Source organism: Mus caroli, unplaced genomic scaffold (assembly GCF_978045245.1).
Source record: "Mus caroli unplaced genomic scaffold, Mus_caroli_1 scaffold_5, whole genome shotgun sequence".
NCBI lineage: Eukaryota > Metazoa > Chordata > Mammalia > Rodentia > Muridae > Mus > Mus caroli.
The window spans coordinates 61352537-61424625 of NW_028227260.1; the positions used below are offsets into that span (position 1 = coordinate 61352537).

General features: G+C 37.1%; 1 protein-coding gene across 1 annotated transcript; it reads right to left on the minus strand.

The window, feature by feature from the left end:
* Nucleotides 1-26805: 26805 nt before the first annotated feature.
* Nucleotides 26806-57702, minus strand: Gpr174 (G protein-coupled receptor 174). The gene is made up of 4 exons (XM_029473426.2): nucleotides 57519-57702; nucleotides 44718-44803; nucleotides 33480-33550; nucleotides 26806-29988 (listed from the first exon to the last, which is right to left on the minus strand). The coding sequence occupies exon 4, from the start codon at nucleotides 29470-29472 to the stop codon at nucleotides 28426-28428; it is 1047 nt and encodes a 348-aa protein (XP_029329286.1). The 5' UTR covers nucleotides 29473-29988; nucleotides 33480-33550; nucleotides 44718-44803; nucleotides 57519-57702; the 3' UTR covers nucleotides 26806-28425.
* Nucleotides 57703-72089: the final 14387 nt, after the last annotated feature.

Sequence of the window (72089 nt, forward strand, 5' to 3'; positions counted from 1 at the left end):
TGATAAAAGAAATGTTTCTACTTTTGACTATTACAGATTATTCTGGAGTAAACACTGCTTTACAAGTGCTATGTTCATGTAATTTCAATATTCTTTGGTAGATGCCTAAAAGTAAAATTACTGGGCCATATACTAAGTATATGAATAGTGTTTTATTTTTTAATTCTTGTTTTAAATTTTTTATATCCAATATTTATCACTACTACTTGTAAAGTAGCTTTTATTCCCCTGATACAGTTTCCATCTTAGAGGCTTACTGCTGAATAAGCTTACTATGTCTCACTCTTTCTGAACTCTGGCTGGCTGGTTCAACTCACCTATTCTGACTTAAAACTCCTCTCCAAGTTGACTGATTCAAACTGGCTTCTCACCTTCTCAATGAATTGCTCTGGTTGTCCTCAACCTAACTCTGGCAATTTAATTTGTTCTAATCTCCTGGCTCCTCCTTATTCTCTGCCTTCAACTGCCTCTGCTGACCTGACCTGCACAGAACTGAACTGCCCTCACAAACAAACTCTACTGCACTGTACTCACTGCACTGACTCCCCACTGACTACCTCTACTCCACTGCACTGAACCCAACTGACTGCACTACCTCTACTCCACTGCATTGAACCCAAATGACTGCACAGAGATGACTGACTAGAACTAAGAGATCTGCGTGTCTGTCTCCCGAATATAGGAATTAAAGGCATATACCTTTGTGCCTGGACCTAAGATTTTCTTTTCCTGAAACTTTCTATGTACCAGGCTGCCCTTGAACTCAGATATCTGCTTCCCTCTTTCTCCTGGGATTAAAGGCAAGCCTATATTCTAGCCAGATCACTTATAAGGTCTTTGGATTTGATACCTTGTCAGAGTAGCCATGTTGCTGAATTAAAATTCTATAATCCCTCTACAATTTTAAAAGTCCTCTGAAATTTTTCTTGTTCTTCTAGATGCTTAGAGTTATTTTGTTCTTTTTCTAATTTCTTGAGGATGAATCTTAGCACTTCAATTTTTTATTCTTTTTGTGGTGGCTTGATTAAGTGTGGCCCCCATAGACTCATGAGTTTGAATGCTTGGCCCATGGTAAGTGGCACAAAGAGGTCTGGCTTTGTTGGAGGAAGTATACCACTGTTGTGGTGGACTTTTGAGCTCTCCTAGGCTCAAGTTACACCAAATGTGGCATGCAGTTTCCTGCTGCATGTGGATCGAGATGTAAAACTCTTGGCTATTCCAACACCACATCTGGCTACATGCCTCTCTGTGATGAAAATCAACTAAACCTCTGAAACTGAAAGCTAACCCCAATTAAATATTTCCTTTTTAAAGAGTTACCTTGAGTTTGGTGACTGTGGGATGGATCCCCAGATGGGACAGTCTCTGAATGGCCTTTCCATCAGTCTCTGCTCCACACTTTGTCTCTGTATCTCCTCCCATATTATTTTGTTCCCCCCTTCTAAGAAGAAACGAAGTATCCACACTTTGGTCTTTCTTCTTCTTGAGCTTCATTTGGTCTGTGAATTGTATCTTGGGTATTCTGAGCTTCTGGGCTAATACCCACTTATCAGTGAGTATATACCATGTGTGTTCTTTTGTGATTGGGTCACCTCACTCAGGATGATATTTTCTAGTTTCACCCATTTGCCTAAGAATTTCATAAATTCATTGCTTTTAATAACTGAGTAGTACTCCATTGTGTAAATGTACCACATTTTCTGTATCCATTCCTCTGTTGAGGGACATCTGCATTCTTTCCAGCTTCTTGCTATTATAAATAAGACTGTTATGGACATAGTGGAGCATGTATCCTTATTACATATTGGAACATTTTCTGAGTATATGCCCAGGAGCTGTATAGCTGGGTCCTCAGGTAGTACTAAGTCCAATACAACACAGTCACCAAACTCAGACACTATCGTGAATACTGGGAAGTGCTTGCTGACAGGAGCCTGATATAGCTGTCTCCTGAGAGGCTCTGCCAGTGCCAGACAAATATAGAGGTGGATTCTCTCAGTCAACCATTGGACTGAACACAGGATTCCCGATGGAGGAGCTAGAGAAAGGACCTAAGGAGCTGAAGAGGTTTGCAGCCCCATAGAAAGAACAACAGTATGAACTAACCATTTACCCCCAGAGCTCCCAGGGACTAAATTACCAACCAAAGAGTATACATAGGTGGTCCCATGACTCCAGCTGCATATGTAGCAGAGGATGGTCTTGTTGGACATCACTGGGAGGAGAGGCCCTTAGTCCTGTGAAGGCTTGATGCCCTAGTGTAGGGGAATACCAGGACAGGGAAGTGGGAATGGGTGGGTTGGTGAGCAGGGGGAGAGGGTAGGGGGTTTTCAGAGGGGAAAAGAGGAAAGGGGAAAAATTTGAAATATAAATAAAGAATATATCTAATAAAATAAATAAATAAGAAAAAAAAAGAGTTACCTTGATCATGGTATCTCTTTACAGCAACGAACCACTAACTAAGACACTTTCAAATTGCCTTATACTTAAAAATTTCCAATTCTCAAAGTAAGAATATTTTTATGCCTTCCTTATTCATTTCAAGTAATTTTTACATTTTCCTTGTACTGATTTTTTTCACACTAGCTATTCAGTAATGCATTCTTTATTTTCTATATATTTGTAATTTTCTTTTTAAACCCTGAAATATTGGTTATTTAATTATTTTAAAATTTTAAGCCGGGAGTGGTGGCACACACCTTTAATCCCAGCACTCAGGAGGCAGAGGCAGGCGGATTTCTGAGTTCGAGGCCAGCCTGGTTTACAAAGTGAGTTCCAGGACAGCCAGGGCTACACAGAGAAAACCCTGTCTTGAAAAACCAAAAAAAAAATAATAAATAATAATAATAATAAATTATACACTCATTTATGGTGTGTATATGCATGCACATAAGCGTTTATGCATGTGTTCATTCTCACATATGATAGTATGCATATGGGAATCAGAAGACCACTTGTAGAAGTGCATCCTGGGGTTCAAGCTCAGGAAATTAGGCTTAGTGGCAAGCTCCTTTGCTTCCCAAACCATCTGTCCAGCCCCTTAGTTTTTCAGTCCTAATCTACAAATAATTCTTAGTACTTTCAAGATGTTAAGTTCTGTCAAAAAAGAAAAAGTAAACAAAGGCATATTAACTGATCCATATTCCCATGGAGTGTCTAGAAAAAAAATGATAAGAATTAATAAATTACATTATACTGACTTTTGAATACGATGTCAAGCTCAAAGCCGTAGCCATGTGACCTGATGAAGGGCAGAATCCTTTTCTTTTGAAGTTTGATTTTGGTTTTTTTAATTATTTAAAATTATTTTAAATGAAAATAAATTTTGATCATATTTTTCTCTCCCAGATCCTCCCCAACCTCTACACACACACACACACACACACACACACACACACACACACACTATTGAAGTCCATTATATGTTTGTCATTTACTCCTGAACATGAGGCCTGTACTGGAGTGGACTCCATTGGAGAAAACTGATTTTCTTTCTCCCAGCAGGTATAAGTGGCAGTTCAGTTATTAACCCTTACCCTAGTGGCTAGGCTATTATCCATTAAATCATTAATTTTATAAAAATATAACAAAATAAAAAGTAATGAAATGAAACAAAAACTATCACCATAAAGTTGGACAAGAAAAATAAGGTAAAGACTCCTAGAGAAGGCATATGAATCCGAGATCTACTCATTTGCACATACAGAAATTTTATATACACTAATTTCCCAGTTATTAACTCATAAATCCATCCCAATGGAGCTATAGCATGTGCAGTATTTGATTTTATAACATAAAAATATAAATGTCTAATTTGTAATAAATTATGTAGAAACTTTTAAATTCCTTGAGAAGAATATAACACACAGAAATATGCACACACACACACACACATTGTCTTGCTGGGAGGAAATTTTCTATAGTTTGTTCATAATGATAGGTCAAAGATGGAATGTCTATCTGGAATATACAAGGCTACCTTTTGTTCCATAGCATAACCATAAAAATATCAACCAATATATGCATTAATATTTATACTTATATCTTGCTTATTCTGTTTATAGCTGTTCTGTCCACCATAGAATATTTGGGTAGTAATGTGATTATTCTTGAGCTGACCATTTTTTTTCTGCAAATCTTTAATTTATTGGTTTATCTATAATTGTATTGTTAGGCACATTTATCTTTCAAATTTTTACATCTTTTCAATAGATTTAATCTCTTACCACTATAAATTGTATTTGTTATTTTCAGTTATAATTTTTTGTTTTGACATGAATTTTATCAAGTATTAATAATAGCTATTTGTCTCTATTTTTAGAACTTTTTCCATTATATTTTCTAATCTTTTCGTTTTGGATTTTCATTTCAAAAAGCCATCTAGCAATCTTATTCAAGAAACACTGTATATAATCAACCAACTCTTATTGATGTTTTCAAATCTCTTTTCTTATCTTTGTCATTTGTAAGTTTATTATGACATTTATCAGTTTATATATCTCTGAATTTACCCTAAGTAGAGTTCATTAATGTTCTTAGATAGGTTGGGGTCGGTCCTGGTTTTTACCTTCTGCTTTTGCATAGCCTTAATGTTATAGCATAGATCCTTTATTGGGCATACACACATGCTCAGGCATGTACACAGCTCTAATACATATGCACATGGAAATAAAAATTCTTAGATTTCTGTTCAGTATTTTTAAAGGACACTTTGGATGTTTTCATTTATTAGACTTTCTCTTTTGCTCTTATTTTCATATTGTCAGTTTTCTTTTTCATTCAAATGTTATCTCCACCTGATGCCAGTTCAATGTTAAACAATTACTACTTTCAAGAAATGTACCCTGTAAAGGCATGCAGCTGTAGTATCAAGTCAAGTCAAAGTGTAAAGAATGTTTTTATTAGGAGTTAGATGAGTGGGAAGATTGAAAGGATCTTGGAGGAGATGAGGGAAGAGAAACCATGATTATAATAAACTGTATGAAAAAAATATATAAATAAGTTACTAGTGTTAATTGCAATTTTGTTAAATTTAAGAGATCTGAGTTTTATTTCCATTAAATTTGTGGAAAAGAACATTGTGAAATCTTTGCTCCCATATTATCCCTGATGGTAGATCCATTAAGGAAGATTTGATAAGGATGAAGAGAATCAAGATGACAATCCAAGACAGAGGAGATGATGAGAATAAAGGCAAGAAAAGTTACAAGTAATTAAAAAGAGGGGTAGAGAGAATCAGATCTTAGCAAAGGAAAAGTAAGTCAAAAGCTTGAAAAATAGTCCGGAGTGTTAAAATATTCAAATAGACAGTGTTAGAGGGCAGGAAGGATATGAAATATATGAGTAAAGGCCTCAAAAACATTTCTTGTAATACTTCTTAGGCTGAATAAATAGTGTTATTTACTGACTGGTCTGGCCTCAGTGAGAGAAGATACACCTAACCTCTGAGAAACTTGAGACCCCAGGGAGTGGAGAGGCCTGGTGGGGTAGGGGTAGGGGACAGTCTCTAGGAGACAGGGGAGGAGGTATGAGATGAAGAACAGTCCAAGGGTAGACTAGAAGGGGGATAAGGACTGCACTGTTAAAAAAAAAAAAGATTAAAGAATTTTTTAAAAAAAGAATAATTCCAATTCTAGGTACACAATAAAGCTTTAAGTTATGACTACATAGAAAATCCTTTGCAAAGTCCATGTGACCATGAAGACAGATTTTGAAGCTTAAAGGCCTGGAATCGAGTATTGTCTCTCTAACTGAGATAGCATAAAGGTCAGCGGGACATAGGAAACATTTTTCGAGAAACATTAAGTTTAAATCACTTAGGTTATATGTTTCAGAATAACTTTTATTAGATGAATAAAGTTATGCCATCATCTCTGTTAGATGTTAGCTAGATACTGTAATACCAGAGACTATCAGAACTGGAGAAAGAACTTGCTGATTTATTCTAATATCTCCATGTTACAGTTGAAAACATTAAGGTTCAGAGAAGAGAAAGAATATGCACAAGACCACCCAGTAACAATGACAAAAACCTAGGTGTTTTTGCACCTCTAAGGCAGGGAATATGATGTTTTCTAGTATTTTATTTTTCACATTCAAAACCTTCATTCCCTTCATTATTGGCTCAACAGAGAACTAGCTATCACAGATGTTGTGTATGTGCCAGTGTAAAGTGAAACTTTTAACCACCCAAAGTATTTTGACTTTGCTGGAATTACAAGTTTTATGCCTCTTTGCTTCCATCCCCAGCTGGCTCCTGGTGCTTATCTACGCTCTGGCAGGTGGTCTGAAGCACCAGGTGGACATAAGCTGAGTTTGCATGGTTCTTCAGCTCAAATGCTTGTGGAGCAATCGATTATGGAAGCGTGAAAAGCAGAACAGCATTGCCACGGTTGGAATTGCACAGTTCACAGAAGATATGACAGATAACAGATTCTGTTGAGTAAGAAAGGCAGATGGACACTGCAGAGGAATGACTTTAGAGCCCTGGGCTTTCTCAGGATTTCCTGGCCTGTGGGAAAGTCAAAGAGAAACCAGACTTTGGGTCATATTTCAACCCCAAGTCCACAGTGTTCTTCTCACATGAAGTGAAATATCCTGATAAGTTCAGTTACTCTGGTGGGTTTGGAAAAAAAAAAACATGTTTCTCCACGAGGTAACATATACAAATACAAATACATCCTGTACATGTACAGCAAGTAACAGAAAAATTACTCCCTAATATTTCAGTGAAGACACTAGCAGAGCTATTTGCAGTCAGTCAGATATTTCTCCTTGAACCTGGAGTTTCATTTAACAGATGCGAAGTCAGTTTTGTTTGCTATAACATCAAATGACAAGTACTTTAAAGAGGAAAGGCAGATTTTTCACAACCGGATGCCTTTCAACCCCAGCCCTATTGCATTGTTCATCCCTTCTGCTCACTTTGACACAAGTGCTGAAAGAAAACCAAATGATGAAATCCTCTTGTTTCAGTAAGAACAGGGTAAGCTGGTGAGAAAGTTTAAAGTAAACATCAAGTAAAAATGACAGGGTTCCCAGGTCATTTGTGCTGAATCAGGGTTTTTCTTCTGCCTTTCTGTCCAACAAATGAAATTTAAACTGTATTTTCACTGTTGTAATTTCAGATCATCAATTAACATTAACATGACTGTTGAATGCTCATCTAGAGTTCAGGGCCTCATATTCAACATAGGATTCCTAGTTCAATAAATGATGAGTTGTACTACTTAGGAGAAGCAGAATTTATCTGACTATAGTGGAAGAGTTGACTTAGATAAATGCCTTGCTTTGTGATGGGCTATTTTTTGTAATAATGTTTTAATACAAACAGTCATGATTATTTACTTAGCACTGCATTTTGTGTTATCATCGGTAGTATAATTGAAAATTTGAAGCAGAAACTATGGTCTGTAGAAAACTAAAATATATACTGTCCATATATTTATAACTGTTTAATTCCTTCATTGGCTTTGAAACCAGACAAGTTTTAAACAGCTAATAATAAATATTTCTGTAGGAACTATTTTTGCAATTTTTACCTAACTGAAGGAGACAGATGCAAGTCAGTAGAACTAGTCCACAATGCTACATTCTGTAAGTGACGATTGACACTATAAAATTTCAAGTATTAAGTTGTTCTTTCAGATGCATAACTTTGGTTGGTACCTCAATCTGTAGGAATACCAAGCAGGTTTTCTGTCATGAATGTTCTGTCTCTTCAGAAGAGGGTAAGCCACAGGACTCTGAGAGGACCTACACATGAGCATCATAGACTTTCTTTATTGTAATGTGGTCTCAGTGACATTAAGCAGGAACAACGTTGCATTTAGCAGTGATATTTGAGAAGTATTCACAATTTCCATAACTACTTATAGTAATCTTATGGCTTTTGCTGTTGGTAAAATATCATTGCCAGTTACTTATGAATGTGTATTGAACATCGATCCCTCACTGATAATCTCTTAAAACAAAGATGCTCTTAAGAAAGCAAATAGATTTTTCCCTTAGCTTTAACGCAAAGCAGTAACGTTCATGTTTCTTTTTCTCCACAGTATGAAGAGATCATGTCCTTTTCTATGCATTCCTCTTAAACCCTGTTAATTAGCTTAGTAAGACTCAACAAGACCTTGCAAAAACAAACAAATTTCTTTTCAGTGGTAACTGTTCTGTATCACCTATCGCCTGTTTCTTTTCTTGTTACCTCCCATTCTTTTTATGCTTCCTAACTGCCAGCAATGTAATCAGGGACCATGTCTGTAAGGAAATGTATAGGTGACTGGCAATAATCAATCTAATAGACTTACCAAATGAAACTGCCCATGCATCAATGTATCCAGTGGTGCTAATAAAACTGTAAGCGAATGTGAACAAGACCTATAATTACCTTTAACTCTCATTTGTATCATTTCCAATAATTTACACCCACATTCCCCAAACTTCTATATGCTAATGAGGAAAATAAAACACACATGCATAGTTAACCAAATCCACAATGCCAGACGATATTGTGATTGGACGTTTAGTTTGGCTCTATTCTTCAAACTGCCTTGCCTTCTCTATGTGAAACATAGAGAAGAACACTTCAGTCATCATTTTCACATGAGTTAACATTGTTAAAAGAATATAAATGGGCCTTGTAGAAATATCCAAAAAATTTGACATATAAACATCAGTTGTAGAGTAGGCATATGAATATGAACTAAGAACACATATTCTCAGGCAGATTTTAATCAGTTAGTTGTTGCTGTAACATAAACCATCCCCCAAAATATGACTTAAAATAACAATAATTTGTTTATGCCTCACATACTTGTATATAATGTGGAGTTCAGTGGATTTGGGCTGAATATGGTTGGATAATTTTGCTTTACAATGAAAATATGTAAAATACCATCAGAAGAAATTTAGCTTCAGTTAGCTTTATTGTACTTTGTCTCTTTGGTCAAGAGACCAAATTAATGAAAGAATGTCTTTATTATAATGTTTATAATAGAAGCTCAAGGAAACAACATTAACAATCATCATGTTCTCATAAAACTGTAATTGATAATGAGAGCATAAAATACCAAGTGAAGCTCCATGGCTATACTGAAGTGAGCTTGGGACATGGCAAGTATTTTTTGGCCCCAATTTCAAGTTCATTTATACTAATGAGAATTCTGTAAGGCCCTTCAAATCATATAAAACAATGCACATGGTTAAAAATGAGACACTAAGTAAATTAATGGATTAGAGGCTGGCTATATACAATCTGGTGAAAAAGAAGAGCCAGGAAACAAAGTAATGCATGCTATTCCTATGAGAGAAAGCTGACGGAAAAAAGAAGATGGAAAAAAACACTAGCCAAACAAATCATAATTCTAGTTATAACATAATCTCTGATCATATTTTCCATTACAGAGATTTCTACAACTGATGTTCACTGAGGTTCAGAAGGGACTGTGGAAGGCTTGGCCACTTGTGTTTACATCAGTCCTTGGATATTCTCTCCCCAGATGCTAAATGTACTCCTCAGGAAGACCAGAGCATTCAGCACAGTCCTTGTGCTCCTATGGTGTTGCCTGTCAATAGTTCCTTTGAGGCTATTCACTATAGTGCATTGTTAAAGAGCTTCTGGCTCCTGTGATTCCCTTCTTCTTCTTTCTGCATAACCTACACTCCTGTAGCCATTTCTATGCCTGTGATGTGCTCATCCCCTGTTTGATTCTCTACAGCTGCCTTTCTCCCACGAGCTGGATATTCTTGTCATGTATGGGGATGTCCCTGAGAGTTACCAGTGACCCTGGTCTGGTATAAGAAATTCAGTACAGCCGAGGCACAGTTGATTAGATGTTCCTGGATGTTTCTCTGTGGCCAAGGTCTCTACTAGACTCATTTAATCATATTTAGCTCTTTCTATAACATTCTCAACAGGAAAAAAAAACACCAACAACAAACCAAAACAACAAAAATCCAAGATATAATCTAAACAGAGAGATGAACAGCCTGTACAACTACTTATTTAAGACAATGAAAGAAAAAACTGTAGAAACAGTAGAATAGTGAACAATCTCCAAGATAATGCTAGAATTAATACAGTGAAATGGCTACATTTTCAAATGTGACCTAGAGAATTCATCTAACATTGGTCAAAATTCTACTGACATTTTTTCAAACAAACAAACAAACAAACAAATCTACAAAAATGTAATCCTAACATTCATGTGGGGACCTTGATTATTCATTGAAATATAAAACACAAAGACAAAATTCACAATGTCTGATCTCAATGAAATTACATATCAGTAGTGAGAGGACAGAAACATGGCTCCACACTGCCACCCTCAGCAGCATAAGATGTTCTCTTAGAATTTTAGGGACTTAAACACAAGCCAAATGATGATTCATGTTTTTGACACTGAAAGGAATTTCATGACTAGTAGGTATAATGAATCAGAGCTGGAAATATTGTTCAAAGTTATGCTAATGTAAACTTAAGACCAAAAATTAAGCCAGGAATTAATAGGTTCTTAGAAGAAAGCAAAACAGATTAAGAGTTTAAGTTCAGGCTTCTCAAAGAGAGTACCATATGTGCACTGGTACTACATTTTCTTTATCCATCCATCTGTTGTTGTACACCTAAGTTAATACTGTAGAAATTGTAAACCATGTTGCATTACACATAGGCATGCATTCTTCTTTGAGGTATGGTGTATATATATATATTTACCTATGTGTAGACATATATATTGATATTGATTACCAATGATTGTTAATTTGTGCTATTTTGATGTTGGTGGTGTTTGTGTGTGTGTGTGTGTGTGTGCACGCACCCGCGTGTTTGCATGTGTGCACATGTATGCTCATGTCAAATCATTGGATGATATGGTAGTACTACTATGTTTGAGGAACTTCTGTACTATTCTTCCTTTTTTAGGTATTTTCTTCATTTACATTTTCAATGCTGTCCAAAAAGTCCCCCCATACCATCCCCCCTCCACTCCCCTACCCACCCACTCCCACTTCTTGGCCCTGGCATTCCCCTGTACTGAGGCATATAAAGTTTGCAAGACCGATGGACCTCTTTCCAATGATGGCTGACTAGGCCATCTTCTGCTACATATGCAGCTAGAAACATGAGCTCTGAGGGGGGTACTGGTTAGTTCATATTGTTGTTCCACCTATAGGGTTGCAGACCCCTTTAGCTCCTTTGGTACTTTCTCTAGCTCCTCCATTGGGGGCCCTGTGATCAATCCAATAGCTGACTGTGAGCATCTACTTCTGTGTTTGCTAGGCCCTGGCATAGCCTCACAAGAGACAGCTATATCTGGGTCCTTTCAGCAAAATCTTGCTAGTGTGTGCAATGGTGTTAGCGTTTGGAGGCTGATTATGGAATGATATACTAAATTACATTCTCACTAACCATTTACAACAGTTCATTTTCTTCATGTTTTTCCTACCAGCTTTTCATTTTAAAAATACATTCTACCATGAGTAAAATTATATCATGTTATGGATTCAGTTTGTTTTTCCTGAGCAATAATTATGGTGGGCATTTTTTTTCAGATATTTGTTAAAAATTTGCAATTTTCTTCTCAAAAGTGCGAATTCAGATTGCTTGTAAATTTCAGACAGTAAAAATGACTTTGATGAGTTTAGTGAGGTCAAGAAAGTATAAATAGTTTATTAAAAGATTTACTTTACCCTGACATAGCTTTCTCTTGTGAGTCTTTGCCAACGCCTGGCAAATACAGAAGTGGATGCTCACAGTCATCTATTGGATGGATCACAGGGCCCCTAATGAAGGAACTAGAGAAAGTACCCAAGGAGCTGAAGGGATTTGCAACCCTATAGGAGGAACAACAATATGAACTAACCAGTATCCCCCAGAGCTGTGTTTCTAGTTGCATATGTAGCAGAGGATGGCCTAGTTGGCCATCAATGGGAGGAGAGGCCCTTGGTATTGAGATCATATGCCCCAGTACAGGGGAATGCCAGGACCAGGAAGCGGGAATGGGTGGGTTGGGGAGCAGGGCGGAGGAGGGTATAGGGGGCTTTGAGGATAGCATTTGAAATGTAAATGAAGAAAATATCTAATTAAAAAATATTTACCTTTAGTTGAATGTTTATTTGTATTAGCCTGTCTCACTTTATGTACACACATGCATGCAGGAGCTCACAGAGGCCAGAAAGGGGCATCATATTACCTGAAACTGGAGCTACAGGCATTCTGAGACACTTTCTGGGTGCCAAGAACTAAACCTAGGTCCTTTGGAAAGGAGTAAATGCTTTTAACCCTAGAGACATTTCTCTACTACCCCAAAGCCTACTTATTGTTGCTTGAGAATTCACTAATCTTTATATATATATATATATATATATATATATATATATATATATATATATATATTTAATTAGGTATTTTCCTCATTTACATTTCCAATGCTATCCAAAAAGTCCCCAATATACTCCCCTCCCCACTCCCCTACCCACCCACTCCCACTTTTTGGCCCTTGCCAAATTCACTAATTCATTAATCTTTTAACTATTACCAGAATCAATGATGCTAAGTATTTTAAAAATGTTTTTCATTGAAATAGAATTTTATCACTTTCCCTTCTTCTGCCCCTTCTTCCAACCCCTTCCAGGTACCCTTCCCTGAACCTTTCCTTTACTTGACCTTATCTGAAGTTGATGATCACTTTTTCATTGATTACTATTGTCATATGCAATAATATATGCACACACACACACACACACACAGAGAGAGAGAGAGAGAGAGAGAGAGGGAGAGAGAGAGAGATTGCTCAGGGAACACTCCAGTAGAGAAGATGGAAAGATCTTAAGAGCCATAATGATACTGAAACAATGGCAATGTCAGTGGCTATGATAATATGAGGGGAGTATTTCAGAATCCACCCCTAGACAAAGAACTGCATGCAACTAATGAATGATGAAAGAGAATTAGCCTCTCCAAGGGTTGAGTCCTTTTAGTGGTTTTCCAATGCAGAATGGTTAGTCCTGGAACCAAATGGACACACACACATATGCACATACATACACTCACATATTAAAAGAAGTTAAGCCACTTGGGATGACAGTGACCTCCCAACAAAATCCATAGACTATAAAACCTGAGTACCCAAGCATGAGAAATGTCTTTTAGAATGACTGTGTAGAGTAGTCCAGGAAACTCCCTAAATGATATAGACTATTGATCCACCCCTCGGTTGCCTTTTAAAGTTAGGGTGGACTCCTATTTCTGAAGTCACCACACACTTTGAACATTGGACTCAGATGATTCAAGCTAGATGTAATATGAAAACCACTTTTCCGGGGTCAACTTTTTATGTTTCCAGAAAATATAATGCAAGCTGCCTAAGGAGCAAAACATTTGAACAGGCTCAACCGAATACACTATTTATGAATCAAGACAATGAGTAATAATGCAATATATACATTGAGATTAATTATGCACATGACATGCATATGTTGGTGGCAACCAGCAGTTGTCTAATTAAATGCAGGGCCTACTCATCAAGAGGGAAATCATGCCAGGGAATCATTCGTGGGGCTGTAAGCTCATACAATCTTAGTAAAGTATGAACTATCATCATTTTTCTAGACCAGTATAATTCTTTACTATCTTCTAAATTTTATTGTTATGTAAGTGTAGCTACCACCCCTCAGCAAAGAAGCCTCTCCTTACAGCAAATGGAGAACAACCCTGGCAATCACAACAAGAAGTAACACCTTTTAAATTATACTTTCTACATGCTCAGAGCCAATCTTTTCTTTTCTTTCTTTTTCTTTTTCAATAGAAGTCATTTAGCTTAGAGTAGTTCTTTATAATAATATAGGTTGGGTTATTGCATGCATGGAGGAGAGACAATGAAAATGATTTTGAAACAATAGAGAGATGGAGAAAGGGAGAGAGGAAGGAAAGAAGAAAATAAGTTTTATGTGTAAAGGAGCTAAGAATGTGCTGATTCTTTTTATTAATATGAGTGTATTTTTTGGTGGAAAGAAGCCATCATTTACATTTCATGCATTTCAGTGAAAGGGTCTTATTTCTTCTACAAGTTGCCCACAGAGGATGATTTCAAAAAAGTGTTTTGTCTCACAAGAGACAGCTATATCTGGGTCCTTTCAGCAAAATCTTGCTTGTGAGACAATGCCAGGGCCTAGCAAACACAGAAGTGGATGCTCACAGTCAGCTATTGGATGGATCATAGGGCCCCCAATGAAGGAGCTAGAGAAAGTACCCAAGGAGCTAAAGGGATCTGCAACCCTATAGGTGGAACAACATTATGAACTAACCAGTACCCCGGAGCTCTTGACTCTAGCTGCATATGTATCAAAAGATGGCCTAGCTGGCCGTCACTGGAAAGAGAGGCCCATTGGATTTGCAAACTTTATATGCCCCAGTACAGGGGAACGCCAGGGCCAAAAAGTGGGAGTGGGTGGGTAGGGAAGTGGGGGGGGGGAGTATATTGGGGACTTTTTGGATAGCATTGGAAATGTAAATGAGGAAAATACCTAATTAAAAAAGTGTTTTGTTAGAATTTGGCAACGTGGGTGTAGTAGGTTGAGTTGCATCTGGAAGTAGCACAGGGATGAGAAGGAGTGGGAGGAAATTTAGGGTTATATGCTGTTAAGTTTACCCGGCCTTTGTTTAATGGGAGCAATAAATTCAATCCTACTATAAACAATTAGTATTGCTTCCCCTTGATTAATGAGGCTTCTGAAGACCTCTAGTGTCACCAACAAAGTTCAAATTCAGTTTGGGATTAGTCCAAAGTTGTTGCTCCTTTGTATAATTAAATTTGTTCTTTGACAACTTCATGCATATATATAATGCATTCTTATTACACTAACTCCCAATCCTACATTATTTACCTACAATATTCTCCTATGCTACAGGACTGTTCTCCACGTTCATTACCTTTTTATTTTCTTTGTAAGACAGTGAGTTTAACCAAGGATGTGTATGTGATTGTGGTTAGAGAATGCTAAAACTGAGCCTGGTGGGCTCACTAGTGGGCACACATCTAAAGATGCTAACCCCACCTCCACAACTTATCAGTAGCCAGTAGTTCAGTGTGAAAGGTAGGGTTACATGAGCCTATCCTCCATCCATGACTAACTATTGACAAGCCCAGTCTTGTGCAGGTCTATACATCTAACTACATCTTCTGTAAATTCATGATTCCAATAGCCATGTCATGCCCAAAGGACAGCATTTTACAGGCATTCTATTTTTTTAGATTTTGTATTCTTTTATCACCTCTTCCATTATATTCCCTGGACCTTAAAAAGGGTGTTATTAAAAAAAATAAGCTTCTGTGATGAAGGCTGTGAGTGGACTATGGTTATAAACATGTATGTTTAGAAAGTACTTGATGCACGTTAATTTAGCTAAGTGATAGGATTTTGTTGTCCCCTAAGTCCTATAATTTCCTTAGCCAGGGTTTCCATACTCAGGTATATTGTACTAGTCATTAATTTCCTCCTGCAATATGGAACTTCAATCCAATTAGCAAGGAACTGGTAATGCCCAAAACAGTTGTGGCACTACTGGACTAGTGGGCACCTGTTTCCTCATAAGTTCACATTGTAGACTATAGTATTTTAATCTGAGTAACATTATTAATGTATTGTTTTTACTGAAAAGCACTTTCCAAAATTATGAAAGCTAGCCATTATGAAAGTAGCTTCCTGATCAGGTACAACTTGATTTCTTTATTATTATTATTATTGTTGTTGTTGTTATTATTATTATTATTATTGCATATTTTCTCTATTTACATTTCAAATGTTATCCTCTTTCCTGGTTTCCCCTCTGAAAACCCCCTATTCCCTTCCCCGTCCCCCTGCTCACCAACTTACCCACTCTGGATTCCTGGCCCTGGCATTTCCCTACACTGGGACATAGAACTTTCACAGGACCAAGGGCCTCTCCTCCCATTGATGACAACATAGGTTTTTGCAAAGACTATAGGTAGCTTTCCACAAACTGACAGCAAAGTTACCTATACAATTCATTCAACATGGAGAAGTTGAACTGGTGCCTACTTTGATCCTTCATCTCTATATACCTGTATCTTTGACACAGGGTGGAAGTCTGTATGCTACCCAAGTAGAAATGTAAACACCAACCCAGCCACAAACACTTTGATCTACAGTTGTGCCTTCCTGTAAGATATGCTTATGAAATGATGCCAAAAAGCACATGGGCGTAACCAACCAACATCTGATTTGACTTATGGCACACTCTACAAGAAGCAACCATACTGGACACTGATTAGGTTGCAAACAACCTGAAAGTAGGTAATACAGATACCTCTGGTCTACAAACAGTTAATAATAACGTTACAAATGTCTCCTAATGGCATTTTGCTATATTCACATATCAGCTTTTGCTCAGTCACCATGAGAGAAGTTTCACCTTAGAGCAGATGGAAATAAATGAAGAGACCCACAGCTAGAGATTATGGAGAGGAGTGACCTTGGAACTCTGAGCCCTAAAGAGAATATCTCCACCAAATCTCTTTCCTCAGGTCTCAGAAACCCTCTCAGAAAAGGAAACATAAAATGTTTAAGAGCCAAAGGACTCCAAGAAAACAAGGTCCTCTAAATGAATATGGTAGATATGCATAAGAACTTACAGAAACTGAAGCAGTATAAACAGGTATTGTAGAGGCCAGCACCAGATAGAGTTTGAAGGATTAAATAGAGGTGGATAAATGCCCCATACCCAACCCAGAACCAATCTCCAATTAATAGGGCATCTCACCAGCGATATAATCTACTCTAAGTGTAATCTGCCTACTCAGCTGTACATTTGCTAACAGAAAATTAACTCAATGGCATCTTTGGAACTTCCTTGTCTGCAAATGTCATGTCAGAGTGTTTGCTTCTTTTTAAGAACCTTATTATTTTATTATGTATATTAGTCTTTTTGTTCCTCTTTTCCTGTCCCTTCCGATCCAACACCCCCAATAGTTTTATTTTTACTTTCATTTCCTTTTTGTCTAAACCCCACATATGTTAGAACATGCAATGTTTTATGAGTGTACCTCCTTTGCCATAGCATGATCTTTTCTAATTCCAATCATTTCCTTGCAATGATATAGTAATTTTATTGTTTATAAGCAAATAGAACAGTAATGTGATTCAGATAATTTTGTCTATTATTAAATCCTTTACATTTTTCAGGACTGGATGGGCAGTTTATAGTACAACTGCATTCATTGTGTTCATGCTCGCTAAATTCACAGCCTGGACAACATATTTTTCAAACTTTTACTTTTGATTCTCTTGACTTAATTTTAGTTCTATTGGTACTCTTATAAATTTTGAATAAGAGACATGGTAAAGATCTGAAATCTTATACCATACTATTATGTCCCAGTATCAAATTGGAAAACCTCTACAAAAAACAAAAAGACACTAGGATTTGATGGCCAAGTATAAAGACCGTCCTACTGGTGGAACAGTGAATTTGCACAAGGCAAGAACAAGGACTTGAGTGTGGCTTGTACCTATAGATGAATCAGATGTTTAAGAGTACGAAGAAATGAATATAGTCAACAATAAAGATTGTGGTTTCTGCAAAAATAAATAGTAGGTAAATCTAAATAGGCCCTATTAAAGAAATGGTCTGTAAAGTTCAAGAAAAGTTTGCTCAAATAGTCTCTTCCCTCCTCCACACAGACCACATTCTTCAAAACCAAGGAACATGTAATTTTAAACAATTACACTTTTTACAAGTTTATCTCTCACCTTTCTGCCAACCATTACCTATGTTAATAGCAGAATATCGTTTTGAAGGTAGTGAAGTTACTTCTTGTATGGTTTCACAGGATCACAGGAAAGTTTTCTAAGTGGTTTGAGGGTACTTGAAGCATGAGGCAGGTTATGTATTTATAATTTCATTATTTTTCAGATCTACCCAAGCATAAGATATTTTACTTAAAAAAATAAAAAAGAAAAAACTTTTTTTTTTAGCACATCCTTAGAGTGTCTTTCTGCAACCATTAAGATGTGTAATTTATAACTATTTGGTTATGACTAAAGCTACGTAGGCTTCAAAGACAATCTAGGAAAATAAACAAGATGGACAGCAAATTGCTAAAGTAAGCAAACAAAGGCCTAGAGGAGACCTGAATTGTGATACATAGAGGGGACAACTCATCTTGGTGTTTGAGAATGGAATCCACCACTCCAGTAGATTAAAAGGAATAATAGACCTTAAGAAACATAAATCCATGTACGTGATCCCACTAACAGTCCTTAAATCTATCATTTGGTAAAAAAAAAACTAGAAAAATCCGGCCTACGTAGGGCCACAAGCCTCTTCCGGTCAGAAAAGCACCTGGGCAGCTGGGGCGCAGGGTCGGCTGACACTCGCCAGCTACCCACAACACCCGCCACAGGATCTTAAGACTTCTGGTGAGTGGAACACAGCTTCTGCTCCAATCCAATTGTGCGGGGGACCTGAGACTGCATTAGTTAGGGAAGCAGAAACCGGCCTGAGTAGGGCCACAGGCCTCATCCAGCCGGATCAGCGCCAGGGAAGCTAGAGCGCAGGGTTGCCTGACACCCGCCAGCTACCCACGACCCCCGCCACAGGATTTTGAGACTGCTGGTGAGTGGAACACAGCTTCTGCTCCAGTCCAATCACGCGGGACCTGAGACTGCTTTGGTTGGGGAGGCAGAAATCCGGCCTACATAGGGCCACAAGCCTCTTCCGGCCAGAAAAGCACCGGGGTAGCTAGGGCGCAGGGTCGGCTGACACTCGCCAGCTACCCACAACACCCGCCACAGGATCTTAAGACTTCTGGTGAGGGGAACACAGCTTCTGCTCCAATCCAATTGCACGCAGGACCAGAGACTGCATTAGTTAGGGAAGCAGAAAACCGGCCTGAGTAGGACCACAGGCCTCTTCCGGCTGGACCAGCACCGGGGTACCGCCAGCTTCCCACGACCCCCGCCACAGGATTTTGAGACTGCTGGTGAGTGGAACACAGCTTTTGCTCCAATCTTTAAACAGTGACAACGATAACAACTAACCCCAGAGACTACCAGATGGCGAAAGGTAAACGTAATAATCTTACTAACAGACACCAAGACCACTCACCATCATCAGAACCCAGCACCCCCACTTCGCCCAGTCCAGGGCACCCCAACACACCGGAAAAGCTAGACACTGATCTAAAAGCATATCTCATGATGATGGTAGAGGACATCAAGAAGGACTTTAATAACTCACTTAAAGAATTACAGGAAAACATGGCTAAAGAGTTACAAGTCCTTAAAGAAAAACAGGATAACACAATCAAACAGGTAGAAGTCCTTAAAGAAAAACAGGAAAACACATCCAAACAGATGATGGAAATGAACAAAACCATACTAGACCTAAAAATGGAAGTACACACAATAAAGAAAACCCAAAATGAGGCAACACTGGAGATAGAAACCCTAGGAACGAAATCTGGAACCATAGATACGAGCATCAGCAACAGAATACAAGAGATGGAAGAGAGAATCTCAGGTGCAGAAGATTCCATAGAGAACATCGGCACAACAATCAAGGAAAATGTAAAATGCAAAAAGATCCTAACTCAAAACATCCAAGAAATACAGGACACAATGAGAAGACCAAACCTACGGATAATAGGAGTGAATGAGAATGAAGATTTTCAACTCAAAGGACCAGCAAACATCTTCAACAAAATTATAGAAGAAAACTTCCCAAATCTAAAGAAAGAGATGCCCATGAACATACAAGAAGCCTACAGAACTCCAAATAGACTGGACCAGAAAAGAAATACCTCCCGACACAATAATAATCAGAACAACAGATGCTCTAAATAAAGATAGAATACTAAAAGCAGTAAGAGAAAAAGGCCAAGTAACATATAAAGGCAAGCCTATCAGAATTACACCAGATTTTTCACCAGAGACTATGAAAGCCAGAAGATCCTGGACGGATGTTATACAGACACTAAAAGAACACAAATTCCAGCCCAGGCTACTATACCCAGCCAAACTCTCAATTAACATAGATGGAGAAACCAAAGTATTCCACGACAAAACCAAATTCACACATTATCTCTCCACGAATCCAGCCCTTCAAAGGATAATAACAGAAAAAAACCAATACAAGGACAGGAACCACGCCCTAGAAACAACAAGAAGGTAATCCCTCAACAAACCTAAAAGAAGACAGCCACAAGAACAGAATGCCAACTTTAACAACAAAAATAACAGGAAACAACAATTACTTTTCCTTAATATCTCTTAATATCAATGGACTCAACTCCCCGATAAAAAGACATAGACTAACAAACTGGCTACACAAACAAGACCCAACATTTTGCTGCTTACAGGAAACTCATCTCAGAGAAAAAGATAGACACTACCTCAGAATGAAAGGCTGGAAAACAATTTTCCAAGCAAATGGTATGAAGAAACAAGCTGGAGTAGCCATTCTAATATCTGATAAGATTGACTTCCAACCCAAAGTCATTAAAAAAGACAGGGAGGGACACTTCATACTCATCAAAGGTAAAATCCTCCAAGAGGAACTATCAATCCTGAATATCTATGCTCCAAATACAAAGGCAGCCACATTCATTAAAGAAACTTTAGTAAATCTCAAAGCACACATTGCACCTCATACAATAATAGTGGGAGACTTCAACACACCACTTTCACCAATGGACAGATCATGGAAACAGAAACTAAACAGGGACACAGAGAAACTAAGAGAAATTATGAATCAAATGTATCTGGCAGATATCTACAGAACATTCTATCCTAAAACAAAAGGATATACCTTCTTCTCAGCACCTCATGGCACCTTCTCCAAATTGACCACATAATTGGTCACAAAACAGGCCTCAACAGATACAAAAATATTGAAATTGTCCATGCATCCTATCAGATCACCATGGACTAAAGCTGATCTTCAATAACAAAATAAATAATAGAAAGCCAACCTTCACGTGGAAACTGAACAACACTCTTCTCAATGATACCTTGGTCAAGGAAGGAATAAAGAAAGAAATTAAGGACTTTTTAGAGTTCAATGAAAATGAAGCCACAACATACCCAAACTTATGGGACACAATGAAAGCATTTCTAAGAGGAAAACTCATAGCTCTGAGTGCCTCCAAAAGGAAACTAGAGAGAGCACACATTAGCAGCTTGACAACACACCTAAAAGCACTAGAACAAAAGGAAGCAAATTCACCCAAGAGGAGTAGACAGCAGGAAATAATCAAACTCAGGGGTGAAATCAACCAAGTGGAAACAAGAAAAACTATTCAAAGAATCAACCAATCAAGGAGCTGGTTCTTTGAGAAAATCAACAAGATAGATAAACACTTAGCCAGATTCACTAGAGGGCACAGGGAAAGCATCCTAATTAACAATATTAGAAATGAAAAAGGAGACATAACAACAGATCCTGAAGACATCCAAAACACCATCAGATCCTTCTACCAAAGGCTATACTCAACAAAACTGGAGAACCTGGATGAAATGGAGAAGTTCCTAGACAGATACCAGGTACCAAAGTTGAATCAAGATCAGGTTAATGATCTAAACAGCCCTATATACCCCAAAGAAATAGAAGCAGTCATTAATAGTCTCCCAACTAAAAAAAGCCCAGAACCAGATGGGTTTACTGCAGAGTTCTATCAGACCTTCAAAGAAGATCTAATCCCAGTTCTTCACAAACTATTCCACAAAATAGAAACAGAAGGTACTCTACCCAACTCATTCTATGAAGCCACAATTACTCTGATACCTAAACCACAAAAAGACCCAACAAAGATAGAAAACTTCAGACCAATATCCCTTATGAATATTGATGCAAAAATACTCAATAAAGTTCTTGCTAACCGAATCCAAGAACACATCAAAACAATCATCCATCCTGACCAAGTAGGTTTCATCCCAGGGATGCAGGGATGGTTCAATATACGGAAATCCATCAACGTAATCCAGTATATAAACAAACTCAAAGACAAAAACCACATGGTCATCTCATTAGATGCGGAAAAAGCATTTGACAAGATCCAACACCCATTCATGATAAAAGTCTTGGAAAGATCAGGAATTCAAGGCCCATACCTAAACATGATAAAAGCAATCTACAGCAAACCAGTAGCCAACATCAAAGTAAATGGTCAGAAGCTTGAAGCAATCCCTCTAAAATCAGGGACTAGACAAGGCTGTCCACTTTCTCCATACCTATTCAACATTGTACTTGAAGTCCTAGCCAGAGCAATTCGACAACAAAAGGAGATCAAAGGGATACAAATTGGAAAAGATGAAGTCAAAATATCACTTTTTGCAGATGATATGATAGTATATATAAGTGACCCTAAAAATTCCACCAGAGAACTCCTAAGCCTGATAAACAGCTTCGGTGAAGTAGCTGGATATAAAATTAACTCAAACAAATCAATGGCCTTTCTCTACACAAAGAATAAACAGGCTGAGAAAGAAATTAGGGAAACAACTCCCTTCTCAATAGTCACAAATAATATAAAATATCTTGGCGTGACTCTAACTAAGGAAGTGAAAGATCTGTATAATAAAATCTTCAAGTCTCTGAAGAAAGAAATTATAGAAGATCTCAGAAGATGGAAAGATCTCCCATGCTCATGGATTGGCAGGATCAACATTGTAAAAATGGCTATCTTGCCAAAAGCAATCTACAGATTCAATGCAATCCCCATCAAAATTCCAAATCAATTCTTCAACGAATTAGAAAGTGCAATCTGCAAATTCATCTGGAATAACAAAAAACCTAGGATAACAAAAACTCTTCTCAAGGATAAAAGAACCTCTGGTGGAATCACCATGCCGGACCTAAAGCTCTACTACAGAGCAATTGTGATAAAAATTGCATGGTACCGGTATAGTGACAGACAAATAGACCAATGGAATAGAATTGAAGACCCAGAAATGAACCCAAACACCTATGGTCACTTGATCTTCGACAAGGGAGCTAAAAACATCCAGTGGAAGAAAGACAGCATTTTCAACAAATGGTGCTGGCACAACTGGTTGTTAACATGTAGAAGAATGCGAATCGATCCATTCCTATCTCCTTGTACTAAGGTCAAGTCTAAGTGGATCAAGGAACTTCACATAAAACCAGAGACACTGAAACTTATAGAGGAGAAAGTGGGGAAAAGCCTTGAAGATATGGGCACAGGGGAAAAATTCCTGAATAGAACAGTAATGGCTTGTGCTGTAAGATTGAGAATTGACAAGTGGGACCTCATGAAACTACAAAGCTTCTGCAAGGCTAAAGACACCATCAATAAGACAAAAAAACCACCAACAGATTGGGAAAGGATCTTCACCTATCCTAAATCAGATAAGGGACTAATATCCAATATATATAAAGAACTCAAGAAGGTGGACTCCAGAAAGTCAAATAACCCCATTAAAAAATGGGGCTCAGAACTGAACAAAGAATTCTCACCTGAGGAATACGGAATGGCAGAGAAACACCTGAAAAAATGTTCAACATCCTTAATTATCAGGGAAATGCAAATCAAAACAACCCTGAGATTCCACCTCACACCAGTCAGAATGGCTAAGATCAAAAATTCAGGTGACAGCAGATGCTGGCGCGTATGTGGAGAAAGAGGAACACTCCTCCATTGTTGGTGGGATTGCAAGGTTGTACAACCACTCTGGAAATCAGTCTGGCGGTTCCTCAGAAAATTGGACATAGTACTACCGGAGGATCCAGCAATACCTCTCCTGGGCATATATCCAGAAGATGTCCCAACCGGTAAAAAGGACACATGCTCCACTATGTTCATAGCAGCCCTATTTATAATAGCCAGAAGCTGGAAAGAACCCAGATGTCCCTCAACAGAGGAATGGATACAGAAATTATGGTACATTTACACAATGGAGTACTACTCAGCTATTAAAAAGAATGAATTTATGAAATTCCTAGCCAAATGGATGGACCTGGAGGGCATCATCTTGAGTGAAGTAACACAATCACAAAAGAACTCACACAAATATGTATTCACTGATAAGTGGATATTAGCCCAAAACTTAGGATACTCAAGATATAAGATACAATTTGCTAAACGCATGAAACTCAAGAAGAATGAAGACCAAAGTGTGGACACTGTGCACCTTCTTAGAATTGGGAACAAAACACCTAGGGAAGGGGTTACAGAGACAAAATTCGTAGCTGTGATGAAAGGATGGACCATTTAGAGACTGCCGTATCCAGGGATCCATCCCATAATCAGCTTCTAAACGCTGACACCATTGCATACACTAGCAAGATTTTGCTGAAAGGACCCAAATATAGCTGTCTCTTGTGAGACGATGCCGGGGCCTAGCAAACACAGGAGTGGATGTTCACAGTCAGCTATTGGATGTATCACAGGGCTCCCAATGGAGAAGCTAGAGAAAGTACCCAAGGAGCTAAAGGGATCTGCAACCCTATTGTTGGAACAACATGATGTACTAACCAGAACCCCGGAGCTCTTGTCTCTAGCTGCATATGTATCGAAAGATGGCCTAGTCGGCCATCAATGGAAAGAGAGGCCCATTGGACTTGCAAACTTTATATGCCCCAATATAGGGGAATGCCAGGGCCAAAAGAATGGGAATGGGTGGGTAGGGAAGTGGGGGGCGCTATGGGGGACTTTTGGGATAGCATTGGAAATGTAATTGAGGAAAATATGTAATAAAAATATTAAAAAAATAGTTTCAAATACTTCATTACGTCTTTATTCTATCTGAGGTTGATGCTTCTTTAAAAAAAGATATATATATATATATATATATATATATATATATATATATATATATATATACATATATATATATATGTTGTATGAGTTTGTTTTTCAAATTGGGTCCCTACCTAGTCTCAAACTTTAGGCTTCCAACCTCCTGCTTCAGTTTCCTAGTAGCTGTGGATTCAGATGAACATCTCTGTGCCTTGATTACTATGACCTTATAAAATATTTTGAATTCTTCTGCTGTGATACTTCCAGCTTTACTATTTTTGCTCAGGATTGGTTTTGATACTGTACCTAAAATTTTAGCATAATAAAGTTTGGAAAATGTACTTAAAAAAAAAAACTAATCACACATTGACATCCAGAGTCAGAAAACATTTATTTAGTTACATACTCAGATAAACTTTATTATTAAAATTCATATGATAAATAAGAGCTGTAAATAAACTTCAGTAACAACATTTCACAGTATCTTGGAAGTTAACCCAAAAAGTTGCATAAAAATTAAACTGTGCAGAGTTCCACTGATGAATCCCTATAGAGCATGGCAACTCGGTCTGTTATTTGTAGGGTAAATGGCTCCTCTTCATAAACTACTGATTAATAGGATTTGCTGTTTTATTATATGTCATTGATAACATATAACATATAAACCATGCCATTAAAATCATAAAAGCAACAATAAAGACAATTTATTAGCATTAAATGATATATATTCAAATTTTCTTATTAAAATAATTTGCTTAATTTTAAGAATAAAATTTAACAACTTTATAAAAGAAATATGAGATGATTTATCTTTACTTATATACTGCCAGCATTCAAATCGTCTTTGTATTCAATCTTATAGAACTCAAAATGATAAATAGGAGATCTGAGGAAAAGACTTTCCAGGAAGAATGGAACCTCAGTAAAGAGGCACCTGCTTGGTAGTAGCCGAAGCACTATTTTTCTCCAGCATAAGTTTGTTTTTTTGTTTGTTTGTTTGTTTGTTTTTTTCTGAAAACTAGGTCCAGTGTTAGAAGAGAGATAGGGTAGAAGAACAATCTCAAGCAACAATCTGGAAAATGTATACCCATGTTTATAGAGCTGTTTCTTGGAATTTAGCATTCTCACAATGGCAACCAGAGTAGATGGCCATTTGTAATGCATTATTTGAAAGGATTGCTTTAAGACTCAATTTCTTTATAGTGTCTTCCCCTCTACCACATCTCCCTGTGTCTGCAATTGCTCCATTTGAATTTCTGTACTTCGTGTTAATGCCTATTTGTAAGGTATGAACTTCAGATATTTCTTGGTAAATTAATATGAAGTTAACATTATAATTAGCACCGTATTATGAATAAGTTGATCAGAAGGAGAAGGGGATGGAGAAAAATTCAAATGTACTGATGAGGAAGTTGAAGAATCAGAAAAATGGTTCTGATTCCGTATTCAGATGCTGAATATAAATACAGATAGACAGATTTGGGTAGATAAATAGCATAAAATCATTAGACATTTGACTTATCACTAAATGATGGAGAAGGAATATCTAACAAATGAGCTGTAATCTCAACTACTTTACAGTGGTCAATAATGTCCTAGAAGTATTTCTTCTCCCTTAAAAAATGGTATGAGTATAGTTAAATCAATGTTAGAAAAAGTTCCAACAGTGATCTCCCAAAGTGACTTTAAAAATTGTAACACAGACTACAAAAATTAGTAGGCATAGATATTTTAAGTGTGAGTACTATTTCAAGCACCCACAGTTGTTTCATAGTTTCACAAATGATTACTTGTAATCTCATTATGATACAAAATTACAATCAAACAGAAATCACTTTAAAACAAATAGACCACACACATTTATAGTTTCTTTTTTTGAAAACAAAATTTAACACTTATTTAATACATCAAAACATATGTACATCACAAGGAATGATTAGGATATATATATATATATATATATATGTATATATATGTATATATATGTATATATATACATATATATATACATATATATACACTGTTGCTAGCAGCACAAACTCATTTTTCTAATACATTATTATCTTCATAAACTGTTCAAACATAAGCACTACATTTTTGTTACTTACTCAGACAAAAATTTAGAGGTTTCCCACTAGTATTAGAAGCTAAAATTCATGTCCATTTAATGAGTTTTCCTTAAAACATATAGTATCATTAACTATATCCCTAAAACTGTATGTCTTGCTTGATTTCTTTATTTTCTCAATGTAAAGAAGAGTGTTTTATCCCCATTCTCTTATTCTAAGATTTCTGAAAGTAATCGTATTTACAATGTATATCATGCTTCAGAATATTCCAGTGCTTACAGCCACATACCTGAGTTTTTCCTGCTCAATAGTACCAAACAGATAGTAGACATAGCTTTTGTAAGGATGTATATGGCTGCTGGAATGATCCACACTTTTCTCAAAAGGTGAAAGAATTGCTTTCAAAGGTTTCTGAGGGGTAATCTTTGTAGGCTTAATAATCATATAACTTAACTGAAAAAGTGCAGATTTAAAAGTCCACATGACCAGTGTCTTTATGTCATACTCTGGCTTGTGTAGATGCCTTAATAGGCACCACTTACCTTGGAGAATATTTAAAGGACAATAGTGATTTTTAAGACTTATACTTAACTTTGGTTCATATTTTCACTCTGCCCAAGCTTAGTGACTAATTGGTGCACTGTTTCTTCCATAGGCTCAGTAAATGTAGTAATAACCTATCAGATTGCTTCAATGTAATTCTAAATTATGATGAAAAGCTATCCCTCTCCTAGGCATGTTCATACATACCTGAAGGTATTCTTTGGACCTAGTTTCAGAGAGCCAGAATTGTGGTTGTCACCTTTTTCCTTTCTCTAAAGCATAAAGGCCATCTGACTCATGTTGGCTTAACTGTAGAAAACTACCTGCCCTGGGAATATTCAATGTAGCATTTTATACAATTATAGAGGATTACTATGTGTCATGAATGTTTGTTGTTCTTAGTTTAAGTGTACCAAAGCCTGATTTCAGAAATTCATTCAATAAGTAATGTGACAGATGATGTTTCATATTAAAACTAACTGAAGAAATAAAGCATTGGAGTTTCAAATCCTTCAATAGAATCACACTTGGGAAATAACAATTACCCTATTTTTATAATACTATGTATACATAAAGTTTTGCCCACCCCACTTTAAAAACAACTAAATATGTTGTTGGAATGCAAACTGTGATCACTACTACAAATGGACAATTGCACACCTTTTGAACATAGATTCAGCAACTGTGGTAAGAAAACTCAGTGCTTAAAATGGGCTTGAGTTAGTAATTGATTTTGTGACTTAGGTTCACAGATAAAGCTGATGACTCTAGCTGAGAGAATATGTGCGCATTATTATCAAAATTTTACCACTTAAGTCTTAAAGACTTGGTCCAACATTACCTCATGGACATGTCACCAGCAATGATATTGAAATACAATATTCTAAACAGGTATTGTCATAAATATGTGCATTACCCATGTAAGTAATATAGACCACACTGAAATGTTATGAATACTTCCTGTGAATACTGTCTTGATGGGGTACTGCAAATGTGTTCTGGAATTTGCATTCCAGGCCATGTTCAGTTCTGGGTTTTATTTAGCATAGTTCAGCTGCCACGGCAGAAGTGGCATGGTTACTTGCAATTTTGTATGATTTTGTATGGAGTTGGATGTTATCAGGCAAATCTTGTCTTGAAAGACGTCTTCTGAACTCATTAGTGGTAAAATAATATATAATTGGGTCAAGACAGGAGTTCAGACTTGCCAGACACAGGGCCACAGAATGAAATATTAGAATCACTCTTCTGGCAAAGCAACTCTTAATTTCATTGGACTTAACCAGGAAATCTAAAGGAAAACTGAAGTGATAAGGTACAAAGCAAACTAGAAACACCCCTGCACAGGTCAGAATCATCTTCAGGGCTTTCTTTTTCTCTCCAAGATGTTGAGAAATGGGATATTTATTTTGTAATGACAAAGCTGTCTTCCAGGTACAGTATAAAACAATCATAAGAGGAGTAACAAACCCAACCACCTCTCCAATAGTTATCATGGCAACAGATTGGGCCAGATTAACATTCCTGATAGGAAGATCCACAAAGCATTTGGTTCTGTTACCTGGAGTATCATCATTGGTTCTGAGGAGAGGAAAGAGCAGGCAGGCAAGGCAGATGATCAGCCAGCCAATAATGCTGATATACAAGTCATATTTCTGTTTGCAGTCATTGAAACGAAAGGGGTACATGAGAAACCAAAATCTTCGCACACTGATGCAGACTAAGAAGTAGATGCTGGCATACATGTTTACATATTTCAGGTAGAAACAAAACATGCAGAGACCAGGACCAAATGGCCAGTCATGGTTCAAGTAGTAAAAGATCCTCAGTGGCAGAGAGAGAATCTGTAATAAGTCAGCAATGGCTAGGTTTATCATAAATACCACAGCCCTTTTGGTTTCTTTCATATAGCCGTAAAATACCCATAAGGCTAATATGTTCCCTATGAGACCTGGCACAAGAATAACAGTGTATGTCACTGCATAAATGAAGTACCGGAAATCTGTATTGTCTCCATCTGTCTTGTTACATGTAAAATTATCAGTCATGATTATTTCCAAGAGAAATTTTCTTTGCCTACTGGTCATCCAAAATCTAAATCCACAAATAACTTCTGTACTGTCCACAAGTCAGAGAGACAGAGTTATAAAACAAACTTTAGCCACAATTGGTAGCCTCTACACATGATTTGGGAAGTCTAAAAAAACCTGGCTGTATTTATGCCTCAGCTTTGTATACATAACCACAGAAATCCGTTGTGCAAGCACACATGAAAAGTTGTTATAATGGTCTCCTCTTGTTTATTTTGTGGTAAGGTCTTCCAGGCCAGGACATCATGGAAATTGGATATTTCTCACTTGATTCATAACTATGTCATACATCAACTTCTCAAATTCCTATATGATGGTTATCACTTTACAGGTGTTTGGAAGGACGTTTCATGTTCTTTTGGGAAGAGACATCTGGAACCCAGAGAAGAAAGGTCTGCTTCAGGGCAGGCTGGCTCTGCCACTGTTTAAAGATGACTTATTTTGATGGTTCTTTTTTTTTCCAAGACTTTTTCAGATCTTCATTAAAGAAGAGAGACTGAATAAAAGGCAAGCCTGCAAGTAAAAGAAAATAAACTTGTTACATCTAGCATTTTCAAATAAGAAAAACTAGTGTTTAATGGTCACATCATATCCAGAAGACATCACTTCACAAATTCCTCCCCATCATCTAGGTCTTAAATTTTTTACTCTTCTTTTCCTTAATATTTCCTGAGCCTCACTTTTTTGGGGTGATATAGATATCTTGCTTAGGGCTAAGAAGTCATGGTCACTTAGTTTTAGCATTTTTGTCAGTTAGGAGTCTCTGCATTAATTGCTTCCCACTGCAAAAAGAGCCTTTTCTAACCAAGGTTGAGAGCATAACAGAGCTGTGGGTACAAACAAATATTTAGAAAGCATTTTAATATGATCATGTTTTAGCAAAAGAACACAGTAGAATCTCCTCTAGGGCTGATGGCCTTTCTAGCCATAAGCTTTTGGTAAGGTTTACAGTGTCATTCACGAATTTCCTTCTATGGAACAGACCTTAAACCCAATCAGAATGTAGTTGTTTATCTCCCCAATCTTTGTGCCACTATTGCACCATAGTGCATGGCTTCCCTACTCCATCCCCAGGTTAGTATTACAACATGGAGAAGACTATTAATGTCTTTTTCTTCCAGAGGCCTAATAGTATCACCCTCACAATAAAAGCTGGCTAGCCAGGAGGAAGTTTCCAAGTCAGTTTAAAATTAATTCTTATATGTATTACAACCAAAATATGTGGTATCTTCAGCAATAATAGGATATGACCATCTAACTACAGTGGGCAACCACAAACAATAGCAGTAGCCTGACTTGTATTTTTCTTTGAGGGGGTGTTTCTCTGGAGACTCCTTTACCAATAACCCATCTGGAGGCCCTCCTATATGTGAATTAAGATTCTTTTTGTAGTCATGAATTTATATGAAGCTAGGTTCACATGCTCAAGATTAATCCAATCAAAATTCCAGTATGAACAAGGCCTTGTCCCTAGATGAGGAGTTACTGGCAGTTGATAACTGCTAGGGGGAGAGAAAATATTTTTCTTTGTTGGTATGGCTCCTGGTAGGTTTCCCACCCTCCAGTGGAAGCAGATTGCAATGGACTCAGTATATTATTTAAAATCGCAAAACAAAACAGAAGATGACAAATTTGTGAGGGAGCCATATTGGGAAGCCTGGAGAAGGTGGGATGGAGTTGTATATGTGTGTATGATCAAAATCCATTGTGTATAGGAAAAATAAAAAAATAAAGCACATGTATAAAAATATATTAGTATTAATAGAATTTTGATTTGAGTGGGGATTTATATACTACAGGTTCTATAACAGCAGTTCTCAACCCACAGGTTACATCCTCTTTAGAGATCAATGACCCTTTCACAGGGTTTGTCTGAGACCACAAGATAATGCAGATATTTATATTATGATCCATAGCATTAGTAAAATTACAGTTATGTAGTAGCACCAAAAAACATTTGTGGTTGGGGGATCACCACTGCATGAGGAACTATCCTAAAGCGTCACAGCATTAGGAAGGTTGAAAACCAATGTTCTAGAAAGTGCAGAAAAGTAAAACAAGAAGGAACTTGAAAAATAATCCAGCACTTTGTTACAAAAAATGTCTAAGCCAACAAGAAGGAAGACTGTTAGAAATTCAGAAGAATCTCAGCCCCTCCCTCAGGACCTGTATTTTAACAATTAAACTTAGTTAAATCTTTGGAAACTCTGATTTCCACCACTATTTCCCAAACATAAGGGATCTTCAGACCCATGTGAGGAAAACGTTTTCTTTAAAACAACAACAGCAAAAAACATTAATACAGCTTTCCAGGTGTTTCCTCTAGAGATTTTGATTCAACATGTTTTAGGTAAGGCCAGAAAATTCTATTTTCACAAAGCTTTCCATATGACTCGGATACAGTCAGCATTGCTTTTGTCCTTGAAGCATCATTTAGGGGCCAGTGATTTGATTCAAATCCTTCCCAGATGTTGTGAAAATAAGTGGGCAGCCAGCCTCTCTTTAAATAGTTCCATTTACATGGGCCATTTAGTCACCTCTTAATTATCCAAGACAAGAGAGCAGAGCATCAGAACAGAGAATCAAATCCCCCAAAGGCTGACTCAGCTGGGCCCATGACCCTTTTTTTGAGGTAAACAAATTTTAGCTTAGGGACTTGGATCATTGCCTCAAGGCTGCTGAAATCTAGAAGGATTTAACCGACTTTAAAGATACGTGGGAAGAATGAAAATGAAAAGAGAATTATGAAACATCCTGCTTTGGATTATCAACTCCATGTGGTTTGAAGTGTGCATGATTCAGCCCTTGAAGGAATTATTGTTGTTATTTTGCCTGGTAAGTAAATCTCCTGGTAAGTAAAATATCATGTTTTGTCTAAAAATGTGGATCTCACTTTATATAAAAGGCATTCAGCTTGAAGATGTTAAAGATCTGCTATTTCTCAAATAAAAAATATAGAACTTGGTACTATAATCTTTATACATTATTGTTAAAAATTGCATGGATATTTGAAGAAGTATTAACAAAACTGACCAACTCTGAAAATAAATATTATCTTTGAAATATGTTCACATGTGATGATTGTAATTAAGTGATAGAGAAATTTAGATGGCAGAATAGAGGTGTAAGAAGAGGTACAAACATCACAAATCACCAGGGAAATGAAAACTATAAACTAACATGAAATATCACTCAAACCATTACAAAGAGCTTTTAAAACAATTTTAAAGGTAATGAAGATGTAGAGAAAAAGGAGATTTTTTTCTCCCTTATTGGAGGGAATATACATTGACATCATTCTATGAAAAGAGGACTGCAGTTTCTAATACATATATCATATATTTTAATATGTATTCAAATAGACCTATCACGATTCAAAATCCCTCCTCTGTGTTATATATCTAAGAGAAATGAAATTAGTATTTTAACAAAACTGTTTCACTCCCGTGTTTATTTTGCCATCATTCCCTTTAGACAGCGTACAGAATCAAGCTATATACCCATCAACAATGAATATATAAATAATCGACTGTGCATGCACATAGCTGAGTATAACTCAGCCTTTGAAACTAAAGAAACTCTGTCATTTACAACAAAACTTCTTGATCTGGAGGAAAAATGTATTAAGTAAAATATGAAGTCAGACCCAGATGCCACAGAACATGAACTTATGTTCATTAAAAATGACAATAATCATCATATCATATGTGGAGAGTTAGTATGAGAATTTACTCTGCTAGTATAAGTAATAAATTTAGTATCCAATAAGTGCTCAATAAACATGTCTTAGGTTAGGTGATTATTTTCTGCACGAGTACTCTCACTACCTCCCCAGTTTACATTTTGTATTTTCTACCCCAGTTTATATCTATATTAATTTTCTTCTCCATTTTTATTCTGCTCAATTCTACTTAAGGGTTTCATTATTTTTCCTAGGTTAGCTCTTTCAAGATGTATATCCACAAATCAGAAACTATATATATAGCATGGTAATCAATGGTTACCTTAATAATAGTGCCATAGAACAGACAGTGGGAAAAAGGTGTGTGCCCTTTCTCTTCTTGAATATTAAAATCTGGTGGAAAAGAATAAAAGTCACTATACAGTGTATAAGATATGATCATAGATAATTAAATCATGTAAGAGGAGAATAATAAATTAGAGGAGAATCTACAATTACTAACTTATTAAACCAGCATAATCCTGCACAAAAATCTGTAAACATTTGCCATCAAACCCACAAAGAAGTGTAGTCTTCACCCCTCATTAAGGAAACATCCCTGCAACAGACAGAGATCGCTACAGAAACTATACCCTATCAAAATGCAGAGTGTTGAGCCCAGTCCCTATGATCCATCTACAAAACACTTCCACACATAAGGCTCAGGGAACACTGTAAAAGAGGATGATGAAATATTGTAAGAGCCAGAAGATCAGGGAAGTTGCTGTGAGATTGTCTCTGCTAGTAATGCCAGAAGTTATACCCATAGACTCTCATCAACACGAACACCAAAGCATTAGCCAAACAAGCACATCAATGCACATGACGAACTGGATTGAGAAAAGCCTGTGAAGCTTCAACCCTACATAGGGAACTACAGGCAAGTGAGAAAAGTTGGGGGTGGAACAGGTGGTCTTCCCCAGGGAAGAGGTCAGTCCTGAAAATATACTGAATCTACACTCTGACAGGTACCTGAACATAGCCCATCTCTCTCTCTCTCTCTCTCTCTCTCTCTCTCTCTCTCTCTCTCTCTCTATATATATATATATATATATATATATATATATATATATATATATATATATATATATATATATATGTGTATATGTATATATGTATGTGTGTATATATATGTATATATATATGTATATGTTTATATATGTATGTGTGTGTGTGTGTGTGTGTGTGTGTATGTATACTGCTCATTCCCTCCCTTACAGAAACTCTCCCCCATCTCCACTCCCTTTACCTACTCTGAGAGGGTGCTCCTCCCTGGCATTCCCCCACTCTAGCATATCAAGTCTCTGCCAGAGTAGGGGCATCCTCTCCCACTGAGGCCAAACAAAGAAGCCTTTTAGTGAACAGCTACCATAGTCAGGCTACAGCATTAGGGAGATCATCTGCTCCAGTTGTTGGGAGGCCCACATGGAGACTGAGCTTCATGGCTGCTAAGTATGTGCCAGGGACCTCGTTCCAGCCTGTGTGTGTTCTTCAGTTGCGGGGTGGGGGGTGGGGGGTGGGGGGGGTGGGCGGTCAGTCTCTTAGAGCTCCTAGGTGTCCAGGTTAGTTGGCTCTGTTGGTCTTCCTGTGGGGTTCCTATCCCCTTCAGAGACTCCAATCCTTCCCCCCAACTCTTCCATTAGTGTCCTGACCTCTGTCCAGTGTTTGCCTGTGGTTATCTGCATCTGTTTCAGTCACCTCCTGAGTAGAGCCTCTCAGAGGACAATTATGCTATGAGAGATTTATTTGAAGTACTATGTCAGACTTTTCAAAAAGGGGAGTTGAGAGAAAAAAGGATGCAAAGACCCCAAATTACTGTGGTAAGTTTCTAGTGTACGTAGGTCAGAAAATATTTCCTAAAGTCACTGAAGGGAATTACTATATTTTTTGTTTATATATCACGAAGATCTGCTGAATTTTGCTGATGTTTCATGAGAATGCTTATTTTAGCTATATTATGTATTTGTTTACTTATTTAGATGAATTTTGCTTCAAATGAATATCAGAGAAAGCTTCATTATCATTTTGGTAGACTTAAGATGCTATTATCTGAGAATTTATTAGGTCATACTGTAAAACTATTCTCCCTGTGAAAATGTGTGTCTTTATTTTAAGAATACAAATTATAAAATACAAGTTAATTAAACATTTAGTTGTACTCTTTGAGATGTACTATCAATAGAGATGCTATTTGGAATGTGGAGTTTTGCAAAATAACAACTAAAAACAAGCTAACTAACCAAACAACAGTAAACAAACAAACAAAAAAAAAACCCACCTAATCCCAAGTTATAGGCAATTGTGTGCTCAAAAGCCAATTTATTTTAGAGTTCTGGGTAGATGCATACTAATAGGCTATGATAAAATAGACCACACACACATACACACACACACACACACAAGTACCTGCAAACTATGTGAGGCTGAACAGCTGTGTGCATCTGTATGGGAAACACTTTTTTAAATCTTTTTTTTTTTTTTAGATATTTTCTTTATTTACATTTCAAATGTTAACCCCTTTCCTGGTTTCCCCCTCAGAAAGCCCCCTATCCTCTCCCCTCTCCCCCTGCTCACCAACCCACCCACTCCTGCTTCCTGACCCTGGCATTCCCCTGTACTGGGGCATAGAACCTTCACAGGACCAAGGGCCTCTCCTCCCATTGATGACCGACTAGACCATCCTCTGCTACATATGCAGCTGGAGTGATGGGGCCCTACATGTGTACTCTTGGTTGGTGGTTTAGTCCCAGGGAGTTCTGGGGGTACTGGTTAGTTCATACTGTTGTTCCTGTATAGGGCTGTAAACCCCTAAAGCTCCTTGGGTACTTTCTTTAGCTCCTTCATTTGGGACCCTGTGCTCCATCCAATGGATAGCTGTCAGCATCCACTTTCAATATTATGGTATCTGAGTGATCACAAACACTAGGGTGAAGAGAGCTGAACAATTTGTTACTGATCAGTAGGTGCCAAAAATCTCCAGGTTTTGATTTCTGAATTTTTTGAAGTCAAATATCTCACAAATTCCCTGGAAGATCTGTCTAGTAACTGCTACATGGTGGTAAGCAAATACTTTGGGGAAAGTATTTTGTGGTTATTTCTCTTAGGGAATTCACTAAATTTTGTTAGGCCTACTAGATAGATGTTCCACCAGGCTTATTTTACTACAAAGAAATGTGCTCTACCAGGGTGCCATTTCTAGAAGCTTCAACAACTTCCATGAGACTCCTACAGTTGTGCTTAATGAAAAAGGAAGGATGCACACAGGCAGACAGAATTATTGTGAACATTACCATCCTTCACTTAGATGAGTGTGGATGAGTCCAAATGTCTCTGCTGAGATTTGAGGGCTATTTCCTCTCCAACAGAAAATGTATCCTGTTCCTTGGCTATAGAAGTGCTCTCAATTACTTGGAGACAGCATGAAAAGGGTCACTCAGCCTCACATCGCCAGTGAATAAAGCCAAGTCACATTGCTATTGTCTTAGACATACTAGTTTGCAATTACTTTATATTTTGGAGAGTAGTACATATCAGTTTTACTGAGGATGAACAATCCTGAAGACTTTTCAAGCCTGTAGTGAGAACTAAAAATACATAAGCCAATGCCAGGATGCGTCTTGTATTCATAAAAACCAGTTGGTTTTTAAGAGTTTACCATTGTTTTGCTAATCTGTCTTTATTATTTCCCATCTTACTAGTCAGGTCTCTAAAACTCTGATTCCTGGGATAACTACAGTGTGTGTTTGAAGTATATATTCCAGATGAATTGAACAATAATTGCCTGGAAGTCAAAAAAAGAAGGGATGTACATTGTAACAAGCTAAATGTACACACAAATTTGAGAATGTGCTTTGAGTGTAAAAAGCAATAACATAAAGCCCAGAGTCAAGTTGTTTAGAAAATTGTCCCTTCTCTTTTTTTCACATTCCTGACTATCATTTGGTTTAAATTGCTCTATCTCTAGTCCATCTACATGTATTGATATTTGGTCTATCCTTCAAGGCCCAGCTATATATATCTGAATCTCAGATTCAAGCAAGTTTATTGAGCATCAAAAGCAAATGATAATCTAATGGTAAGAACCATGTATGTCACTCATACACTATAATCTTTTATACACAATTAGATAAACTTCCATTAGTTGACTGTTGTTTAACTTAGAGTTCATTCATAATGGAACTCAAGCACTTTCATATGCACGTAAGATTAAAACATTAGTTAAAGTGTTACCTGGCTTTTAAACAGAACTCTGAAATACCAAAGAAACTATTTAAAACTAGTTTGCCCAAACACAGTTATAAAATTCCTTATGGCTGTACCACTCTGTGTTTGTGTATTTCAACTCTTTTCTTTTAGAGGACAAGCCACTATTCTACAAAGTTCCACTTTACACATTAAAGTTTGCATATTTTTACTTGGTAGCAGCGATGAGGTGATCACAAGTTGCATTGCAGTGGGAAAACTGTATGCATTTCCTGTTCTCAGTGCTGACACGGCTGTGGGGATTTTCCTCCAATTTTCTGAATGTTCACCTTGTGTCTCAGACCAGACATGAGCATTTGGACAAGAAGAGGGGATTTTTTTTAACAGGAAAGTTATGAGCTTCCAAGCTTACATAAAATAAACTAACGTCCAAGATAATCACATCCTTCTGGCCCTTTTCACTTTTTTGCCATCCTTCTCAAAATTTTCTCTTTGAGTGTGTGCCCTATCCACTGCTCCACAGGATTAATAGCCTGTGAAAGTAAAGGAGTAAACCAACCTTATGGGGTCTGGTAGAAAGAGCAAGGGTGGAGTGGAAAATAAAACCAGTCCCCAGGGCCTCACCGGAGGATTGGCCATGATTTGTGTGTAGGTGGCTACCTACATGGTGTGATTTTTAAGGGACTAAAAGCCTTCCTTTTGTAAAAGAAAAAGAAAAAAATATTTCCTATGTGTTTACTAGGGCTCAATCTTCCTTCTTTGTAAGGATGTCTGCTCCTTGGAAAACATTGAAGCTGGAAATGTCAGACTCCCACCTTTAGGAACTGGAGTGAAGAATTAAACCTGACAACTTTCTCAAAGGAATGTCAATAGCTTCACATACTCAAAATTTCTGGAGTCTATGTAATAGTTCCCAAAGCTTTTGCAACCTTTTCTTCTCAGCTCATTTACTACATCAGCACAGCCTAGTCATTTTGCTCACTGTGTTTTCTCTTCTGTTGATATTTGTGGTTCATTCATATCTGGGTTCCTTTCTTCCATATTATCCAAACCCTATAGCATTTTGTTTTTAACAGCAAAGAATAATAGAGAAGTCTCTAATCCAGTTGTTCTTACCCTGTGGGTTGCAATGCCTCTTGGGGTGGGGGTGGGGAGGTCCAATGACACTTTCACAGGGGTTCGATATCAGATACTCACATTTTTATTAATAACAGTAGCAAAATTATATTCATGATTTTGTGGTTGGAGGTCACCACAACATGAAGAACCGTATTAAAGGGTTATAGCATTAGGCAGATTGATAACCACTGCTTTCAACAGACACTGAGGTCTCCAGCCATTTCAGAATGTTCATGGAAAATGACTTAAGGTTTAAGATTTAAAATATTAAATGTCACTGACAACAACAAAATATTTATTGTTCAGTAATAACACTTAAAATTTCCATGGAAAAATGATATCCCAAGATCATGGCAATTAATCTAATATATGAAGATCTCATCATTTTTTATTTTCAATAGCAGATAATAATTTTATATAACACTGAATGCTGCTCTTTTAAATGAGTTTCAGTTTCCCCGAGTGACACAGCTTTGCCTTCTGCTGGACTGGAAGTAATTTTCTGGATCTCATTGGTAAGCATCCTCTAATATTCCAAGAGAAAAGGATTCTAGTTGGTTACTTCTTAATCTTCTATCAAGTTTTCCATGATTTCAGATTCTAGTTGAACATACTTCAGAAGATATGCCTGCAGTGAATAGCCCCCATAGGCTCGTATGCTTAAATACTTGGTCTCCAGCCTCCTGTTTCCTGTTTTAAAATGTGAGCTCTCAGCTGTTTCTACTGCCATGCCTTTTACTCTGCCATCACATGCTCTAACTCTCTGGAATTATAAGCCCTAGTAAATGATTTATTTTATAAGTTGTCTTGGTTATGGTTGTTTATCACAATAGAAAAGTAACTAAAGTAAAACCCTTGGTCTCCTTGAGAAGTGATAAAAATGCCAGAAAACAGTATTGTGATCCTACACTCCTCTGGCAGCATTAGCCCCCTGAGTAGTAGTAAAAGAAAATGAAGTTTGTTGTTTGTTTGTTTGTTTAGCAGTCCTTGGTTCTCACAGTCAGTATTCTGCCACTAGTAGCACTACAGGTAAATGTGGGAAGTTGTGTATGGCTTACTTGTCTATGGTTCTAGCACCCAGGAGCAGAAAAACAATGATTGTGAGTGTAAGAACAATCTCAAGTACATAGACACTGTCCCAAAAAGCAATGAAAATGAATAGAATCCTTGATTAGCCTGCCACCAGTAATAATTCTGTGTGGAATACCCTCCTCTTGGCTTAGTTAACATAAGTAGTAAATCACTCTGGTGTACTCCCTGACAACCCTTCTCTTTTTATAATCTGTTAAAATGATCGAAACAAAAATCATGACCCACTGCTCTGAATTGATCTCCAAAGAAAGATACAGAAAATGAAGAAAGGCCAAGTTTTTTCAAGTACCCAGGTAATGGCATACTCACTTAGTTGCCATTCCACCCCTGGTCTCTAATACAATAAGAGATAAAATATCAGCTACCAAATAACACTGTAGAACTTCACCAAAATTTTTGATAATTTTTTTATGAAGGCATCCACAAATGACTCATTAGTGATTAACTATGTCAGATGAGTCCTTTACAAATGACTCTCTCTTTTCTTCTCACAATTGATCTTTTGGTTACTAGCTTCAAAGACATGGAAATGTTTCTCTCATTTAGGGCAGGGATGAAGTTTCTTAAGGATAACACGTCATCACAATTTCTGCTTGAGTACAAGCCAGGTGTTAGAATTTGATGCAAAACAATATTTTGATTGGAATTTTGAGTACTTATGCATTGAATAAAGTTTTCTTACTAAATACTTTTTTCAATAAGTGGCATTGACTCTGACATTTGCACAGTTTAGGTAACACATTATTGCAATATCTAAAACAAGTTGGCACTGGTAATTAATGAGAGGATTGTCAGAGAAGTATGGTTTGCTACTATTGTTTGGCTTTAAAACAAAATGCATTACAACTTATTTTAATGAAGTCTTGTTGAACTAAAAGTATCTATGAAATCTAGAAAATGTCCTCTTCCCAATCTTTTGCAGATGGATTTATAGAAAGAACTTCGATTCCAAGTTTAAATTGGCTAAAATAACTAAGGGCCTCTCCTACCTAAGATGAACAGCAAGACAATAAAGAACCCTCATTGACAAATGGACCTTTTTATACTTTTGAAGCATAACATATCCAGTAATACCCAGCAGGATTTCAGAAGTGAACCAATATTCATATTTTATCCATGTTGACAGCATTTTGACATGTGTGTTAGCTCTACTTCCCTTTTGTTTTGTTAAATAACATTACTTTATTATTTTAGACTGGCATGTGTCTATAGTTTTTTTCAATCAGATTCAAGTTAAAGTATCTCCTGAAGCTACACTACAAAGACGTGAAAATGTAACACTAAAAACACTATTTTTTTTTTAGCCTGATCTCTTATTGGTATACTAGGCTTCCACTATTCAAGATTATCCTAGCACAAAGTATGCTAGGACACATATTTTTATTTGTTCAAATGGTTACTTACTTATTTTAGTTATTCTATAGGCTAAATACTTAACTCTACACCATTGTCCCTCAGAATTCCCAGACACCACAGTAAGCCTGTGAATTTTAATCTGGGTTAGGGTGAAGGCATCACATCAGACATGGAAATATCAAGCTGTTATTAACCTGGAAACTTCAACTCTACTGGCTAGCTTTCATGGTACTATACAAGATATCAGACAAAGATATAATAATCAGTCTTAGCCAGTTGTGACTCCTGTAAACTACAATAATGATTGGTTTGGGAGGACATGCCCACTGATGTAATAAAGGTACCAACATCATGGGAGAAAACACCAACTTTCTGATTGGACTTGAGTCCTTCCCTGTGAGATAAAGCACATATATCAGGTTAAGATCCTATAGCTATATAAATCAAAGACCCTAGGGAAAGCCTACCAGATTTAAGATGCTAAATGGTTAAGTTAGTAACTTATATGTACTCACTGATAAGTGGCTATTAGCCCAGAAACTTAGAATACCCAAGATACAATGTGCAAAACACATGAAACTCAAGAAGAACGAAGACCCAAGTGTGGATACTTCATTCCTCCTTAGAATTGGGAACAAAACACTCATGGAAGGAGTTACAGAGACAAAGTTTGGAGCTGAGACAAAAGAATGAACCATCCAGAGACTGCCCCACCCGGGGATCCACCCCATAATCAGCGACCTAATGCAGACACTATTGCATACGCCAGAAAGAATTTGCTCAAAGGACCCTGATATAGCTGTCTTTTGTGAGGCTATGCCAGTGCCTGACAAACACAGAAGTGAGTGCTCACAGTCAGTTATTGGATGGAACACAGAGCCCCCAGTGGAGGAGCTAGAGAAAGTACCCAAGGAGCTGAAGGGGTCTGCAACCCTATGGGTGGAACAACAATATGAACTAACCAGTACCTCCAGAGCTCATCCCTAGCTGCATATGTAGCAGAAGATGGCCTAATTGGTCATCATTGGGAAGAGAGGCCCCTTCGTCTTGCAAACTTTATATGCCCCAGTACATGGGAACACCAAGGCCAAGAAGTGGGAGTGGGTGGGTACTGGAGCCGGTGGGGGGAGGGTATAGGAGACTTTCGGGATAGCATTTGAAATGTAAGTGAAGAAAATACCCAATAAAAAATTGGAAAAAGAAAAAAAATGTTAACCTAATACCTAATGACCCATAAATTAATACATTTCCCAACCATCATCAGAGAAGCTTTTATTTGAAGATGATGACTATCGCAGATAACTCAAACTGGCCAACAACCATAGAATAACAGATTGCAGAATTTTTGGTCTCATGGGGAAATATATATCACAAAGCTCCATCCAGAGGCTCAGCAATCATTGTGGAAGAGTCAGAGGAAAGAGGATAAAAGCCTGGAGTGGTTAATTACAACAAACATTATCTTCTAAACACAGCAGGGCAGCTACTTACATGCACTTTATAGTACTTTTACCACTAAACCTATGTTAGCCTTAGGTAAAATCCTGGCATCAAGTGGGGTGTAGGGAACACAATCCCACTAAAAGACATAGAATTACAGGCAATTGTTAGCTTCTGGAAAAGAAGTTTTTTTCTAAGAGTATAGGCACTGATAAGTTGACCACTCTTCAGTGAAACACCACATAATCAAGCATATTTGGGCACCACAAATTTTTCTTGAAGGGTGTTTATTTTTGACATAAAGATAGGTAGGTAAGGAAGGGGAGTAAATTAGGGAAAAGTTGAATTTGTGTGAATATGATAAAAACACTGTATTATATTTTCAAAGAACTATTTGAATTTCTCACTATTTAAGAGAATTTTATATTTCCTCAAAAATACAAAGATTATCCAGCACTTCCATCTATTAGTACTTTCAATACATATATAATACTTCTTTTGAGCTAATAGATGGTTCCTTTTGATTATAGAGGCATGTCTTTTGCTGCATAGGCTATTTTATCACGTGACATATTTTGGTAATATAGGAGTGTTACTATTGTAGATAGGTGCCTAAATTTATTTCTCCTGTCTTTTGTTATACTCATTCTTACTATATTAGAAAATCCCTCAAAGGATGAGCCTAGACTTGCAGAGACTTGAAGTGCCAGGTGGGCAGGGAGATACTCAGCAGGCCCCACCCACGTAGAGAAGAATGGGAGAGAGGATGTGGGAAGGATTGTGGGAGGGGTGGCCAGGAGGGGGGCAGTGATCAGGATGTAAAGTGAATAAATAAAGTAAGAACGAAAGAAAGAAAGAAAAGGAAAAGAAGGATATAAAGGAAATCTCTGAGGAAAAAGATCTTTCTTCTTTTAGGATAATATGCAACTAGAAAGAATGGGTCCAGCAACCTGAACATGGCTTCTGATGCCCAAAATTGAATACATATTGAAATAAATTGCATTAAATAACAACTTTCACATGCAGAAGACATGCATACTATAGTAGTAATATTAGTTATTAAACACCTAACCTCGTGGTTAAGAATATAATTTGTTTCACCATGGCATATCAGTGGCACAGTATGCCCATGTTTAATTTCCCTATGCAGTTATTTTGCTCATGATTTATTTATTCACTTTTTACTCTGTGGTTACTTCATGCATACATGTGTATACCAAATTTTGGTCCATCTCAATGCCTATTATTATTTGTGGAGTAATGGAGTCTTTCTATTTACAAAAACAATAAACAAAAAATAAACCACAAACAATCAAAAACCCACCTATTACTTTTCATGTTTTTTTAAAGTTTAAAACCACAAGCACTAGGCATATCTCCTAACAGTGATTACATATCTATGTTAGTGATTGAGTAATATAGTTCTAAGAATTCTCTAGAATAAGAAAAGAAAAAAGTGCCTGTATTTCTCATTCTGAAAACGGCACCATTCTAATATATGTCCAACTAAAGATTTATTGACAAGTGAGTAAACACCTGCATAATACTTATGCAACTTTCTGCTGCTCACTATAATTTTCCATCTCGGAAAAAGTCATATTCTTTCTCAATATACTACTGTTATTCTATTTATTGTGTCTATGCAGAGAGTCCATTGTGTGGTGAGATATTCACAGACACACAGACACATAGACACATAGACACACACACACACCTGCCTATATGTGTGTCTGTGTGTGTTTGTGTGTGTGTGTGTATGTATGTATGTATGTATATGGTATCTAATGCTGAAATGTTTATATAACCATTACATACATTTAATTTCAAATGTAAAGGCTAGGTACCCTTATTTTCTAGTTTCTTTTTGAAAACTATGAGATGAACAGCTCACAAAAGAAATAGAGACAAGACTAGAATAAAATGACTTAAGTACTCCCCTTTGATTTAAGAGGCTTGAAAAACCAACAATAAATGTAAGAAATATTATAATGCAATATGTTTTATAATATCAGAAATATTGACAATGGACACAACATCTAATCTATATAGCCATTAAAAGTAGATTAATTATGAATTGTAGTCTTTCCTAAGCTCTAATATTACCACAAAGGGAAAAATTAAAATAACACAATTTACCAAATCCTCTAGTAAACAAATTCTTTTATGTGATGCAAGACTACATCATTTCACTGTTATAATCTTGATAGGTTACTATATAAAACAGCAAACAAGCAGCAGGTAGCTAACAGAGGCCCAGTTACCTTTGGGTGAAAGAGTAATATTTGGGGGAAGGTTGATAATGTTTAAGTACCTACTGTTTTATCCAGCGCTGATAGAAGTTCTTAATCGGGTCCCCTGCAGATATTGTGATAACAGAGCTGATTAATTCATTCATGCCTGAAAAAATATAAAATAGTGATCATGTGTAGCATAGATAACTAGGAAATTTAAGCAGCTGTACAAAATGAGACACCAAAATGGATTAACGGAGGCAAAAAGAAATGAGCTGATAGTTGCATCTAACCTTTAGTGGTTTTAAAAGTAGAGTGTGTAGCTGTCCTTTTACCATCTGACATCTCACTTAACCTGAGAGCCTTGGAAAAGAGTGAGAGAAGATAGGAATGCCACTGGCAGGCCTCACAAGTCACTCCCTGGTCACAAGATGCTCTCAACGTTGATGAGTTATCCTAGAAAAATCCCACAGTCTCTAGTCAAACTCCCAGCATTATTGGAGTGAAGCAGCTTTCTTTTTCTCTGTCAGCAGTCTTCTTAGAGGTTGTCCTGACTGCAGTTGTCTCACTTCTTAGAAAACACATGAGGAAGGAGACTGAGCTGGCCACTGGTTGTGAACCTAGTCATTTTTAGAAGCTGAATTTCTTCACAAAGCTGCCTCATATGAGCCCTTGTTATGCTTACAGGTTGCTTCTATTTGGGATGAGTATGGACATCAATGAATACCCCCCATATTCCTGCATTGCACTTTTTATCTAGTGATCCCCTGCCCAGGTTTGCCAACTCATCTGAAATATCCTATTACACATCTCATTCTTTTTTTTTTTTTTTTTTTTTTTTTTTTTGGTTTTTCGAGACAGGGTTTCTCTGTGTAGCCCTGGCTGTCCTGGCACTCACTTTGTAGACCAGGCTGGCCTCGAACTCAGAAATCCGCCTGCCTCTGCCTCCCGAGTGCTGGGATTAAAGGCGTGCACCACCACGCCCGGCTTTACACATCTCATTCTTATAAGCACTGTGTTTCCAGGAATCTCCTAATAAAGTGAAAATACTACAGGTATTTGTTATACATTATACTTTTAAGTTGAATAAATGGCAGATGCAAAATTTTATTTAGTAAGTCAAGAGGATAAGATATAAAGATGTATATATAAATTTGAGAAATAAACTTGGTAAAAGACCAACAGAAAAGAACACAAAGGGAGAGAATTTGTCTGGGTTAGAAGAAGGAGGATTACCCGTCAACCATCAAATAGCATTGTACATGTTGAGAAGGGTCTAACGATTTGGGCTGGCATGAAAAATAGCTGGAGAGCAAATGGTGTGCTAGTTTCCACTTGTAGAATGGATCATTAAGATTGCATGAGATCTCTCTTTCTTCTCTCTTCAGTGAGTGAGGGAGGAACCTGGGAGGGAAAGTGGATGGGGTTGGGGAGGAGTGCTGGGGAGAGGGGAACCTGAGATGGAATTGAGTGAGGGGAAAGGACTGAATCCCTGAGGGCCAGCAGAAAGAATGTAAACAGGCAACCTCAGGAAATAGGAGGTTGGGGGGGCACCTCCCCCCAAAATACACTAGAGACCTAGGAGGTGAGAGACTCCCAGGACTCAAAGGGAGGGACTTTAGATGAAATATCAGACAGTAGGGAGAGGGAATTTACAGAGTCTACCTCCAGCAGGAAGATAGGACATCAAGTAAGGGATGGGGTCGCCATCCCCCAATCACAACTCTGACCCATAATTATTCCTGTCTGAAAGAATTACAGGGAGGAAAATGGAGAGAAGCCTGAGGAAAAGAAAGTTCAGCAACAGGTCCAAAGTGGGATCCAGCTTAAGGGGAGGTCCCAAGGCCTGTGACACTATTACTGAAGCTATGGAGCACTCACAAAAAGAGACCTATCATGACTGCTCTATGAAAGACCCAATAAGCAGCTGAAAGAGTCATATGCAGATATTTGCACCCAACCAATGGACAGAATCAGTTGACCTCTATTGTTGGATTATGAAAGGGTAGAAGAAGCTGAGGAGAAGGGGGACCCTGTAGCAGGACCCACAGTCTCAATTAATCTGGACCCCCAATATCTCTCAAACACTGGACCACCAAACAGACAGCATTCACCAGCTGATCTGAGGCCCCCAACACACATACAGTAAAAGACTTCCAGGTCTGTGTTCATTCAGAGATGATGCACCTAACCCTCAAGAGACTGGACGCCCCAAGGAGTTTAGAACTCAGGTGGGATTAGGGGTGAGGGAGGAGGTTGTGGGATGTGGAGCAGTTGGAAGGTGAATAGGAGGAGTGGGAAATGGAATATGGAGGTTAAAAAGTAAATTAAAAATAAATTTAAAAGAAAAAAGACTGCATGAGATCTCTCAAGTAAAATTCAGTGATACATGGCTTACCACCAATGGGTGCTTAATAAATACTGTCAATCCTTTCTTTTGTCTCTGTCATTTATAAAACAGGATTCTAGAAAGACAGAAGAGTCTCTATAAATGCTTTGGAAAAAATTAAGTAAAAATTGCAGTAAAAATAAAAAAATGACTAAAGGTCTTGTTTTTTCTTTGTTTTATTTTGTTGCTGTTGTTGTTCTGGATGTGATTGTTTTGTTGGGCTGCATGTGATGACAGAGACATGGAATATAAACTCGGGAGGTAGAAGTAGGAGAATCATAAGCTTGAGACAAGCCTGGGCTATGCAGTAAACAGCCAAAAAATATTTTGTCTTTGAAAGAAGATGACAATGTTAAAGAACCCCATAAAAGGATAAGTGAAAAAAATTGCATCACCAGAGGCCTCTAAATTCAAAGTTATCAGTCATAGGTGATAGGGGAGAAAATTCACATTTTTACTCAACAAAGTTAAGCAGGGTTGGTTTGCCCTTTTCACATAACAAACTAGAAACGGGGATCAGAGCTTTTGTTGGTTTCTAACTTCCTTTTCATCTGCTTAGAACCAGTGTTTTTACTTTTAAAGTCATATCTACTGTAATTTCATGAATGAATTTAAACTACACATTAATGGTAGAACTGAAGGCAGTCTCCACGACCTTCACAGAGAGCATGCACTTATTTCTCAACAGTTACTTAAATAACTTATGGAAATCACTATGGATTTAGGAACATTTCCATGGAAAGACAGATTAGATAGACAGCTTCAGTTCTGTGTGTCATAAACAAAACCTTTCCAGATGAGCCACTTCACATACAGGCAACACTCTGGATAGCATCTTTCCTGTGATATTCCTGTTGGTGATACAGATAATATATCAGCAAATATTATTGTGATTTCTCATTTATTATCAAAACAGATATTAAGAATTTTACATTAAACTTTATTATTTATTAAAACCTTGCTGCTAACATGTTAAAATAGATTAATGTCTTAGCATTAAAACAAGATATCTGAGCAGTTATCTTAAAGGACTCATCCTTTACTATCTAATGAGTTAATGGCAAAGCCAGAGTTGGAACCTGTCTTAATACAGAAGCCCCTATTCTGTGCTTCACCTCATAACTTTTTTCCAGTATATACTATCTGTGTATAGACATTCATCTTTCTCTTCAGTCATCAAATAACTTGAAGGGAATGTTTACATTATTAAGAGATTTTAATTCTGTAAATCAGACAGCCACATATAATCCACCAAAACTCAGTGTCCCCCCTACTTTCTTCAATATCCTGGAAGCTGATATTTCTTATGATGTGCAGAACAAACAACAATGTATTCCTCTCATCAACTCCCTATCCCTCCATTCCCCAAGAGAGGAGCACCAATGTGAGCACATTCTTTTCGTTAATTCATCCATTTTCATTGGCACTCAAAACCAGAATTGAGACTCTACTGTTTTTCTGATGCTACAAACTGCTGAACAACTGACCAAGAAAGGAGTGCAGTGGTAAAATGAATAATAACCATGTTTACAAACCAAGTCAGAATGTTAGATGTCATCCACAATGTATACCTACCCTGTAAAACATATTGCCTCACAGCAGTGACCCAAAAGTCACAGAAAAATGCAAAATCTATTTCTAAATTGAATAGGTGAAACAGGAAGACTTATAGAAAATTGCCACTGTTTTAGGGTATATGCTCAAAATAAATTTTAAAGTAGTTGAGCAATCACAAGGCATGTCAAAAGACATTGATTTAACTGTGCAAAAGCATTTCACGCTGCAAGCTTCATCAAGCATAGTGCTTCTGTGTGCTGAAGAAAAGAATCTGTCAACTAAAAGTCAGGTGAGTCTGAAAGTCAATTTTCCCAGTGTAATTGCAAGGCAATAACATGGTTATTTGTAGAACTGTGCAGGGGAGCTTTGACAAGTTTTGCAAAATGTCTGTGCATTTCAGCATAATAGTTATCCATTTTCAAAAGAGAAGTGCCCTCACTCACACTGTTTATGCAGAGCAAGTGAGAAATGAGGAAGCCAGCATTTACATTCACATTCACACGCCTAGTCAGCCACAAGTCATGACTTAAACCACCAGCAATGTTTTTTAAAGTTCTAAAACTATTCAGAAATTGATATTGCAAGGCTCTTCCTCCATTTCTTCTTAGGTAGAAACAAATCTGAAATTCAGTATAATGAGAGCAGGGGGAAATGACTGACACTAATTTATAAGGAGAGACTACCTAAAACATTGTTCTTGTATTGTGCAGTATTGTGTTAACCTCTGAGCTCAGAGCTGACAAGATGGCTCCCACAATGAGTTCCTAAAATATACTAGGTTTGTTAGAGTCTAGTTATTCATTTCCCTAATATACTCATAGACTCTGCTATGAGCCTGAAACAGGCAACTCAGTTCTTTACGGCTAATGCAACAATTTACTCACAGGCACAAAATTGACTGTACTGTCTCCTTTCATGGCCATTGTTTAACCCTGGTTCTCTTCATGGAAGATTATATTTTCCCTCCAATTCTTAAGCATCAGCATGCATGGAGTTCAACAGGAGACCATAAAACCAGTACATACAAAAATTAAACTGTTCCCTGGGCTCTATTTAGAGGAGCTTGGAGTAGAGAGTTTATTGAAGACTTTTCCCTAATGTTAGTATTAGCTTATATATAGAACCACATATTTTGTTCTACTATCTCACAGAGTGTCATAGCTATAATTTAGGGCCTTTGCTCTTAAACCCTAGCATGTCATAGATTAGGGACAAGCAAACCAAGGTTTATGAAAGTTTCTAATGTCCTGTATATAAGTTATTTTTTCACATAATCCCAGCTTCATTGAAGAAAGTAATTTCAAAAAACGTTTGCATTTTAAAAAGAGTGTATTGACACTGTTTGTGGCAAAAGGTGTCATAAATCCCATTTTTATGCTCATATGTGTAGCTTATCTGCCCCATTCAACAATGCTCCAATAGGATAAGAATTTGTTATATGTTCCCCTTTCTTACTCATTTTACCCAGGAAAAATGAGCACACCATAAAGTATGATTGAAAAGACTTGAGATAATTCCCATTTTGTTCATTGGTTTCCTTTATATATATGATATATATATATATATATATATATATATATATATATATATATCACATATCAATTCACAATCACTTATCAATTCACATAGCCTAAAGGGACTGTGTTGTGAAATTGTTTGTACATATTGATTACCTCCAGTATGAATGTACTTGATCCCCATGTGAAAGGGCCCAAACATGATAGCAAATCTGGGCTGTTTACATACATGGAGACAAAGAGCTTTAACCCCCAAAGAACTTGGTTTTGAATCCAAATGCATACAATTTTCAAATGCCAATCATATTTCAATAAAGTGATTTTTCAGAAAAAGTAACAGGGCCAAGACAATTGCTTAAATTCAGGCAACTTTTGACATCCCTTTAGCATATATTCCTTTATTTCTAAAATGGACAAAAATAATAGAGTATAAAAATGTAATATAGATTCCCCAATTATTTTTAGTCCATTGTACTGTGCAATAAAGAAGCGATATATTAGATTTTGATGATTAAGAATCCAAGATATAATTCAGGACCAGTAGTAGATAGGCTCCAATGGTCTGATGAATCCTAGATTCTGAATAACTGCATAAAAATTCAAGAATTTAACCCGAAATTATTATTAGAAACATATGTGAGCATGGGGTTATATTTTTTTAGAAAAACAATCAAAGCTTGGGAATGGTCTTAACCTGGTAAAATTTTTGCCTGTATACAGAGTCATTAGGAGTAGGGAACTCAGATGCTTCCCAAATCCTAAGCAACCTTGCTTGGCAAAGTTCAGAATGTTTTCCCTTTGTCAGAGGGAGCATACAAAGCAGCTAGAGCTGAGGGAAGAGACAATGAGCAAAAACTCAGAATTCTCCTTAGACACCAAGAAGTTAGTGCAATAACATTGAGATTGATCCAATTAAACCTCTTTTTTTTTTTCCTTTTCATGGTTGTTGTTTTGCTTTTACCCGAGTTCTCTTCATGGATGACCCTGTCTTCCCTCTAATTCTTAGGCATCATAATGATCTTCTTGCCAAATATAATTTTAGCTCCACAGGGAAAAAAGGCCTGGGTGAAATTAAAGTTTTATGTTGGGAACCAACTTTTAGACATGAAAATAAAATAAATTTGTTTTAGCTAATTCCCTGGAGTTTTACAGAAAAATATAATGAACTGATTAGCACTACTTTAAAAAAAGGCATTTCATCTTCTTTGGTCAAACATGGCAAATGAGATAACGTATGCAGATAATACTATTAGACTTTAAATTGTTAAGGTAGCTTCATACAATACTACATACTGGGGTGCCTTGGCATTGAATTTGTATCAGTGTGCAAATAGTTCATATTCATGTCTATAAATAGAGGTCACTAAATTAATCAGGGAAAGAAAAATTGCATCTACATTCAGCATATCCAAGCCATTTTGCATAATGGTGGTACCACAGCATTTTGGAGGAGCCAGCATGCATACCCATAGCACATATTCACTTGGACTGTGGTTTTACTTTAGCCAAATGTGATTGGCCCACATCCCAGTCAGAAAATGATTTATAACCAAGGGTAATCAAATTTAATATCGCTTGCTTATTGGACAATGTCACAGAATTTTCAAATTTAGTGATTTCCCCAAAGTCAGGAAGATTTAAATTTTCTCTGTGATTTTTCTCTAGATAAGAGAAGAATACGAATTGATCCATTCTTATCTCCTTGTGCAAAGCTCAAATATAAGTGGATCAAAGACCTACACATAAGACCAGAGACACTGAAATTAATAGAGGAGAAAGGAGGGAAAAGCCTCAAAGATATGGGCACAGGGGAAAAATTCCTAAACAGAACAGCAATGGCTTGTGTTGTAAGATCAAGAATTGACAAGTGGAACCTCATAAAATTGCAAAGCTTCTGTAAGGCAAAAGACACTGTCAATATGACAAAAAGGCCACCAACAGATTGGGAAAGGATTTTTACCAATCCTGAATCTGGTGGGGATTAATATCCAATATATACAAAGAGCTCAAGAAGCTGGACTCCAGAAATTCAAATAACCCCATTAAAAATGGGGTTCAGAGCTAAACAAAGAATTCTCAACTGAGGAATACTGAATGGCCGAGAAGCACCTGAAAAAATATTCAACATCCTTAATCATCAGGGAAATGCAAATCAAAACAACCTTGAGATTCCACCTCACACCAGTCAGAATGGCTAAGATCAAAAATTCAGGTGACAGCAGATGCTGGTAAGGATGTGGAGAAAGAGGAACACTCCTCCACTGCTGGTGGGATTACAAGCTTGTACAACCACTCTGGCAGTCTGGAGGTTCCTCAGAAAATTGGACATAATACTACTGGAAGATCCAGCAATACCTCTCCTGGGCATATACCCAGAAGTTCCAATTGGTAATAAGAACACATGCTCCACTATGTTCATAGCAGCCTTATTTATAATAGCCAGAAGCTGGAAAGAACCCAGATGTGCCTCAACAGAAGAATGGATACAGAAAATGTGGTACATTTACACAATGGAGTACTACTCAGCTATTAAAAACAATGGATTTATGAAATTCTTGGAAGGATCTCTACACCAACTATAAAAGAACAGTTTAGTTCCCTCTGCAGATTCCTAAGTGTCTTCCTAGAGTTTACACTGAGGGATGTTCACACTACTTTCTACAACCAAAAAGACCATTTTATCCGATTGTCAGAGACAAGAAAGGAAGCCCCAAACCCAAGGTATGTGAACCTGCTCAGAATACTATATGTTCCAATCCTATATTACTTACCTAGACTTGCCACTTCAAAACTAGACTGTCATACTCATACTGCTTCATCTAGGTAGATTTTTCTTTTCAGTTTTGCTAATGTTTAAAGGTCATAGTGTTTAATAGAAGAAAGCGTTATTGCTGCAGGTGCCTTGATGTGAGCTGTACCTATTCTTGAGAATAAAATCAGCCATCTCTTTTCTTGGTAGCTCTTCCTCAAACAAGCTGATACTAGACAAATTGGCTGAAGTTATTGTTGTACAGAATCCCATGGCATGATGAAAAATAAGCCTGTCTTAGATTTATCTTGATTTACCATGTAAGAAAGAGATTTCTATGGTGCCTTCACAATCAGAATATGTCAGTATTAAAAGATGAAATAATTAAAAAGATAGACTCAAGCCAAAAGTATACTTGATAATGTAGAATTAAGGTGCCATCATCACAGACATGAGAATAAAAGCCAAAAAAACATATTTTCCACTATAAATAAATAATACCTTTGATTTAAGAATTAAAGAGATTAAGACAAATATATATTAAAGCAGAAGTTCAAAAGCTTCGCCCTATGAGCATTTTCTTCTCAAATTTGGTGGCAACAATATTTAATTGTAAAATTACATCTAAAAAATTAGACTATCCATCCCATGCTATTCATATTTATAGCACATTGTTTAGCCCAAAAGAAACTAGACATTTATGCTCACAGTCAGCTATTGAATGGATCACAGGGCCTCCAGTGGAGGAGCTAGAGAAATTACCCAAGGAGCTAAAGGGATCTGCAACCCTATAGGTGGAACAACATTATGAACTAACCAGTACCCCGGAGCTCTTGTCTCTAGCTGCATATGTATCAAAGGATGGCCTAGTCGGCCATCACTGTTAAGAGAGGCCCATTGGACTTGCAAACTTTATATGCCGCAGTACAGGGGAATGCCAGGGCCAAAAAGTGGGAGTGGGCGGGTAGGGGAGTGGGGGCGGGTGGGTATGGGGGACTTTTGGGATAGCATTGGAAATGTAAATGAGGAAAATACCTCATTAAAAAAAAGAATAGTACCTTATAAGTCACTTAGTATCATTAACAAGAGAGCAAATTCTCTAAGTACTAAACCATTCTCCTTACCATTGTCTTTCACTAAGAATCATTTTATAACACAAAAAATAAATAACTTATGTATAAGAAACATTTTACAATAAACCACCATTAGCTTTTTAAAAGTATTTGTTAAAAAAAGTATTTGTATCTGGTTTGTCACATTAAACATAAAATAATTTTAAGTGTTTGTAATTATAAGCTACGTTCTGAATTCTGATGTCTCCCATGTGTATTGTATACTGAACAAAAGTCCTTTGGAGAAGCAAATAAGTTGTCAAAAAATGGGAAATGTATTGGGAGGGTTAGGAGGTGGGGAGGAACTGGGAAAAGTCGGGGGAGGGCAAAGAATATGGTTTAATAATATTTTTATTGTATGGATATATTAATATTTTTAAATTTTAAAAAGTACAAAAAAGAATTGAGTGACTGCTTTTTTCTTTTATTTGGTGAAAGCCCCTGACATATATTATATTTTATATTTTCAGTGAGAAAATAGCTGTGCTGCTGAAGATGCAAGCTGACCTTGAATTAGAAGGCCACATTTTTGCTCTGAGAATACAGAGTACTTCTATATAACCCACAAGTGACGAGGCAATAAATCAACCTGAACTTCCTTACTAAATAATACGAGTTAGTAAAGTTCCTTATCTAGCTCCAAGTTTCTAGAATTTGTACAGACTTGATTTTGGTTAACAGCTTACACTCCTTTTTTTTTTTTTTTTCAGACACTCTATTTGCATCTTGGTTCTTGGCTAATGCAAATGTAGCTGTGGTTGTACATGAAAACGCTGCCAGAGAAGCACACTACCCTCTTTCACTTGGCTTACAAAGACTATACCAAGAAAACTGACTTCAATTTTTAGATCCGAAATGGTGCCTGGGAATATGATAAATATTAATAACAATCAAACAACTAATTAGTGTTCTCTTTTGGATTTACGTCTTAACAAGTACTGTAATTATTCAGCCTTCTCACGCTCTTGTCTTAGCCAGGTGGATATACAGAAACATTCACTACCTTCCCAACTTTGGAATGCTTATATCTCATGCCTATAACTTCCTGGATACTTTCTTTTCCTTCTGTATAGAACACATAATTTCTCAGATACTAGATAAAATGCATACACATCAGACATATGGCCATATGTGCATTATTGTTTTCTTTCAGAACTTAGTATCAATTTGTATTTTGTAATGGCTTTTATATATAGCAAGAGTAGGAATAATTCTTTCCTATTTCACAAGGAAATAGTGGTAAAGCCCAACAAAACAGTCTGTTATACCAGCAGGGCCCTTGGAAGAAGCCTGAAGTACATCATGGTATTGAGAGGTTCTTGAGTGATTTCTAAATGACATCTTTTAAGATTTCCAAATGAATAATGCATGAGTCTGTGAGGCATCAGGAAGGCGTGAAGTGTGCACTGGATGAGCTGCTGAGAAACCTAGAATTTAGCCTTGTCTCTGTTAAAGTAAAGAAGCACTTGGCTGAGTTACTTCAATCCTTTTGAGCTTCAGTTTTTCCAGTTGTAAAATATAAGCAACTTTACTTCTCAAAACACAAAGAAGAACCACTAGTTCCTACAAATGGCCAGGGTAACAGATTCCAGTGCATTTCTATTGTTTTCCTAGGAGGTTGATTTTTGAGAAACTAGTCATAAAGGGAAAAACATTTTATTTGTTTGTTTGTCTTGTTTTTCTTTTTTCGAGACAGGGTTTCTCTGTATAGCTCTGGCTGTCCTGGAACTCACTTTGTAGACCAGGCTGGCCTCGAACTCAGAAATCCGCCTGCCTCTGCCTCCCGAGTGCTGGGATTAAAGGCATACGCCACCATGCCTGGTTGGAAATACATTTTAATAGGTAAGAGAGATGGGATGGTTTGCACTCCATTTCATAGGACTGCATAGTAGTCACACAAAGGAGTCAAATTCTATTTCTGCTTTTTGTAATCTGATTGATATGAAAAGAGAGAGCACAATATCAGCAAAAGAGAAAGTACATACTATTTTCTCCCATCAATTTCAGCTGCCCAGCAGAAAGAGAGTTAAATTCATGCGTCTTCTGGTAAAAGTAAGCATTTTGGAACAGGTAATGTCTCATTTTTGTTTCTTGAGAGTTTTTTTCTACCAATACAATACCCAGCACCATATTACACAGTCCCCCACCAGAATGAATGTATTTGATGCATTTACCATAATAAGATTACTGCAAACAGAAAAAGGAAGAACATGTTTACTCAGAGCAAAATGAAATTTCTGCAATGAACACAAACTTCTCAGAGAATGGCTTTTATGAATATTCAGCAATGTGGCTAGCATAATGTCTGCTTAGGCTAAAGAGTTTCAATTATTTCTATAAGATGGATGCATTTCCTGAATAGCTGAAGTTTACAAAAGCTGGAGGAAAGAAATATTCTCTGCTGAATGACTAAAACTCTCTGAAGTAGCCACTTTTGCTTGTTCAATAAAATTATAACTTTCCTTCCATGGAAAATCACACCAGTATAAAAGCAAATCAAAGAACATCAATCTTTACAGCAAAGCAAGCAGATACCTATTTGGAGTCCAATCCTTGGTCATATTCCATATTCCTCTTCATCCCTTCCCTCACCTCAGATAGAAATCCACCTTTTATTTATTTATTTATTTTTAAATCTCTGGATACAGCTCCTAATAGTTGTATACCAGTGATAGCTTCACATTTGTTTAAAGTCAGAAGGCATCTTTCTTTATATTTCCAATCAAGAAAAAAGAACAAAAAATTTACAAGCAACGCACTTACATTTTGTAGAAAACAAGTTAATTAAATTGTACTGATAAGAAATATAAATTAAACACTTTTTGTTGTTTTTATTGTACTAGTGTTGCTCTGATAAGTATAGTTTATCTAAAAGAAGCAGAAAAGCTGTGCCTGTTTGTGTTTCTTATTTTCCTCCTCTCACATTATAAATACATCTTTTCTTCTAGACTGCTCTTTTGATAGTAGAATCTCTCTAAAGTTACTTATAACTATACTTTACTTCTACAACAAAAATATGTAACTCACACAGAGAGGAGAATGAATTCATGCTGGTTAACATCTTGAGATACTGTACTTATCATTTTCAAATCATTTTGAAAGAGGCAATGAATCAACTATTTTTTATCTTTCAACAGTTTAAGGAAAAAAATCACTAAAATATTATAGCAAAATATAGATGAATATATCCCAGTATGTTTCTGCAAGTAATCTTTCTTAATGCAAGCTAGATTAAATTACAAATATTTATAATCCTATTTTGTCTGGTATCAGTTGTGCTAAATACATTATTACACAAAGAAATATTCCATTTCAAACTTACATTTTACCAAGTTCGAAGCTATATTCTTCTTCCCACCTGAAGCAGACAATCATATAATTATTTTTGCTTGTGCAAATTCCAAGAAACTGACCTTTGTGGATGGTCCAAATTCATTATATTCATAACTATTTAGATCTAACAGATTAGCTAGAACCTGGTGCCAACTGTCCAATTCTAGATATCAAGGGTGAAAGGCTTATGAGAGCTAATTATTCATTAACAATTTGGAGCCTACCGTTTCAGTTTCTTTCTCTTTTCTCCAGAAGTCTCCAAAGAATTCATGTGACAGCCACTCCAATGAGGATGCTACTGATCTGTGCATTGATCCAGCTCCGTTTTCTGAAAACAACCAATCCAATCCTCATTTACTCTCCCCCCAAAAAAGCAGTGAAGAAGAGGGAGGAAGAGGGAAACAGAGGGAGGGAGGAAGAAAGGGAGGAAGGGAGGGAGGGAGGGAGGGAGAGAGAGAAGGAGAGAAAGAAGGAGAGAGAGAGAGAGAGAGAGAGAGAGAGAGAGAGAGAGAGAGAGAGAGAGAGAGAGAGATGTAACAATAGAAAAATGATAAAGGGAAAGGGGGAAACGGCAGGTTTAAAAAGTTCAGGATTACCAAACCACTACCATGTTGGAAAATATGGTAGTGAGTTGTCAGAGTGAAATATGCAAGCTGTTCTGAATACATTGAAGATTTCCGTTTTCAAGTGGGTGAGCAGATCTCTCTCTCCCTCCCTTCCCCTTTCCTCCCTCCTCTCTCTCTCAGTCTCTCTCTCTGTCTCTCTCTCTGTCTCTCTCTGTCTCTCTCTCTGTCTCTCTCTGTCTCTCTGTCTCTGTCTCTCTCTGCCTCTCTCTGTCTCTCTCTGTCTCTCTCTGTCTCTCTCTGTCTCTCTCTGTCTCTCTCTGTCTCTCTCTGTCTCTCTGTCTCTCTCTCTGTCTCTCTCTCTCTCTCTCTCTCTCTCTCTCTGTCTCTGTCTCTGTCTCTGTCTCTGTCTCTCTCTCTGTCTCTCTCTCTCTCTCTCTCTCTCTCTCTCTCTCTCTCTCTCTCTCTCTCTCTCCTTTCTCATTAATGATACAAGGCTATTCAACAGGCTGAACATAGTGCCTGCAAAGCTTCATATTTAGCAGAAGAAACGCTTCTTTCTATTTATAGGGTCACACAGCATTGTCTTCTAGTTTTGTGGTTGCACTGAGCTTTGAGTCTGAGATAACACTGAGACTGTTAACTGAGTCATTTGCAGAAGCTAGGTGCCTTCTGGTCCCTTTTATAGATACCAGACCAACACAACCTTCAGTATGATGCCTTTCCCCAGCTCTGCACTTTTGTTTCAGTATCCAAATGGACATTTCTCTAAATATACGGTAGATTCTAATGGTAAACGTCAGGGAGAGAATGATCTCTGCCTAGAACATTCCTAAATATACAAGCCTGTGACATCAACACTGAAATAAATACTCTACTTCTTAAGAGATATTTTGAATTATAATCATCTTTTAACTTCCTGTTCACCACTGTTTTCCTCAGTGTCCCTGTGATCAGAAAGTGTAGATAGGCCTCCATTTCCTCCTAGTGGTTAGAGAACTTCCAGTCAAATGGGGACAGTTTTATGTAAAATATGGCCAGTTCCTCAGGTTCTTGAGGATGATGTTCCAAGGAATGTAAGCCCAGTATCTAAGCCCACTCCATGAAGCATCAAACACTTTCCACACCAACATGGGAAGATGAGAAGGAGGAAATCTGCAAACCTTGACTAGTCATTCCATATCAGAGCAAACGAAGTTTTCACTTAAGCCATAAGAGAGATGAAGGCTAGTGCAAGTTCAGTCTCAGGCTTAAACATAACCTGTATGGTATAGTTTAGGGAGTGTTTGAAGGCCTTCTGCCTCAAAGGACTCTTTTACTGAGCTTGAGAGATTAGTTGGTCTTCTAGAAGTAAACATTTCTGAGATCTTGATTTTAAATTTTTAATGCTCAAAAATAGAAAAATAGTCCTATTAAGAAACTTTGGTAAACATATTAATTAACTAGAAAGAAATTTGTAGTAGGAGTGGGATATATGATAAACCTAGAGACAGACCAATGAGAAAACTGATCTGCTCAAGACTTGTTACAATGCCAATGATCTCTAGTGTCAAATATATATATATAGGGATAGAATTTCAGTATATATATATATATATATATATATATATATACTAGGAGTGATCAAAATATGCATTAACCAAGATATGGGTACAGAAGACTGAAATATGTTACCCTACTTTAGCTTTTTACTTTGTATTCTGGGATCTGGGATGCCATAAGAGATACTTTTCTTGTTTATTTAAAGTAGATTTTCCACAGCAATGATCACAGCCCTCCCATAGGCTTACTTCATTCTATTCTAGATATACTGAATCCCTGCTATGTGTAAACACAGTAGATCAAAAAGAGGTGGGGAGAACAAAATGGTGAGCAAAGGATGGGAGGTAAGATGATGGGAAAGGAAAGGCTACCAGCTCCAGCAGCTTTCTGCAGTCTCATCAGACAGGTAAGGTATTTTGAAATTTTCTCAAATATGAGACAACATAAATGTGATAAGTCAAATCTAAGTCAAATGTGATAAGAATGCCAAACCTAGTTCTATAAGATATAGGAGGAATCTAAGCATCCAGAAGAGCCACTGTAAGGGATAAGATTTCAGTAAAAAAGCTGGTCAAGTCTTCCAGTAGGAGAAGGATTTAGGTAGGGTTATTAAGAATGCCAGAGTGTGGTGGTACATGCCTACAATCTCAGATCTTGGCAGGCTAGGGCAGGAAGATCACCACAAATTTAGGGCAAATGCAAAGTTTTGTAAAAATTCCTAATTTTTGTTGCTCTGGAGTGTAACTTCTTGGTAGATTTTCCTCACATATGTTGTGAACACAGGCATATCTGTTACCTACTGTGGAGCATGGCTTCTGAGAATGCAGTCTGCTGCCTCAAATAGAACACATACAAGCTAATCCATGTATTTTGAAATAAATTACCCAATGGTGAAGTTTCCTGGCTTACATTATACTTATCTTTTCTATTTACATTAATGAATTTTAGTCTGATCAGAAGCAAAAGATCACTCCTATGGGAATTTATTGAATTTCATTCCAAATTGGTCAAATAATAGCTTATAAAAGCCAAGTGATGATTTTATCTAAGGTTTCATTTTAAAGATGAAGAAAATAGAAGATAATGAATACAGTATAAGTCTCTAGATTGATAAAAGTATTGATAAAACTGAGGCCAGAACTTGTTTCTTTAATATTACAATGTCCTCACCAAAGTACAGGTTATCTGACTGACACTTCATGTCATCTACCAAATTGGTGATTTAGTTGTTGTTGCATTGTCTGTGGCCAGTCTTTTATCTTACTTAGTAAAAGAGGAAAGCCAAATATTAGATGTACTCAATATTGTTCTATATGTCTCTCTTGATATATATAAAGGCATATTGACTCACATAGCTCTAATTAAAATAAAAAGTCCAGCCAATACGAACGGAGAAAATACATTCAGCTCACTTTTCATTCATTGTCTAAAGTATAATTTTGAAAAAGAAATTATGTTAAGGTGGGAATAAAAGAAAATTTGAGTGTTTACTCTCAGTTGAAGGATACAATATTCTTTCTAATGAATGTTTCATTATCTCCTAATGTTTGCCTCATAATTCTAAAATTACTAAGTTTCAACTTAGCTTCTTTGTCATGATGTTCATAAGATATCATTTGACATAGTAAAGAGTGTGATTAACATACTTTTCAAAATATATTCATACAACCATGGCTATAATTTAAATATCAGAAATCCTCCCACACCACAAACTTTCAGTATTTTAATTTGTTAAAGTTGTAATTTCATTATGACTACCATATTTTTAGCACTTTGAAATCTGCAAAGGACTTTAACATTTCTTATACTAGCACAAACAACTAATATATCCTCCTCATCAATTAAACATCACAGTAAGAGTGCTGAAATTAACTCACTAAACACATTAATAACATCCAAATTATTTTGTGTGAGAAGTAGTTACTGCCAGTTAATTAAATAGTTATACTCATTCCTTGTTCTTGCTTAAGTAAAATCATTATTGCGGGCGGTTCTGAACAAGAAGGTATTTATTTAATGGCCTACATGCCATGTACCAAAATGTCTTATAATTATATTATTTTATATGTAAAAATAGCATATGTTTTAGGTAGTATTTTGTTCCTACATGATAGCCTTCAAAAGTGCTCAGAAATGGTAATTTCCCCCCAAACTACTACTTGAAGAACAATGAATACTAATTTGGAGTTTAAAGAAGCAGACAATGAAAACTTAGAAATTCTGATACAGGAGATTCACAGACCTCAGAGTAAAATCTCCTAAGCCTGGGGTTTTTAATCCTATGATAGTGTTGGTGGGTTATGAGTAGGTTTCCACATTCACAAACTCCTACCTCGACTTAAAGGCACCACAGAGTAATGCTTATATCACAGTTTCAATCAATTACAGAGCGAGCCACCTCTTTAACTCCTTCCTTGAAATATATTCCAATTTTGATGTATTTATGTGTGTTTTAGTTTTTCTTGGCAATATATCTCTGAAATGATTATTAAAGATGGTAGGAAAACAAATCTCAACTAACAGCATTTTTATAAATCCAGAAAGTGAAGTGGAATATAGAGAGAGTTGTTTCTATCCCAGACAAATGGGCCAGTGGCCAAATACAAAATTGCCACATCCAGCAGGACTTCAGAAACAGACCTGGCTGGGTCAGCAGAGGAATGAAGAAAAGATGCACAGAAAAGCTGGGGCAGGGTGGTCTGAGTCCTCAGCTGGAAAAGCCACAGCACTCTGGAAGCTCAGTGTGGTTATTATATAGAGTTAAGCAGGAAGGTGTGGTTATTTCAGACAGTTAAACAAAGAGACAGTACTTATGGTATACCTCTGAACAAGGAGAGCTTTGCTAAGCTGGATAGCAAGAGTGTCTTACTTAGGGCAGCAGTCTTCGGGCCATAAACATCCAAGAACAGAAAGATACAGTGTACATTTCTATACGCATTATCAATGCTCTCACTTGAATAAAGCTTTGCTATTTCCTTGAGCCTAACCTGGAGAAGATATTGCCATTTCCCACGTGTGTAAGGCATTAGGGTCCTTGACATAGCTTTGTCCAAGTGAAACAATGCACATTTACTCAAAGCTCCACAAACTTGCTGTACAAAATGCTATGTTATCCAGAGTTTTTTCCCATTGACAAAACCAGTAAAATCATGCTTAATTTGTTAACTGAATTTTTGTTCTTAATCCATAAAATAAAGAGAAAGACAAATAGTGTCTAAAACAAGAAATAATGATACCATTCTGTGTTATGCAGTGCTTGGTGCCTAAGGGACCCTAATTCATTATAGAACGGTCTAGATATGATTACAGCAAAATAATCACTATTTTTCAAGCAAATGAGCATTAGATTTCCCAATCAAGAGTAATTCTCAAGATAATATTAAAGGGGATGTTGTTTGGATCTTATCCTCAAGCCAAAATTGTAGCCAGTGCAAGTTAGTTGGATGATTACTGAATTTGAGTTTTGTTGATAGACAATTCAGCTAAAGCCCACAAGAGTCACTTGATACAGATCCTATTCATGCCTGTACATGTGCAAAACACCATGTAAAGAAGCATCACTATCTATAAACAGAAGGTCAATACTTCACATAATACAATTCTCAGTGCAAATGTCAGACACCACTCCCCCCCACACACACACACAACCCAGGCTGAGTCAACTCACATATTTGCTACCAGTGTGAAAGTATATTTTTTTCCTTTGACTTTTTTCGGTCTGTGACCTTTGTGTAAGAGAAATTCTGAAGAGAAAGAATGCATAACTTCATATTCCTGCCTCAGTGTTATGTTTTTATCAGGTAAATCTAAACTGAAAATTTCAAGACAATCAGCAAGAAAGGAATGCTGAGGAATAGGAAGAACTGTACAGAAGTATTTGCTACAAAATTTTCCCCTGAGCCTGGTGTGCTATCCATATTAGAAATTCATAGAGTACTGGAGGTGAAAGGATTTGTAGGCATCTTCCATGCTCTGAGTGGGAATGGACTTTAGAAGGCCCCCGAATCCATGAAACCATTGAGAAATTTTCCTCACAATCATATATCTACATTTTGTGTTATGAAAGGTTTTACCATTACAACATCTACTTCCCAACAAGATTCAGAACAAAAAGAAATGTAGAACAATTGCTATATTAATAAGAACTGGCACCTTGGGTTGCCTGTTAACAGGAAGTGAGATCTGACAGGAAGCACCCAGCAGTGGAGGTTTTCAGATAGCAATATACTAAATGATTACAAATGACACATCTGCATGACTTCCTCATTTTACAGGTGATGAAAGTGACTCCCCGGCAGTTATAAGCCTTATTAGCAGAGTTAACAAGAGTGAGTTCAGAAGAGATTGTTTTGGGAGATGATCTCTCTTCTTCTGTATACTCTTTGGTATTTCAATGGTAACATGCATGTTCAGTTTGTTGCTAATATTTTCAAATCTAGGTTGATGCAAGGGAGGTAAGGTGATAAAAATGGAAGCACTGACCACTAGGGCAGTAGCTATGATATTTGATTCATTTTGAAAACATGGTCCTTTCTGGGAAGCTCTTAAATTGAACAAAATGTGTGTATATTGTGAATATATGTGGGATTCTATATGGGATTTTCACTGGCAAACTGTTTCCTACTTCTCATAAACTTTTTCAAAGTTCATGAAACAGCAAACATTGGCAATCACTGATCACATTTTTTCAATTAAAAGCAACCAAAGGCTCAGAGATGTTCTAACAGGCAGAAACTAGAAAAGTCAAGACTGTATAGAACTCAGCCTGTCCCTTTGATTCAGTGTTACTCTCTTTGCTGCAAGCAGTCTCTTTCTCAACTACTTTAGTAGTCCAAATCTATACATTTGGGTACCTTCCCAATTCTGTGCTTATGGAAATGAATGGATCAAATGTACTTAAAACCAGGACACTGTAGACTAAATACAGGAAAGGATTTGTAAATGAATGTGAGTTCTCTAAACTGTCAATCATCCAGTTGATGTGTTTCTGAGACAGCTTTAGCCACTGTAGCTGAGGTAATAAATAGATTAAAGCTACAAAGTAGGTCTTAAGAGACATTCTAAAATCTACCATACTTAATTTAAGCAGAGGATTGATTTATTTTACTAATCACCAAATACCTGCAACCAGACCCTAGATGCCACAGAATCAAGCACTACTCAGCCAAAAGCAAAACACAGACCAGGCATGTCATAAAAACACTCCAAAAGAAACTTAAGTATGGTTAGCACCTATCATGCAATGTCTACTAACACTGGGAACTCAATGATATACTTTGCCTGGATCCTCCAAAAGAATCAGATACCTTTGCCATGATCATTTCCTGACTCTCCACATGGCTTCAATTTTACATTACTTTCTTCTACTCCTTTTAAATTTATCTGCCCACTTAATTTGGGTTAAAACCCTGTGCATTTTTTGCAAAAAATAATAAGTGAATAAAATATATACACATATCTCTGTAAATATGGTTTAGATTTTAGTTTTCCAGACTCAATGATGTAAGAGACCAACAAACAAAAAGGTTCATGTCTTTTTTGTAGATTTCAAATTAGAATAATTTCTAGTGGCTAAGATTAACTTACTTTACAGCATTTAAAGGGGGCAGGGATTGATGGAAGAATAAAATAATTATTCAAAGAACAATACAAAGTCTTCATATATTAGGATCCCTTAGGATAATTCTAAACTTACTAATGTCTCAGTGAATTGATGTGATACACAACTCTTCAGAGTTTTAGCTTAAGCCAAATAGAGTTAAGAAGATAGATATTCAAAAAAGCAAAATACCCTAAACCCATTCTGGAAATTTTCAAAATGGAATTGTGTCTGCTTCAAGTCCCTGTAAAAGCAGAAACAAACAAACAAACAAACAAACAAACAAAAAATCAAACAAAAAACAAAAACAAAAACATTTGATGGCTTCAAGAGTTTGGCCCATAATGAAGTATGATCCTGACAGTTCAAGAGTGTCTGTTCCTTGTTCCAGATCCAGTGAAATGAAAAGAAATTAATGGGAAATTTTTAAATATAAAGAGATAATTTGTTGCTAAATATAAAAGGGAAACAAAGAAGCTGATGGTTAGGTGGTTGGAGTAAGGCAAAGTAAAGATTCATTAATGGTAGAGACAGTTTAAAGATAAATGTTAACAAAAGTCAAAAACACAGATTTACACACAATAGTCTCTATGTTTGGAGAACTCTGAGAGGACTGAGCACAAGGAGGTAGATATAGGCTATCACACATTGATTTTTATGCCTTACTTCCTACTTCTAATATAAAGGGGCAGATAACTGTAGTTTAAGGCATTTTTTTCCTTCTCTGAAACACAAAGTTGAAGTAATTTTTTAAGTATTATACCTCTATACCAAACATGCCAGGAGAAAAATTAAGAACAATCAGTATCTTCCATCTTCCTCTACTTACAAAACTAGAGCTTGTTGAGGTTTCTTTGGTTTCAGGAACAGTAAATTATTTGTAAATAATATCCTAGAACAGAATATACCCAACATCAACATTCTCTCTCTCTCTCTCTCTCTCTCTCTCTCTCTCTCTCTCTCTCTCTCTCTCTCTCTCTCTCTCTCTCTCTCTCTCTCTTTCTGTGTGTATGTGTGTCTGTCTGTCTGTATGTCTGTGTGTTTCTGTAGTAAGCTATAGTTTCCACATATAACACTCGTTATCTGCATCTTTGAAATCTGGAAAGTCTCACAAGTTTTCATCTTATTATACAGGCTTTGAAATTATTTTTAGCAATAAAATATATATTTGATGTTGTACTGCTTTCTAACTACAGGAGAATAAATCTACTCAAAAGCATTTATCATTAATGTGTTGTGTATTTTTTTTCTTGCCATGACCATTTAAACAATAGTCACTTTCCACAGTTTATCATGGGTTTCAGTTGAATGGTTAACAGATAAAGCATCATTTCTTTCAGACTAACATAACAAATGCAACAATCTACTTTCCTCTTATGTACATATGTACTCAATCTACCACCTCTTTGGCTTCACATTCTAAAAGACTATGTGTGTTCACAAGAAACTAACCATATACCTAATGGGGTAGCTCAAAGCATCTTCTCTTTTCTAATACTATATTTATTAATTCTTGGAGAAATCTATACAATTATTCTCCTCCAACTCCTCCTCAATTCTCCATGCCCACCTCCCTAACTAACCAATTCCTCCATCCCCTTCTCTTTCTCTCCCCATTGAGCCTAATTCATGTTGTCTAACTACTCTTGGATGTGAGGCCTTACATGGAGTGTGGTCACAAAGAGAACTGACTCTCCCTCTCCTGGAAACTCTGAAACACTATTGAGTGAGATGATACTTCTGCTTATCTCATTAACCTCCATTCTGGGATTTTGCTTGGATTGAACTTGTATATGCTGTCACAATTCCTGTGAGTCCATATGTACAACTGTCCTGTTATATGTAAAAGTTTTCTTGATGTTATCAATAATTTCTGGCTATTTACAACATTTCCACCACTTTCACAATGATCACTGAGTCTTGGGGAGAATGGTGTGTGATATAAATAACCCTTTTATGGCTGAGCACTCTGCAGCCTCTCTTTCTCCCTTCTCTCTCTCTCTCTCTCTCTCTCTCTCTCTCTCTCTCTCTCTCTCTCTCTCTCTCTCTCTCTCTCTCTCTCTCTCTCTCCACTTTACATCATGCTCACTGCCCCTCCTCCCAGTCACCCTCTCCCACAATCCTTCCACCTCTACCTCCCCTACTCCTCTGAGTGGGTGGGAACACCTTGGGTATTTCCCACTCTGGCATATCAAATCTCTGTGGTGCTAGGCACATCCTCTCCCACTGAGACCAGATAAGGCAGACCAGCTGGAGGAACATATCCCACAGATAGGCAATTTCAGATAGCCCCCATTCCAGTTGTTTGGCAGCTACATGAAGACCAAGCTGCACATCTGCTATATATGTGCAAGGAGGCCTAGGTCCAGCCCATGTATGTTGTTTGGTTGGTGGTTCAGTCTCTGAGAGCCCCAAGCATCCAGGTTAGTTGACTCTTTGGTTCTTCCTGTGGAGTTTCTGTCCCGCTCTGGGGCCACAATCCTTCTTCCTATTCTTCCATAAGGGTCCTCAAGTTTCATGCACTGTTTGGCTGTATTTGTCTGAGTCAGCTGCTGAGTGAAGCCTCTCAGAAGACAACATGATCCTGTCTGCAAGCATACAGAGTATCATTAATAGTGACAGGGATTGGTGCTTGCCCATGGGATGGGTGTCAAGTTGGGCCAGTTATTGGTTGGCTCAGTATCTGCTCCATTCTCTTTCCCTGCATTTCTTATAGACAGGACAAATTTTGGGTTAAAAGTTTTGTGGGTGGTTTGGTTTCTCTGTCGTTCCACTAGGATTCCTGCCTGGATATAAGAGGTGGCCTTTTCAGGTTCCATATCCCTAATGCTGTGAGTTACAACTATGATCACACCTATTGACTCTTGGGAGCATCCCTTATCACAGGTCACTGGTATGTCCTTGAGATTCCCCAACTCCTCACCCCTATCAGTTGCAGATCTCCATTCATTCTCATGATCATCTGGCCATCTCTCCTATTCCTCCCAACACCTGATCCTAACTCCTTCTATTCCCATCCTCATCACCTCTCCCACTCACTTCCCTCCCTCCATCTGCCTCCTATGACTATTTTATTCCCCCTTCCAAGTGAGATTCAAGTATTATCACTTGGGTCTTTCTTCTTGTTTAACTTCTTTGGGTCTGTGGAGTATAATATGGGTATTCTGTATTTTATGGCTAATGGCTAAGTGAGTATACACCATGCATGTCCTATTGAGACTGGGTTACCTCACTCAGGATGATATTCTCAAGTTCCATCCATTTGCCTGAAAAATTCTTCATATCTTGGTTTTTAATAACTGAATAGTACTCCATTGTATAGATGTACCACATTTTCTGTATCCATTCATCAGTTGAGGGACATCTCAGTTATTTCCAGTTTCTGGATATTAAGAATAAAGTTGCTATAAACATAGTTGAGCAAGTGTTTTTGTGGGATGTTGGAGCATCTTTTGGGTATATGCTCAGGAGTGACATAGTTGGGTATTGATGTATAACTATTTCCAGTTTTCTAAGAAGCTATTAAGTTGATTTCCACAGTGGCTGTAGATGTTTGCACTCCAATCAGCAATGGAGGGGCGTTCTTCTTCCTCCACATCCTCAACAGCATTGGCTATAACTGGCATTTCTGAGTCTGGCCATTTTGACTAGTATAAGATGGAGTCTCAGAGTTGTCTGGGTTTGCATTTTTCCTGATAATGGTGCTGGTCTAACTGGATATATGCATGCATGAAAATTCAAATAGATTTATATTTATTACCTTGAACAAAACTCCAGTCCAAGATAATCAATGTCCCCAACATAAAACCAGATATACTAAATCAAACAGAACAGGAAGTGGTGAATAGCCTTGAACTTATTGGTGCAGAGACATCTTTCTGAACAGAACACCAATGGCTCAGGCTCTAAGATCAACAATTAATAAATGGGACTTCATTAAAATTTCTGTAGGGCAAAGGACACTATCAGTAGGGCAAAACAGCAGCCTACAGATTGGGAAGGGATCTTCACCAGCCCTACATCTAACAGAGTGCTAATATCCAAAATTTACAAAGAACTCAAGAAGTTAGACATCAACAACCCAAATAATCTAATTAAAAACTGGAGTACAGAACTAAACAGAGAATTCTCAACAGAGGAATCTTGAATGGCAGACAGGCAATTAAAGAAATGCTCAAAGTCCGTAGTCATCAGGGAAATGAAAATAGAAACTACTGTGCAGTATCTTATTCTCTGTATTTTGATTAGCTGTAGATCTCTGAGTTGATTGCCATCTACCACAAGAGGAAGCTTCTCTGACGAGTGTTAAGAGATGCACTGATAAGTCATAAGGGAGCATTCATTTCCATTTAGGAGAATAAAACAGTAGGCTTTTCCCTGCAACCTATAACATATCTAACCACGGGACCTTGGCTCTGATAACAGCACCCCTTCTGAGTTCAATCTCAAGGAACAGTCTTTTAACCTACTCAGAAAGTTACACCTGTAACAATCATGCCAGTACTGCATCAGTAGGCCTATCTTGTCAGGCCCATCACTATTGTAGCTCACAGGGTTCATAGATGGGTGAGGTTGATGATTTCTTTTTTTTTCTTCCTCTTGTAGCACATCACCTTACAGTAGCAAGAACACTAGTAAACCACTAATGAATTTCTTTATCTCAAATAGTCCATATAAATGGAATTATACTGTTTTAGTCATGGTTTGTATTTCTGTGACCAAACGCCATGATCTAAGGCAATTTGGGGAGGAAAGAGTTTATTTTACTTACACTTCTACATCACAGTCTATCACTGAGGGAAGTCGTAACAGGAGTTCAAGACCAGAACCTGAAAAGAGAGACTGAACTTGAGACTATGGAGTAGTGCTGCTTACTGGCTTGCTTCCCATAGCTTGCTCAGCCTGCTATGGACTACTTGCCCAGGAATTGTCACACCCAGAATGAGCTGGGCCCTCCTATACCCATCATTAACTAAGAAAATGCTCCCACAGATTTACCTACTAGGCAATTTTATGGAGCTATATTCTCAATTATGATTCCCGTCCTCAGATAACTCTAGATTGTTGTCAAGTTGAAAATAATAGCAAAGACCAGGGATCATATTATATAAGTCCTTAAAAATTATAATACTTCATGTTATGCCTTCAAGTTCCATCTGTGCTTTAGTATCTGCCTTTCAATATTATTGTTGCTAAATAATGTCTCATTGTGAGAATATACCACATTTTAAATTTTATTCATCAACACAGAGACATTTGTGTTATTAAAACATTTGAACCATTATGAATAAAGTTATCATGTTTACTTATGCACAAATTTTATATGTATATAAGTATTCATTTTTCTGTGTGTGTTTACATAAAGCGAGTATTGCTGGATCTTTTGTGTTAAACTTTGTATTTGCTCTTAATGAAGAATGGTAGTAATAATGGCTCCAATTACTCCATTGTTATTAACATTTGCCATTCTTTGTACTTTGGATTCTAGTCATCTTAGAGAAGAAAAAAGGGCCTTGTTGTCTTGATTTACATTTCCATTGACTCAGAAAGTTGAACATTTTTTCCCTGTACTTAATGACTATTTGTTTATTTTCTTTAGAAAAAATGCTAATTAATATACAATGGTCAATTTTCATTTATATTATTTTTGTGAAATTATATTCTAAATAAAATATAGTTTAATAATATAATTTGTAAATATTTGACTATATTTTCATGTTCTTGATGTAGTCCCTGAAACATTAAAAATTTTCAAACTTGAATAATTAGGATTGCTCACAGGAGCATTGATGAAAGGTTCTAAGAGAACATGAACAACGTAAGACAACAACTATATGCACTGAACCAGATGTCCCTTTCTTCTCTAACAGCATCAGTAGGAAGTGATGAGGCCTTTTGAGTTCCTTCCTCAAGAAACTATTAGCTTCCTCTTGAACACCCTCCACAAGAGAGTATGCTCACATACTCAATCTTTTGTGAGGCTCTTGCTGTTTATCACAGCTGCTGAGAGTTCCAGAGTGCAGTGGCCATATTATATCCTAAACACAAGTTTCCATTAACACTCTACTTCCTTCAGATCTTAAATTTTTGTTTTACACTCCTCAGTAGTTTACCTGGGGGTGAGGTAGAGTGTTATAGATGTCCTAGAGCCTGAGGAGGCAACAGTCATTATTCTATCTTAAGAAATTATGAGCCAATAAACCCAAATACCACCTGGAGAGAGCTGGTCTCTTAGGAGTGATGTGGAGCAGGGAAAGGAAAGGGGATTTCTGGAGGGGAGACCTGGAAAGGGAATAACATTTGAAATGTAAATAAAGAAAATATCCAATAAAAAAAAGAAATTATAAGCCTTCATAGTAACCACCAACCACTGCATTAAAAAATCACTAATCTGTGGATATAAAAGTAAATGCTTAAGTGGGTGATTTGACAGATCCATTGTGTCCATTTACAATATGACAGTGGTAGTTTCTCCTCTAAGATTCTTCTCTGCTACAAGCTTTTGAAAAGGTTTACAGCACCAGACATGAATTTATTCCTGTGGAGCCAACCTCATATACAATCAGAAAGCAGTTGATCATCCCTGTAACATACTTATCACTGTTTTATCAGTTAGCCAATATTTCCTGAACACTTGGTAGTCACACAAGAGCCACATCTGAGTAGGGCTAATGATGGTAACCTTCATCTAGCAGCATGCATAGCACCTTCTGGAACTATGCAGACTAACCAACAGTGGAAACTTATAACTTTGTTTTTGCCTCATTTCTTTGTGTCCTGCCACCAAGGTGTACAGAGTCTTCAGCAATAGCATCCATTTAATTTCTTTTTGTTAAATTTTGATTGTTTTAATTTAGTTGTGTAGAACATTGAATAGGAATTGCTTATACTTGTATAGCACATAAGTTATCAATGGAATTGTGCTAATAAAATTGTAGTTTCTTTTTTAATTCAATAACTCCTGTGGACCAGCCACCCCAGTCTGGCCTTTTCCTTGACAATGCGGTAGGGGGACTCCATCTTTCGACACAGGGCAGGCAGGAATACCTGCAGCTTGATGAGGTCTAAGTCTTGGGCAAACCACCAGCTGA

Coding starts and splice junctions, on each gene's coding strand:
- Gpr174 (XM_029473426.2), bottom strand. CDS start 29,472: ATGACCAGTAGGCAAAGAAAATTTCTCTTGGAAATAATCATGACTGAT.